Below are 72089 nucleotides of genomic sequence, written 5' to 3' on the forward strand. Positions count from 1 at the left end.
GAATCCATTAGTGCCATTGGACGTCGTCTTTGATGAGCTGGCTCCATCGACCGGGAGCGGGCTCTATGGGCGGTTGCACCCTGCATCACCAACGTCGTGTGCCTCGAGAAGTAGAGGGACTTCGGTGGTGTTTAGGCGTCCTCTGTATGGGCATGTCTATGTCTCGGCGCAACATGACCATTGGATCAAACTCAGACGGTGCAGATCAGTCACTGTAGCACAAAGTGTGTGGGTGTGTTTGGTTGCATTCTCATCTCAATATAGTTGTTCCCTCTTCGTGCATGCTCATCTCAGCACCCCTCTTCATGCATGCTCCTAGTGTATTTGTGTTGACCTACTAGTGTGGACTCATGCACCCTTCATGCACTCTGCCAAACACCCAAAGGTGGGTTGAGAAGGGAACTTTTGCTCCCATCTCGTGCACCCTTCATACACCCTGCCTAACACTGATTCGTGCTTCATATGGTTCATGTTTCATGGAGTACTGTAGCACCGTACTCTTCGTGCGCTGCAGACCTAGTTCTGTTAACATTGGTCTCACCATTCATTCTCGACCGAACAGTCAAAAAGGGGTACTATGTTACATTATTGTTCATATAGTTGACATGCGCACAACATCATTTGTTATCGTCATATCTTACTACACTAGCAACAAGATTATGTAGTCCTGACATATGAACCACTGCACATGCCTAGTAGTAGGAGCACTATGTAAGTTCAAGTGGCTGCCGTGTTTCGCACTCCACCTTCGTAAGAGTGGAAACGCTTGCTGTAATCATTTTTTTTCTTCAGAAAAATAGTGGACACGCTCTACCGTGCGGATCCTCCTCGACGGTCGTCGGGAACCTTGCTACTCAATTCCGTCGAGTGTGGGACAGCGAGCATTGGGGTCCACTAGCCATGTACTAAATTACTCCATAGTAGAGTGCCCAACTGCACGGTAGACTACCCCGATCGAAGCGCCACAGTAATGCCCAATGAGCCATCAAATCACAAAACCCCCTCCTTTCCAGCAGGAAATCGGACGGACGAAGCAACCATCATTACACTCTTCTCCCTCAGCTTCCTCTCTTGAAGAAAACCCCAACTCGCTTCTCCCACATCTTGTTCCTCATTTCTTCAAGAAAACCCCGACCTGCTTCTGCCATTGTTCTTCTCTCCCAATGAAGGAAAGGTGAGCGCATCAATGGTGTTGATTCTGGCCAAGGCCCGGTCTTGCAACCCCGAGACTGATCCTATAACTCCCTCCCTGTTCTTCTTTTGGGTTTGTGATCATGATTTCTTTTCTTTTATTTCTATTGACAGTTTCTTCATGGACGCTGGAGCACCGGCCGAAGTGATGTCTATGGCTCTCGCCAAAACCGTCGAGGCTCATGGTACGAAGAAGCACAAGCACCCCGCCGAGACTACCGCACACAAGCTCAAAGCCATCGCCCTGTCCAAGGCCCCCTATCCGGGATCCCTCATTAAGCAAGTCCAGGTAATATCTCTTCTTGACGATCTTTTTCTCGATCTTGATCGTGTTTTTTCATCTAACACGCAGTACTAGTACTGGTAGTACAACTTTCTGGGTGATCTTGCATGTGATTTTTGTGTGCCAAATGACGGTTCTAAATTCCTCTTTTGACCAAAACATGCGAGAGGTTGACACTGATTTCTTATAGATTACTTTCAACTACTTTACGACGGATCCTCATCCGGGGAGGTGGACGAGGGACGTCGAGCTGTTGCGGTGGACGACGTCGTCGGGGAAGAGGCTCCGGCTGGGCAGCGGTGACGTGGCGGATGAAGGAGGGTGGGGTTTCGCGGCTGGAGCGGAGAGGTTATGGCGGCCTGGGATTTTGAATGGCGAAAAGGGGGCGATGGGAGGGGGTGAAGCATGACTTAGGGACGCGCTTGTCCAAAATGTAGGGTGTGTTACAAAAGTATGCCCCCACCGATTTGAACTAGCGGCCCTTTCGGCTCAGGGTTAGAAGGGGGATTTCGCGTGTCGGGATTTGGCAGATGGAGGGAGTTTTCGCGCGCGTTGTAATTTCGGGATAGCAAGGCGCGGGTTGTGAAGGCGCCAGTTTTGGGAGCACGATATCTGAATTTTCGGGATATAACAAGACGCGGGTTGAATTTTAGGGACAAGCCTAACGTGTAGTAATATTGTACTTGTACGTACCAAATCAATTCGCACTTCCCTCGACCAAAAAGAAAACAAAAAAAATAAAACTATTCACACCAGACAAAGAGAGAGTCTTGCCCCGTTTTACTATACAAATGCTATTCAAAGCTACTCCCTCCTTCCATCTATATAGGGCCTAATGCGTTTTTTGATGCTAACTTTGACCAAATATTAGAGCAATGATATATGACATGCAACTTACACAAAGCACACCATTAAATTCGTCTGTGAAAGGTTCTTTCAATGATATAATTTTCACATTGTGCATGTCATGTACTATTAATCTTGTCAATAGTCAAAGGCGGTCTTAAAAATCTCATTACGCCCTATATAGATGGAAGGAGGGAGTATGAATCCATGTTATGTCCGATTAAATTTTTCGCTTGCTGTATAATGCATGTAACCTACTCATACCAACATTTTAGTGCATTCCAAATGTCTATACTACCGCTGCAATTCGAACTAAATTTGAATTCGTTTCTCTATTTCAATAAGAATCTACAATCATGATTGTTGCCAACTTCAACCATCATAGTTTCCTTGCTATCCGCCAGATATAAATCGGACGGCCTATAATGCAGGATGGCAGGCACACCATCATCAACAACTCCGTTTTTTATAAGAGTAGAGATAAAATATATTAAATGTAGTATAACATGTTCATAACCACACCATGTGTATCACCGTTATATATATTCACACATGCGTCGGTTTGAAACACTATGATAAATTCTTCAAATATCCGAATTCGCTTTTTATAATGAAGTATATATGATCTCTATTCGTCTTTTACACCCACACAACCCTCTTATCTTTGTAGCTAGCGCTAACTTTCTCTTGTGCATGCACACGCCCGCATCCCTCTCACCCTCCCTCAGCATTCTCTAGCTCCATCGCGCAAATTCGTCTTTTCACTTTAGGTCGTTCACCCACGGTGTGTGTAGGCCCCCCAGCTCCTTCTTTACGGCACACATCGATCGATATGCCTCTCTAGCCAGGTGTGCCTAGCACAAACACAAGCTTCCCCTCTTCTCTTGTCACCGTCCATGCCTCACTCCCACCACTCTTTTCATCGTTCTCGTACTCGCACACTCCTCCCCCCTCGATATAGTATGCCTCTCGTACCACCTCCTACATGCATCCCTCTCTCTCTATCCTTCTCCTCGTGCCTCATTTGCTTCTAACACACACATGCATGTATACCGATCGATCTCCCAACATATACCTAGATCGACTTTAACTACCCCCCCATCGATCGACGTACCTCACAAGTTATGTCTCTCCTTTCTCTAACAAAGGGCGATTGATCTTCCTATGTAGTTACGTCTGCTTACCACAGCCACATCGTCCCCCCTCATCATTCGTGCATGCCTCCTGACCCGTCTCTCACACGCACGTGCACAGACAACAAGCAGCCATCTCCTCTCTTATTGATATTGCGGGCGTGCCCTCCGTTTGTCTAGCAAGCCTATCCCACCATTTGTTAGAAGCAACTCCACTACCACCCCCTCCAACACTCTAGCTCTGTCTCTCTCCCAACCTTATTCCTCTCCTGCACATATGCATGGATGCCGATCGATCTCCCTTAATACATGAGGCAGATCGATCTCCTTAATACATGAGGTAGGCCTCTCTCCTCCTCCACACATATACCAGCCATTGTACCTCTATAGTTAATTGGGCCTCCCTCTTCCCCCACCACACACCGATAGTCGAGCGCTGCAGGTAGGTATCCATGCCACAGAGACAAACTGCACATGTCCCATCTCACGTTCCAGTAGGCCAGCCACTCTATATCTTTGACGTGGGCACACACAAATTCGATGGCACTCTTTATCGATCGCGCGCGCGCACACACACACACATCATCCCTCTCTTCGATTCTATGGACACCTCAAGCCGATGATACCTCCACTCTCTTCTCGTGGATCGCCCCCTCTATATATATGTTATATCCAGGACTCTATTTCACACACATTGCATATGTTACATTTTTTGATTGACCCCCCCCCCCAAAAAACTCTCAAGAACCCACACACTATATCTCTCTAGGTTTGTATCTCTCTCACACAACCCCACGTAGGTGGTGTACGTATACAAGAAGAGAATAGGTGCACCATGCACGTACTCACGCTTCGTGCCCAGCCACACCCGCGCGGGTACACGGTGGAGCTCATTTCTTTACGAAATGGCAGCCCACGTGCTAATTTGAACGCCTGTAGCGGTTGTTTACCTAGGGAGGTCGTGTACCACGCGTGCACGAAACAAAGTTCGACTTGACGCGTTGCCGCGTTATTTTTAAATAAAGTTATAGCGCTCAATGGCACGTACACAGAATATAAAACGATTTTTATGGAGAAAAAGGTAGTCCGCTCACTATATACAATGGAGCCTGCCTGCCTGGTTTGTCGCTCTTCAGAGTATCTCACACAAGGCTGCGGTGGCCTCTCTCTCTCTCACCGTTGGTCACTGATCCGGCCGCATCCCGTCCGCCGGGGGAAAGGGAGTGCGGTGGCCTCTCTCTCTCTCACCGTTGGTCACTGATCCGGCCGCATCCCGTCCGCCGGGGGAAAGGGAGGAAGTGCATCGTTTCTCCGTTTGACGGCGCCGAGGCAGCACGTCCCGATCTGCGGTACACGCCGTTCTCTCTGACCAAGCTCCGGCGCGGCAGGGCCTACGCCACCTGCTCGCAGATTCCGCCCGCCGCCGCTCACCTAGTTACATCCCGACGACCTCCAGGTATCCCCTCCGGCCTTGCTCCACTGCCCGTCTTCCCACGTCGCTGCATGTGGATCTTCCATAGTTCTTTGCCCAAAACGTAGCTCGTCCGGCGTACTTTCCATATTGCATTCTCGTCCTCACACCGTTTTAGACAAACACAACCGTGTTGTTATCTTCCCTTAGGACAAGGAATATGCTTCTTTTTTGTCGTCGCATGTGTCATCAACTGTTATTGGCCAGTAATTGTTTCCTTTCTACTCGTTGCTATTGCGACCTTTTGGTGAACTGCACAAATCACTTTTTTCTTAAGAGTGTTTTGTGCAGTTGTACTAAAATGTCACACGGGCAACGTCTCTACATTTCAGTGCGACTGCACAAAGGGAGATTGGTTTTGCTCTATCCTCCTCATCCAACTCCGAGCCTAATCTTCTCCAACTAGTTAGTCTTAAGAGAGACTGCAAAGGTGACCGGCTTCTATTTGTGTGTTTATTGTTTCATCAGCAGTCCTCTATTATCGTAATCACACTTAATATCTTTGGAACAGGGACGCTCAGCTCTATTTTAGTGGAACTGCACAAAATGATCGGAATGTTGCATGCTCCAGACAGCTACTTTTTTCCCAACATGCCTTGTTGATTTAGACAGAGCTGGGGGGACGTTGCTGCCAATGAAAGCATGGATCAATTTTAATTTAACACCTTCTCACAACTCTGTCTTCAGTTGTGATGTAATTATTAGCTCTGATCTGCTAATAATTGACATGCATTAGCAAGGAAGTTAGTTTTTTATTGTTTCCGAAAGAGCATCGATGGCAAGACACGCGAAACAAAAGCTGAAAGCTCACACCATTGTACAATTTCATGTCGCTGGAAAATTATTTGTATAGTACGTCAATTATGTAAACAAATGATGGAAGCTTGATAGCATTGCCAGAAGCCTCTTCATCATCCGGGTCCATGTGCCATGCACAAAATTATACTCCTTCGTTCCTAAATATTTGTCTTTTTACAAATTTCAAACGGGCATATTTTAGAGTGTAGATTCACTCATTTTGCTTCGTATGTGTACTCCCTCCGTTCCTAAATATTCTATTCGTCTTTCTAGAGATTTCAACAAGTGACTACATACGGAGCAAAATGAGTGAATCTACACTCTAAAATATGTCTATATACATCCGTATGTGCCAGTCCATTTGAAATCTCTAAAAAGACAAATATTTGAGTAGTCACTCGTTGAAATCTCTAGAAAGACAAATACTCCGGAGTATATTTAAGAACCGAGGGGGTAGTGCACAACCGCATGGGAGACTCAGCCCGGTCGTTGCGCCGCATTAATAGTGAGTAATGAGCAGTCAAATCATAAGCCCCACCTTTCCCACTGTAAGTTGCTCTGAAGAAGCAACCATCAATACGCTCTTCTTTGAATCCGCTCATACTACTCCATCCGTCACTGTTTATACAGCGCGCTTCAGAAAAAAGAAAAAAAATCTGTGGGACCAAGGCGACTAGCGATCGGCCTGAAAAATAGCATTGGTAGTTATAGCACGGCGTCTATTACTAGAGGGAATAATGCGTACACACATGCATGCAGTGCTTCCACCCCGGGTACACACATGCATGCACTTACTCCACTCCGTAGTAGTACAGTACATGGAGAGAAAATTGTGGACTTGATTGCGGTTACCACGCCCTAATTAATTGAGCATTAAACCAAACGCGTCTAAAGTCTCTCTGGTGGTGGAAATGCATTGAGAGAAATGCATCATAATGAAGCGCGCCCTGTAAACTGTGACGGAGGGAGGAGTAGTATGAAGGTGCAAAACCAAGTACGCGTATGGCCAGTCGGTCAACGCACCTCCTCTTGGCATATCACTGACATGTGGGACAGGAGTGTGAGCAAACCGATCTCAATTGACGGCAAAGAGCCAACCCGCCGTTCCTTGAGAGAGACGAGGAGCGAGAACACACAGACGGGCTCGCACGGAGGCCAAGATATATTCGAGCATGGTTGGTTGATCGATATCATTCATTACATGTTGGGCTGCCGTTTTCCGCCCTTCTCCGGAATAAACGTGTACTTTATCAGAGATAAAAAATAAGAGTACAGACGCTCCACCATGCGGTTCTAGTAGTAGTACTACTCGTACTACTGCGCTTGGCTCTTCGCCTCTTCGTGAAGTCGAACAATGATGGTACTCCGCATGTTGGGTACTACAGTGTATGCCTCTGACAATCTGACACCGAATGGACTGATGCATGTCCACCGAGGGTAGGTTGCATTAGTCAAAAGGCGTAAGCGAGCTTCACCTTGTCCTGCAAGCTTCTCCTCGTTCTGCGAGTTGACGGGACACACCAAAAAGTAGTGCTAGTCCATACTCCCTCCTTTCCGGTTAATATGGCTTAATCTTTTTTGCGGGTAAATGAGAGAGCTTTATTCATATATAAGCATTCTTAGGACGATCAGCCAAGACACTGGTCACTAGGAAGCGAGGTACCCCGCAAAAAAAGAAGTAGGAAGCGAGGTGTTTCATCAAGCCAGCTCTCGGCCACATTCAAAGTGCAGCAAGCACGGTTCGCACGAAGATGCGCCGCAAGGTTTGCTGACCTGTTTACATGCTGAATAACAAAAAAAGAGGAAATATTACCGAGCGCTACTATTTGTAACAGGATATGAGCCAGAATTAAGCGAGAATTGTGGCGAGTGTTCCATGCAATCAACTTCCATTATCACATGCGAGAACCCTCGAAGAGAACCAAATGTGTTGAAGATTGCTTTATCACATTTTAAAATTATAATAAGAGTGCAGACGCTCCTCCATCCGGTTCCTAGTACTAGTATAGTACGTACCTTTATAGACTATAGTAGTAGTACTAGTAAACTTTGCGCTTGGCTGTTCGCCTATTCGGGAAGTCGAACAATAATAGCACTAGTAGTATAGTGTATGCTTCTGGCAATCTGACACCGAATTAACTGTTGCACGTCCACCGCCTGAGCGAGGGAGAGCTTGCATTAGTCAAAAGTTTCTCCTTGTCCTGCGAGCCACCGCGCGCAAGCTTCTCCCGTCCTGCAACCTTCTCCTCGTTCGGCAAGTTGACGGGACACAACAAAGTAATGCTAGTCCATACTGCCTCCTCTCCGGTTAATATGGCTTAATTTCAAACGAGATAAATACACTGTCTGTCACTGTATATTTGTAAAAATACGGTCAGTGGACTTCATAATACGCTCATTGCGCTCAATATATATATTTTCCGGTGTTTATACGGTCACTAGCTCACCCTGACTGAGTATGTGTGTGCATGCACGTGTAGGTTGAGCACTTGAGCGTGACCGTGTGTGTTCCGTCGTGTGCTCGGACATGCATGCATTAGGGCGTCGCGCGCGTTTTTGCGTCCATGTGTACGTGTGACTGTTGCATACACGTAGGGGGAGTACGTGTAGGGGCCACTAAGGAGCAGTCAAATCACACAGTAAGTTAGTCGGAAGAAGCAACCATCATTTCACTCTTGAATGACACGTACGCAATATAAAATGGTTGATATGGAGAGAAAAAGAAAACCACTATATATACACTAGCAGGAGCCTAAGCTACAAGCCTGCTTGCTTAGGTTGCTCTCTTCACAAGCATAGAACGACGGGCCTGATCCCGCAGCTGGGGGAAGGGAACAATGTTCTGCGTAGACGCGGTCGACATCGGCGAGGGAGAAAACCCACAGTCGGTGCGTCCCAATCGGGGGTCACCGCGGTATGGGCCGATGTCGCGTCCCAACCGCCCTTCTAGCTACAGCCCGACGTCCCAGGTAGTCCATCTTCCTTTTGGAGCCGGCTTGCTCCACTGCCGTAGCTCCATCTCCATGTCGATCTTTCTCTACTTCTACCGGCTTCTACTTGTGATGAGTTTATGTCTCATGAACTAGTGCCAGTACTATTATTCTAATCACACTTCTTCAATATCTTTGCCATCAGGGATGCTCAGGTCGATTTTAGTGGAACTGCACAAAAGCATCGTATGATCCGAGGGTGCCAGCCGTCTTTCCTTCGACAGGTTCTACCTGGCCAGGAAATTAAATCATGTTTAGGGTTTAGGGTTTAAGTCGTAGTGACCCCATCAGTAGTTTTTCTTTCGTACACGCTCTCACAACTTTTTTCTTTAGTTGTGAAGTAAATATTGGCTATGATCTGTGAATCATTGAGATGCATCAGCATGCGTGTTAGTTTTCCTTTGTATTTGATGGAATGTTGTAACGGGGCAACCTTGGAATAGGAATGAAAATGGAGTGGAAAGTTTCCGTTTTTCCGGAGAAAAAATGGAACGGAGAGAAACCAACGTTTCGTTTCGTTGGATCGCGCCATCGAGCAAAACTAACGTTTAAATCACGTATGCCGTGTTCGTGTCTCACCCTCCTCCACGGCTCGACCCCACACGGTCGCTCGGCATGCCACTCACCGCAAACCGAGTATACGATAACTTTCCCGCCTGCTTGTCGATGGATCGCGCCATGGAGTACTAGCACTACTGGAAGAGATTGACGAGTTGGGGGAGGACAGCTAGCTGTAGCACGGACTCCCAAGAACTTTTTACATGCATGTTGTAGCCGGCTATTGCGACCTTTGAACGCGGAGCAGCCGCGTGCACCCGGAAGCGGCGCGGGCGAAGCTCTCTCGGCCGGCGCGCCGCTTCAATGCTGGCGCCAGTGAGGTCGCGTCCGCTCTGGCCGGGCATGAATGCGGCACTGACCGTTCCGGGTGGGAAGTACGCGCGGGTGATGAAGAGGGTTCGGGTTGGTCAGGCCGGCCGTGGCAGCGGTCCGGACGTGCGCACACAAGAGATGTTGTACGTTAATATTGCTGCGTATATAATTAACAACGTAAATAATGTGCCAGTTGGACAAATATGATTGGAGATGGAGATGGAAATGGAATTTTACATAAACACGGATATGCATGTCTATGTCTATGTGTGTGTGCGCGACGACTCTCGCGACCTGGAAGCGGGGGCGTGTTTTTGATCGAGTTTTCTTTCTTGGTACGTTAGAAAATCAGTTTGTCTAATTCACATCTAGATGTTATTTAAGGATATCACATCTAAGCTCCCACAAGTATATAATGTAGCAACAAGAAACAAAAAAACTAGGAAAAAAATAGACCACAAACAGAGTGGACATCAACTTAGATGTGACATAACTATGTCACATCTAGATGTGTCCTAGACAGACCCTTAAAAAATTGTCCGCCAGTTTTCGTTTCTTTTTTCCGGGAACGCGTGTATTCTATTTAAAACCACTGCTATGGAGAGATTTTTTTACTCCATTATAGCCTCTTGTTTGATAGAGTTTCTCGTGTCTCGCTCTCTCACCCTCTCCATATATGTTACACGCTGGAGGCTCAGCGTTCATTTGCTAGGGTTTGCTATATTCACAATCTCTCACCCTCTCTTCACCAGATCTAAACAAGACTGCGTTGGCCTCTTGTCTCCCTCTCCCCCCTCATAGCTGGTGAAGGAGGCGTCTGTATCCCGTCGCACCAGGAAGGGGAGGAGGTGCAGCGTTCACTCTATCGCCTTCGGCAAGGGAGGCAATCCACTGCCGGCTGCGCTGTTCTCTTTCACCCAGCGCCTGTGCGGGAGGGCCACCGACCCCTTCTTCCTCGCTGCCGTACATAGTGTGGGCAGGTCCGGCCTCCCGCCGCACGCCTTGCCACATCCCGACGACCCTAAGGTATAAGTTTCTTTGAAACCGTCGTTGCTCTAGCTGCATGTGGATCTTTTTCGATCTGTAGTCGAATCTAGGTCTTGGTTCAAAGAGGAAAGAAGGGTGCGGTGGGCTGGAGCAAGAATCTAGGACGTGGTTCAATGAGGAAAGGAGGGCCGGAAAGTAGTATAGACTGGCTATCCAGCCGCTTTGTAGGTCGAAAAGGGAAAAAGGGGGTAACCCAGTACACACATCTGTAAGGAACCGATCTCTTTGTTGAAAAGGGAAAGAAACTGGGGGGTCGGGTAGTTTGTGCAGGACTAGATTTGCTGCCCTCACATAGGAAGAAGGTTCAAAGAGAACAAATATGGGACCAGCGCATATATGCTGCTTGGCTACATACTCTGCATCACCCATTTATACGTGTGGACGCACATGGTGCTGGCATGTCCCATACAACTATTTTGCTGTTGTTAATCTAAGAATGCCGCCGGAAAATTGAAGCAATGCCACTGTTAAAAGTAAATTACATTTTTTAACGAATGTTGTTTCAAGAGAATGTCTCTGTTAATATGAATCAATGCAACCGTTTTAGAAATGCTACTGTCCTATTTTGTTTTCCATCCAAGATAAGTTAGATGCTTCTTTCTGTCACCGTTTGTTTCATCCTCCTTTATCGGCAAATAATTGTTTCCTTTTTTGCCTCTGTTAAAACAGGGCTATCGATTCAACTTGTTGCTATTGTGACATTTTGCTTCGCTACTCGAAACACTTATGTTTTAAGAGTGTTTTGTGCAGTTCAACTTGAATGTCACACCGGTGACTTTGCTTAATTTTGGTGGAACTGCACAAAAGGAGATCGAGATTTGTTTCCAGTCTTCGTGGCGAGTTGTTTCAAATCTTGGTCTCAACCACATGATGTGCAGTGTGCTTTGAGATGTTGTGCTACTTGTTTTGGTACTGTTTTAAATAAATGTTGAATTGAAGCTATTGTATTGCTGTCTTTTCCCATTAAGTAGTGAACAAAAATGGGACCAACCCAGACATGATGCTTGTTGCTTTGTTACAACAAATTCAGCATCACCCCCTTTATAAGCCAGTAATTGATGCCAGTCTCAGAATTAACTACTGAATCTTATTTCAAAACTGCAACACTTGTTAGGGATTGGCGGGATTACCATTTTTGTGGCCGCATGTTTCATCCTCCTTTATTAGCCAGTAATTGATTCCTTTTTTGCCTCTATTTAAACAGGGATATCTATTCAACTTGTTGCTATTGCGACATTTTGCTTCGCTACGTGAAACACTTTGCTTGATTTCAGTGCAACTGCACAAAACGAGATTGGATTTCCTATTCGTGTTGGTAGATTCGTATTTTATCTTGTCCGTCTCATGAAAGGTCAGTATAGGCCTTCATCCACATGATTGTGCAGTGTGCTTTGAGATGCTGTGCTACTTGTATTGGTACTGTTTTAAATAATGTTGAATTGAAGCTATTGTATTGCTGTCTTTTCCCATTAAGTAGTGAACAAAAATGGGACCAACCCAGACATGATGCTTGTTGCTTTATTACAACAAACTCTGCATCACCCCCTTTATAAGTAGATGGAAGCACATACTGTTGTTGCGCCCACTCTCCCCTGGAACTGTTTATGCTTTTCGTTAATCTAATGCCGCTGGTAAAATTAAGCAATGCCACTCTCAGAATTAATTAACTACTGAATCTTAGTTCAAAACTGCAACACTTGTTAGGAATGGTACTATCCTGCTTTGTAGTTCTTTCTACATGTTTAACCAAGGTATTGTTAAGATAATGTCTCTGTTAAAATGAATCAGTTGCATTGTTTTAGGAATGGTACTTTTCTGCTTTGTCGTTCTTTATACATGTTGAAACAAGGCATTGTTAAGATAATGTCTCAGTCAATATGAATGAATCACACTGATGGAGAATTGCTAGTCTCCTGCTTTGTTTCCCATTAAGATAAAGTAGATCAGTAGATGCTTTCTTCTGGGAGTACAAGTCATCAACCGTTATTTCTCAGTAATTGTTTCCCTTATACCTATTGTTGCTTACAGGGATATCAAAATTAAAGCTCGGTTTTATTCCGACTTCGATTTTAGTTGAACTGCACAAAAGGAGCCAATGTGTCCAAGGAAAACTGCTGCATTACTGGGTCCAGTTGGTCGTTCCACTTTGCAGAAAGAAGCAGTCACTGTTTGCGCTACATTACAGAAGGAATGACCGAGAAGCTTTACAGAGTATTATTAGACACCGGTGACATGACTAGTCTGCAGAGACCATTGGCAATTTAACAACACGTGGAGTGCCCTGGGCAAAAAGTACCCAAACAAGTACAAGAAGCTACGACAGGACTCCACGATCATAGGCATTACATATTTTGAATGGGAAAAGCTTGTCCAAGTTTAATCTTTGATGTTAGCAAGAAGACGTTAGTTTAATATATTGGAATTGGAAAACCTTGTCAAAATTTGCTCATTGATGTTAGCCAGAAGACATGCATTTGATATTTTTGAGTGGGACGCCCTTGCTGTGAGCAGCGTCGAGTGTTTTTCCTATTCCTGTGTTCAGTTTAGAAGTAAATAGTTACTCTGCTGAGATATTCCTGTGTTAAGAGTTTGTTCTGAATATTGTCTATGTAATGCCAGGCCTTGTGTTTGATTGCAAAGTTGAGCTTGGAATGTTGTGGCATGCGGCATCACGAGCTGTTCACCGTGCCTCCTGAGAATAATGCTTCGTATTGTTTTGCATGTCGATCTAATGCCAGTGATTTGCTTGTTAAGAAGATCATCCTCTTCTGTTGTTTCCGTGCTTAACAAGTTCATCGTCTCATGTTTCATTCATAGCCTATACGACAAGTCGGGTAGGTTAGACGTGAAACCATATGATCTTCCGACCAACTCATGATATTAGGTCGTGATTGGATCGTCGTTTTCCAACCAAAATCGCTTGTAAAACTGACGCTTGTAAATTAAAGCAGTTGGTCTCGGGCGAAGGCGCTTGGTTGGTCAATTTCGACTAGTAAAATATCGGAAGTACTTCACACACGATAAAAACGATGAACGACACTCGGACGATTGCTAATCCAGCCGTTAGCTGATGTTTCAGCCTTGCCCATGGATGGCATGATACTCACGTTGTGCATGTATCGTCTTGTAATGTCGTCCATATAGCAGTGCTCGTAAAATATACACTGGTCTCTCAAATTACACGCGTAACCCGCCGGTTTTACTTACAGACCTCGGGCCCTCAGTTTCATTACGCCTGTATTTTACGCGTTGTTTCCGATGACGAGTAAATTACACTTGTATGTTAATACAGGTTTGAAATAAACCAGAGCTCCCAAGCGCGGCCTTACCGTTTCATGCCGTCTCAGTTTCTCGAAGGTGCTCATAGGTGTCCGATGATCCTGGCTTCCTGAATGAGCAACGGGCGCTGTATCAGACCATCCGTAGGGCCCGCGAGGCCCTCTCCGTTGTCCTTCGAGTTGTTGCGCTCGCCGAGCATTGTTAACATCGTCAACGAACATGAGGATTCAGGAGATGACTTTATTTTTACTGGATGACACTAGGGACCCACTAGGGCCATAGCCGTACGTACGCAAGTGCCTCCTTATTATGTACAACTATTTTTTTTGCTTTCTCCTGGTTTCCTGACATCACGGTCCCACACCATTGTCAACCTATGTTGTCAATATAAACGAGAGAATTGCACAAGGTGCGGCCGCCAGCTGGGACCAAGCAGCTCGAGCAGTATTTGTGTTTTTGAGGCGTGAGCACTGCAGAGTTTTTCTTGGCGATGATTTCGTTGTTGTTCAGAGGAGAGCAGGGTATTAACTGGGCGGGCTGTGGCCCGTCTAGCCCAGGCCAGATATCCAGCCCAGATACTAATTTTTTCAAGATGAAAATGGCTAGCCCAGCTATACGTCTTTTTGAGGAATACCCAGGCAATGGCAACTTGTTATTCTCCGCCCTGCTGGGCTGCAAATCTTTCCTAGGAGGGATGCATTAGGCTTAACAGGAAAATGGGCTTTAAAAAATAATAAATGGGATGTAATTATAAAAACTGGGCAGTAACTATAAAAAAATGCACAAAAAACACGAAATTAGTTTATAAAATATTATTTGTGGATTTTGAAAATCTTAAATTTTCATTGTTGCGCGCGCAATGTTTCGTTGGATTTTTACGTAATACAAATTTATATTTAATCTGACTAGAAATTTCGGCATAAAAATATTTCGGATCCCATCAAAATGTCGGAAATTTTATTGAATTATGTCTTCAACGGTTGGTTGAAATTATTAATCGTTGTCCTAGCTAGAAAATGGGCTGTACTTTTAACAAACTGTAAATGGGCTGTTGTAAATTCCATTAGAATTCAAAAATGGGCTATACATTCTTAGAAAACGCAAATGGGCTATAAGTTCTTTGCCACACACTTGTGGGCCTACTAAGTGACGCGTCCCCTAAAAAAATAAGTTGACGCGTATGCAAGGCTATGTCAACTTATTATAGTCAACACACGGTTCTAGCAGCAGTGGCCGTTGGATGTCTATCCAACGGATGTCGTGCTTCTTCTTCAATCTCGGATATTCTTAGCTTCGGCCGCCCAAAAAATGATTCCTCCCCCTGACATCTGTGGCGCACCGTTTCGGAGGCTGACCTGTGGGCCTACTAAGTTGGAGCGTACCAAGGGCTTTGTCAACTTAGTCAATATAAACGATTCTACCTTCAGTGACCATACGATGTCCATCCAACGGCCGTAGTGCTTCTTCAACCTCTGGTCTTCTTGGTCCAGCCGCCCAAAGCAGCACCGGTCGTGCCGCCTGCTCCTGCCTCCCGTGGTCGGCTGTGCTGCCGCGGAGGCCTCACCGTCCCCATACTACTCCCACCGCTGGCCAGGCCATCCCTCCACTCACCCACACCCCCTGTTATTCTGCGGCGACGGCAGCCTCACACCGCAGCCGAACCAGTGAACCCTCGTACTCCTCTCCGCGCGGGCTTCCACTGCTACGTCTTCCCCGGCTCCGCATCGTCCCCTTCCTAGGCCTCACCGTCGTCCACCGCCCTGGTGCTCTCGGCGCGGCGTGGTCAACGTGGTCAACGACCGACTTCCATCGGAAGAGTACTGTACGTGGAGAGGCTGACAGCTGGGTCCACGGCGGCCGCAAGGAAGTGCCTCCTTATTACGCGCAAAATAATTATTCCTCCACCTGACAGCAGGGACCCACGGGACGGGCCACCTTATTTCGTGAAAAAAACGTTTCCCCCCTGACTGCTGGGACCCACCGGACGGGCCACCGTATTTCAAGAAAAAAACGTTCCCCCCGCTGTCAGTTCGGACCCACCGGAAGTGCCTCCTTATTACGCACAAAAAAATGAATACTCCCCCTGCTAGCTGGGACCCACCTTGGTGGCAGGCTGACTTGTGGGCCTACTAAGTTGACAGGGACGGAGGGCTTTGTCAACTTAGTCAATATGAACGATTCTAGCTCCAGTGACCGTACGATGTCCATCCAACGGCCGTAGTGCTTCTTCAACCTCTGGTCTTCTTGCTCCAGCCGCCCAAAGCAGCGCCGGTCATGCCGCCTGCTCCTGCCTCCCGTGGCCGGCTGTGCTGCCGCAGAGGCCTCACCGCCCCTACTATTCCCACCGCTGGCCAGGCCCTGCGGCGACGGCAACCTCACACCGCAGCCGAACGAGTGAACCCTCATACTCCTCTCCGCTTGGGCATCCACTGCCGCGTCTTCACCGGCTCCGCGCCGTCCCCTTCCTAGGCCTCGCCGTCGTTCACCGCCCTGGTGCTCTCGGCGCGGCGTGGTCAACATGGTCAAGGAACGACTTCCATCGGACGTGGACTGTACGTGGAGAGGCTGACAGCTGGGTCCACGGCGGCAGCAAGGAAGTGCCTCCTTATTACGCGGAAAATAATGATTCCTCCACCTGACAGCAAGGACCCACCGGACGGGCCACCGTATTTCGCAAAAAAAACGTTTCCCCCCTGACTGCTGGGACCCACCAGCTACACCTTCGCACGCAAGGAAGTGCGTCCGGGCAAAAAAAAACGATTCGCCCCCCTGACTGCTGGGACCCACCAGCTACATCTTCGCATGCAAGGAAGTGCGTCCGGGCAAAAAAAACCAAAACGATTCGCCTCCTGACTGCTGGCACCCACCAGCTACATCTTCGCAGGCAAGGAAGTGCCTGACAGTCGGGACCCACCTGGTCGAAGCGTAGGTAGCGTTGTCATTCTGGTCGCGAACGTGTACGTACATATATACTGGTCGATGTAGAGGCGCGCACGTGTCGTAGTAGAGGCGCGTATGTGTCGTAGTAGAGGCGCACACGTAGCATGTACACGTACGTACAGCGGCCAGGGTGCAAGAAAGAAAATACGGCCACGTACGTACATACGGGCAGGGTCTCGAACGCCTACTCGCGCATACGTACGGCGAGGGCTCGTGTACATGGCTGGGTCGGAACGGAGAAACAGCGTCGTCGTCGTGTTCATGGGGAGGCAACGGAATGCGTCGTGTTCATGGGGAGGCAACGGAATGCGTCGTGTTCATGGGGAGGGGTGTGGCGTACCGCAAAACGGAGGAAAACGGACCTCCTACGGTCGAAACGGGGGTCCTGTTGATCGGGAGGAGTGTGGCGTACCGCAAAACGGAGGAAACGGACCTCCTACGGTCGAAACGGGGGTCCTGTTGATCGGGAGGGGTGTGGCGTACCGCAAAACGGAGGAAACGGACCTCCTACGGTCGAAACGGGGGTCCTGTTGATCCGGAGGGGTGTGGCGTACCGCAAAACGGACGAAACGGACCTCCTACGGTCGAAACGGGGGTCCTGTTGATCAGGAGGGGTGTGGCGTACCGCAAAACGGACGAAACGGACCTCCTATGGTCGAAACGGGGGTCCTGTTGATCAGGAGGGGTGTGGCCTACCGCAAAACAGACGAAACGGACCTCCTACGGTCGAAACGGGGGTCCTGTTCATCAGGAGGGGTGTGGCGTACCACAAAACGGGACTCCACGGGATACTGTTCATCTCCACCGTCGACCTCCTCCAGCCTCCACGGGCTACCGTCGACCTCCTCTAGCCTCCATGGGCTCATGTTCATCCAGCCTCCACCGCGCGCTACTCCACCGGCTACTGTTCAACCACCCCTCCACGGGCACCCCTCCACCGTCTACTGTTCATCCAGCCCTCCACACCACGGGGTCCTGTTCATCCAGAGGCAACGCCACCGCTCATTGTTCATCCACCCCCCTGCAACGCTCACTGTTCATCTAATCGATCGGCTTCAGTTAGCAGCAATAGCAAAGGAATCGCTCGATCAGGTTCAGTTAACAGCCATCGATCGATCGCTCGGGTTCAGTAATGCATAGCCTGCAGTGCAATCGCTCGGGTTCAGTTAGAGCCCAACGCCTCGCTCGGGTTCAGTTAGAGACAACGCCTCGCACACACGCGCGTATGTGTACGAGAGAAACGCGCATCGCTCGGCCCCCGACCTCCCACCGTAACCGGGAACTCCCCGAAATTTTCCTCCCCCTCGCTTCTACCACGGTTTTTTCCATCATGGACGGCCCAAAGAATGTCATGCAGCTGCGTCTCCGGCCAGCCCAGGACGAAAAGCCCATTTTCTGTCATGATTTTTTGTCATAGAAGTAGGAGCCCACCACATCTATGATGATACCGCATTTTGTCACAACTATCGTCATAGAAGTGTCATATGTATGACAGAAAAATATTTCGTTCGGCCCAAAATGTCACGGATGTGTCTTTTTTTGTAGTGATAATTTGCAACGAGCAACAAGTAACAAAAGTAAATAAAGTGCAGCAAGGTGGCCCAATCCTTTTTATAGCAAAGGACAAGCCTGGACAAACTCTTATATAAAGCAAAACGCTCCCGAGGACACATGGGAATTATCGTCAAGCTAGTTTTCATCACGTTCATATGATTCACGTTCAGTACTTTGATAATTTGATATGTGGGTGGACCGGTGTTTGGGTGCTGTCCTTACTTGGACAAGCATCCCACTTATGATTAACCTCTATTGCAAGCATCCGCAACTACAACAAAAGTATTAAGGTGAACCTAACCATATCATGAAACATATGGATCCAAATCAGCCCCTTACGAAGCAACGCATAAACTAGGGTTTAAGCTTCTGTCACTCTAGCAACCCATCATCTACTTATTACTTCCCAATGCCTTCCTCTAGGCCCAAATAATGGTGAAGTGTTATGTAGTCGACGTTCACATAACACCACTAGAGGATAGACAACATACATCTCATCAAAATATCGAACGAATACCAAATTCACATGACTACTAATAGCAAGACTTCTCCCATGTCCTCAGGAACAAAAGTAACTACTCACAAAGCATACTCATGTTCATAATCAGAGGAGTATTAATATGCATATAGGGTCTGAACATATGATCTTCCACCAAATAAACCAACTAGCATCAACTACAAGGAGTAATCAACACTACTAGCAACCTACAGGTACCAATCCCAGACTTTGAGACAAGAATTGGATACAAGAGATGAACTAGGGTTTGAGAGGAGATGGTGCTGGTGAAGATGTTGATGGAGATGGCCCTCTCCTGATGAGAGGAGCGTTGGTGATGACGATGGCGATGATTTCCCCCTCCCGGAGGGAAGTGTCCCCGGCAGAACAGCTCTGCCAGAGCCCTAGATTGGTTCCGCCAAGGTTCCGCCTCGTGGCGGTGGAGTCCCATCCCGAAAGCTTGCTTATGATTTTTCTTCGGACGAAAGACTTCATATAGCAGAAGATGGGCACCGGAGGGCCAACAGGGGGCCCACGAGGCAGGGGGCGCGCCCAGGGGGGTAGGGCGCGCCCCCCACCCTCGTGGCCAGGTGGAGGCCCCCCTGACGTATTTCTTCCGCTCAATATTTTTTATTATTTCCAAAAATAACTTTCGTGGAGTTTCAGGACTTTTGGAGTTGTGCAGAATAGGTCTCTAATATTTGCTCCTTTTCCAGCCCAGAATTCCAGGTGCCGGCATTCTCCCTCCTTATGTAAACCTTGTAAAATAAGAGAGAATGGGCATAAGTATTGTGACATAATGTGTAATAACAGCCCATAATGCAATAAATATCGATATAAAAGCATGATGCAAAATGGACGTATCAACTCCCCAAGCTTAGACCTCGCTTGTCCTCAAGCGAAAGCCGATAACGATAAATATGTCCACATGTTTAGAGGTAGAGATGTCGATAAAATAAAATACGGACATGAGGGCATCATGATTGTTCTCATAACAGCAACATATATAGATATTGTCATATGATTTCTTATGCTCAAGTAATAATCTATTCACAATGCAAACTATGAATCAGAAACTTTATTGAGAACTAACAAACTATAATCTCAGTCATTGAAGCAATTGCAATTTATCATAACATCAGAAAGAGTCTATGTCAGAGCTTTCTAGCAAGTCCACATACTCAACTATCATTTAGTCTTTCATAATTGCTAACACTCACGCAATACTTGTGGTTACGGAGTTTTAATCGGACACAGAGAAAGATAGGGGCTTACAGTTTCGCCTCCCAACCTTTTACCTCAATGGTAATGTCAACACTAATAGTTCATGCTAACCCACATCCAATTAGATATATATATCAGGATCTTTCCAACATCCTGTGCTTGCCAAAGGATAAAATGTAAAAAGGAAAGGTGAAGATCACCATGACTCTTGCATAAGGTAGAAGATAATAATAAAAGATAGGCCCTTCGCAGAGGGAAGCAGAGGTTGCCATGCGCTTTCAGGGTTGGATGCACAAAATCTTAATGTGAAAGAACGTCATTTTATATTGCCACTTGTGATATAGACCTTTATTATGCAGTCCGTCGCTTTTATTTCTTCCACATCACAAGATCGTATAAAGCTTATTTCCTCCACACCAATCAATCATACATATTTAGAGAGCAATTTTTATTGCTTGCACCGATGACAACTTACTTGAAGGATCTTACTCAATCCATAGGTAGATATGGTGGACTCTCATGGCAAAATTGGGTTTAAGGGTATTTGGAAGCACAGGTAGTATCTCTACTTGGTGCAAAGAATTTGGCTAGCATGAGGGGGAAAGGCAAGCTCAACATGTTGGATGATCCATGACAATGTACTTTATCTCAGATATAAGAAAACATAACCCATTACGTTGTCTTCCTTGTCCAACATCAACTCTTTAGCATGTGATATTTTAATGAGTGCTCCCAACCATCAAAGATGTCCAAGATAGTACATTTATATGTGAAACCTCTCTTTCTTTATTACTTCCTATTAATTGCAATGATGACCAAAACCATGTTTGTCAACTCTCAACAACTTTTAATCATCATACTCTTTCTATGTGAAGTCATTACTCTCCATAAGATCAATATGATCTCTTTGTTTCTTTTTATTATTTTCTCTTTTCTTTTATTCCCTTAAGATCGTAGCAAGATAATCAAACCCTTGACTCAACACTAATCTTTATTATATAGCTCACAGACTCGATTACATAAAGGGATCATAAAGCAAAACTCAAAACTAGATCATACCAAAAACTAGATCAAGATATTACTAAAAGGATCAAACTAAGAAAAACGGTAAAGATAGGAGTGTGATGGTGATACGATACCGGGGCACCTCCCCCAAGCTTGGCAGTTGCCAAGGGGAGTGCCCATACCCATGTGATTATATCTCCTTTGTTGGAGAGGAAGGTGGTGGAGTTGATGATGATGTGGGCTTGTCGTCCATCTTCCAAGGCATAGGCTCACCATCATAGAAGGATGATCGAGTCTCCGGGATCCTCAAATCTGCAGCCAAACTCATCCTCTTGAATCTATATTCATACTCACAGTTTTGGTTTTGCAGGTCATAGATTTGGGCTTGGAGGTGCTCGATCTTCTCGTGAAGCTTGAAGATGGTCTCCCCAATGTTCTTGGCATCCAGCTTGTGGTTGTTGGTGAACTCCGCGATCATCATGTGGTTGGAGTTGAGTCCATGTTCCACCATCCCCTAGCACTTGAAAACTTGTTGCTCCATTGCTTCGAGCCTCGTCTCCACGCTTCCAGTCCCCTTCGGTCCCTCAACATCGCGGATGTGCAGTAACCCATCACGCATCTCAATGGTTTGAGGGTGTCGCAGCACCTCCGCGAGGTAAGGGTTGATGACCTTCTCGAAGAACTTGTCCTTGGGGGGCGCTTTGAGACGTCATGATGATCTAGATCTGTCAGAAAAACAGCTCGAAACGAAAACAGAGGATAATTGCGTGATACGGGAGTCAAAACCTTCGGGAGATTATATAATGAATTTTTACCGACCAAAATACGTATCGTGCAAGAAAACGGAGTCCAGAGAGCGCACGAGGTGCCCACGAGGTAGGAGGCGCACCCGGGGGTAGGGCGTGCCCTCCACCCTCGTGGAGGCCTCGTGTCCTTCCCGGACTGCTTCTTATTTTTCTATTTTTCTAAATATTCCAAAACGGAGAAAAATTGCCATTAGAACTATTTTTCAGTCGGTTTACTTACCGTACCACATACCTATTCCTTTTCAGAGCTTGAAACATTCCGGAAAGTGTCCCTTATGTATTCCTCCGGGGTTACGGTTTCAATAACATTGGTTTCAACATTTATTGGATTACCTGAGATGTGATGTTTGATTCTTTGACCGTTCACCACCTTCGGATTTGTGCCTTTGAAGTTGTTGATTTTTATGGCACCGGAACGATAGACCTCCTCGATAACGTAAGGACCTTCCCATTTAGAGAGAGGTTTTCCTACAAAAAATCTTAAACGAGAGTTGTATAGCAATACATAATCACCTACATTAAACTCACACTTTTGTATCCTTTTGTCATGCCATCTTTTGACTTTTTCTTTAAACAATTTGACATTTTCATTGGCTTGGGTTCTCCATTCATCAAGTGAGCTAATGTCAAATAACCTCTTTTCACCGGCAAGTTTGAAATCATAGTTGAGCTCTTTAATGGCCCAATATGCCTTATGTTCTAGTTCTAGAGGTAAGTGACATGCTTGTCCATAAACCAGTTTATACGGAGACATACCCATAGGATTTTTATACGCAGTTCTATAGGCCCATAATGCATCTTCAAGTTTCTTTGACCAATTCTTTCTAGATCTATTAACAGTCTTTTGCAAAATTAATTTGAGTTCTCTATTACTCAATTCTACTTGACCACTAGACTGTGGGTGATAAGGAGATGCAATTCTATGATTAACATCATACTTAGCAAGCATTTTACGGAAAGCACCATGAATAAAATGTGAACCACCATCAGTCATTAAATATCTAGGGACTCCAAACCTCGGAAAAATAAATTCTTGAAGCATCTTAATAGAGGTGTTATGATCAGCACTACTAGTTGGAATAGCTTCTACCCACTTAGTAACGTAATCAACAGCAACTAAAATATGTGTATACCCGTTAGAGGCAGGAAAAGGTCCCATATAATCAAAGCCCCAAACATCAAATGGTTCAATAACAAGTGAATAATTCATAGGCATTTCTTGATGTCTAGTAATATACCAATTCTTTGACATTCATCACAAGATAAGACAAACTTACGGGCATCCTTGAAGAGAGTAGGCCAATAAAAACCGGATTGCAATACCTTATGTGCAGTTCTATCTCCAGCGTGGTGTCCTCCATAAGCCTCGGAGTGACACTTGCGTAGGATCTGTTCCTGTTCATGCTCAGGTACACAACGTCTAATAACACCATCTACTCCTTCTTTATAAAGATGTGGGTCATCCCAAAAGTAATGTCTCAAATCATAGAACTTTTTCTTTTGCTGGTATGTGAAACTAGGTGGTATAAATTTAGCAACAATGTAATTAGCATAATTAGCATACCATGGAGCAGTATGAGAAGCATTTATGACATTTAATTGTTCATCAGGAAAGCTATCATCAATAGGTAGTGGGTCATCAAGAACATTCTCTAACCTAGACAAGTTGTCTGCAACGGGGTTCTCAGCTCCCTTTTTATCAATAATATGCAAATCAAATTTTTGTAGAAAGAGAACCCATCTAATAAGTCTAGGTTTAGCATCTTTCTTTTCCATAAGATATTTAATAGCAGCATGATCTGTGTGAATAGTTACTTTAGAATCAACAATATAAGGTCTGAACTTATCACAAGCAAATACAACTGCTAAGAATTCTTTTTCAGTAGTAGCATAATTTCTCTGAGCATTGTTTAGAGTTTTACTAGCATATTGAATAACATTTAATTTCTTATCAACTCTTCCCTAGAACAGCACCTACAGCATAATCACTAGCATCACACATGATTTCAAAGGTTAAATTCCAATCAGGTGGCTGAACAATAGGTGCATAAATCAATGCTTTCTTAAGTATTTCAAATGCTTCTACACAATCATCATCAAAGACAAATGGTATATCTTTTTGTAATAAATTAGTCAGAGGCCGGGAAATTTTTGAGAAGTCCTTAATGAACCTACTATAAAAGTCGGCATGACCAAGGAAACTTCTTATACCTTTGATGTCCTTGGGACATGGCATCTTTTCAATGGCGTCAACTTTAGCTTTATCAACTTCAATGCCTCTTTCAGAAATTTTGTGCCCCAAGACAGTACCTTCATTAACCATAAAGTGGCACTTCTCCAAATTCAAGACAAGATTAGTTTCTTCACATCTCTGCAAAACTCGATCAAGGTTGCTCAAGCAATCATCAAAAGAGGATCCATAAACGGAGAAATCATCCATGAAAACCTCACAAATCTTTTCAAAAAAATCAGAGAATATAGCCATCATGCATCTTTGCAAGGTAGCAGGTGCATTACATAAACCAAAAGGCATACGTCTATAAGCAAAAGTACCGAAAGGGCAAGTAAAAGTGGTCTTAGCTTGATCATCAGCTGGCACGGGTATTTGAGAGAAACCAGAATAACCATCTAGAAAGCAAAAATGTGTATGTTTGGATAATCTTTCTAGCATTTGATCAATAAAAGGTAAGGGGTAATGATATTTTTTAGTAGCTTTATTTAATTTGCAGAAATCAATTACCATCCTATAACCTGTAATAATTCTTTGTGGAATCAATTCATCTTTATCATTAGGGACGACAGTAATACCTCCCTTCTTAGGGACACAATGGACAGGACTTACCCACTGACTATCAGCAACGGGATAGATTATACCTGCCTCAAGGAGCTTTAGTATTTACTTTCTTACCACTTCTTACATTTTAGGATTCAGCCGTCGTTGATGATCAATAACTGGTTTGGCATCTTTCTCCAAATTTATTTTGTGTTGACATAGAGTGGGACTAATGCCCTTAAGATCATCAAGAGTATATCCAATAGCAGCACGGTGCTTGTTCAGAGTTTTCAATATTTTTTATTCCTCCTTCTCTGAAAGGTTAGCACTAATAATAACAGGATATATCTTCTTTTCATCAAGATAAGCATATTTAAGAGTATCAGGCAATGGTTTAAGCTTGAACACGGGATCACCCTTGGGTGGAGGAGGATCCCCAAGGTTTCAACAGGAAAGTTGTGTTTCAAAATAGGTCCCTGTTTAAAGAACACTTCATCTATTTCCCTTCTTTCATTCATAAACATATCATTTTCATGGTCTATCAAATATTGTTCTAAAGGATCACTAGGTGGTACGGCAATAGAAGCAAGACCAATAATTTCATCTTTACTAGGCAATTCCTCTTCACGGTGTTGTCTACAAAATTTAGAGAAATTAAACTCATGAGACATATCACCTAGACCAATGGTAACAACATCCTTTTCGCAGTCTATCTTAGCATTAACAGTGTTTAAGAAGGGTCTACCAAATATAATGGGACAAAAGCTATCTTGTGGGGAACCAAGAACAAGAAAATCAGCAGGATATTTAGTTTTCCCACACAAGACTTCAACATCTCTAACAATCCCAATTGGTGAAATAGTATCTCTATTGGCAAGCTTAATTGTGACAACAATTTCTTCTAACTCGGTAGGTGCAATATCATGCATAATTTCTTTGTATAAGTCAATAGGTATTGCACTAGCACTAGCACCCATATCACACAAGCCATGATAACAATGATCTCCTATTTTAACAGAAATAACAGGCATGCCTACCACAGGTCTATGTTTATCTTTAGCACAAGGTTTAGCAATTCAAGCAGTTTCATCACAGAAATAAATAACATGCCCATCAATATTATCAGCCAAGAGATCTTTAACTATAGCAATATTAGGTTCAACTTTAACTTGCTCAGGAGGTGTATAAGTTCTAATATTGCTTTTACGAACCACAGTTGAAGCTTTAGCATGATCCTTTATTCTAACAGGGAAAGGTGGTTTCTCAACATAAGCAGTAGGAACAATAGGATCATTATAAGTGATAGTCTTTTCTTCAACTTTAATAGGTGCAGCTACTTTTACTTCTATGGGAGGATGATATTTAAACCACTTCTCCTTAGGGAGATCAACATGAGTAGCAAAAGATTCACAGAAAGAAGCTACTATCTCAGAGTCAAGTCCATATTTAGTGCTAAATTTACTGAAAACATCGTTATCCATAAAAGATTTAACACAATCAAACTTAGGTGTCATACCTGACTCCTTATCTTCGTCGAGGTCCCAATCTTCAGAGTTGTGTTTAATTCTTTCCAATAAATCCCATTTGAATTCAATAGTCTTCATCATAAAAGAGCCAGCACAAGAAGTATCGAGCATGGTGCGATTGTTATCAGAAAGCCGAGCATAATTTTTTTTTAATAATCATTTCTTTTGAGAGCTCATGATTGGGGCATGAATATAACATTGATTTAAGCCTCCCCCAAGCTTGAGCGATGCTTTCTCCTTCGCGAGGCAAAAAATTATATATATAATTGTGATCACGATGAACAAGATGCATAGGATAAAACTTCTGATGAAATTCCAATTTCAATCGTTTGTAGTTCCATGACCCCATATCATCACATAGCCTATACCATGTCAATGCATCTCCCTTCAAAGATAAAGGGAAGACCTTCTTCTTGATAACATCATCGGGCATACCTGCAAGCTTAAATAATCCACAAATTTCATCCACGTAGATTAGGTGCTCATCAGGATGTAATGTTCCATCTCCTGCAAAAGGATTAGCTAGCAGTTTTTTACCATACCCGAAGGAATTTCAAAGTAGACATTTTCATTTTCAGTAGGTTCAGTAGGTTGAGGAGGAACTCTTTGCTCTACTGGTCGGGGTGAAGATATCCCGAACAAGCCCCTCAGAGGATTACTTTCCATAGTGACAAGTGACAGTAAATTTCAGCACACTATATAAATTTTTCCTTACCAAATTCCACCAACCAAAGGCGCTTCACTCCCCGGCAATGGCGCCAGAAAAGAGTCTTGATGACCCACAAGTATAGGGGATCTATCGTAGTCCTTTCGATAAGTAAGAGTGTCGAACCCAACGAGGAGCAGAAGGAAATGATAAGCGGTTTTCAGCAAGGTATTCTCTGCAAGCACTGAAATTGTAGGTAACAGATAGTTTTGTGATCAGATAATTTGTAACGAGCAACAAGTAACAAAAGTAAATAAAGTGCAGCAAGGTGGCCCAATCCTTTTTGTAGCAAAGGACAAGCCTGGACAAACTCTTACATAGAGAAAAGCGCTCCCGAGGACACATGGGAATTATCGTCAAGCTAGTTTTCATCACGTTCATATGATTCGCGTTCCGTACTTTGATAATTTGATATGTGGGTGGACTGGTGCTTGGGTGCTGTTCGTACTTGAAAAAGCATCCCACTTATGATTAACCCCTATTGCAAGCATCCGCAACTACAAAAGAAGTATTACGGTAAACCTAACCATAGCATGAAACATATGGATCCAAATCAGCCCCTTACGAAGCAACACATAAACTAGGGTTTAAGCTTCTGTCACGCTAGCAACCCATCATCTACTTATTACTTCCCAATGCCTTCCTCTAGGCCCAAATAATGGTGAAGTGTCATGTAGTCGACGTTCACATAACACCACTAGAGGAGAGACAACATACATCTCATCAAAATATCGAATGAATACCAAATTCACATGACTACTAATAGCAAGACTTCTCCCATGTCCTCAGGAACAAACGTAACTACTCGCAAAACATATTCATGTTCATAATCAGAGGGGTATTAATATGCATATAGGATCTGAACATATGATCTTCCACCAAATAAACCAACTAGCATCAACTACAAGGAGTAATCAACACTACTAGCAACCTACAGGTACCAATCCCAGACTTAGAGACAAGAATTGGATACAAGAGATGAACTAGGGTTTGAGAGGAGATGGTGCTGGTGAAGATGTTGACGGAGATTGACCCTCTCCCGATGAGAGGAGCGTTGGTGATGACGATGGCGATGATTTCCCCCTCCCGGAGGGAAGTATCCCTGGCAGAACAGCTCCGCCAGAGCCCTAGATTGGTTCCGCCAAGGTTCCGCCTCGTGGCGGTGGAGTCTCGTCCCGAAAGCTTGCTTATGATTTTTCTTCGGACGAAAGACTTCATATAGCAGAAGATGGGCACCGGGGGGCCAACAGGGGGCCCACGAGGCAGGGGCGCGCCTAGGGGGTAGGGCGCGCCCCCCACCCTCGTGGGCAGGGTGTGGGCCCCCTCTGGTATTTCTTCCGCTCAATATTTTTTATTATTTCCAAAAACAACTTTCGTGGAGTTTCAGGACTTTTGGAGATGTGCAGAATAGGTCTCTAATATTTGCTCCTTTTCCAGCCCAGAATTCCAGCTGCCGGCATTCTCCCTCCTTATGTAAACCTTGTAAAATAAGAGAGAATAGGCATAAGTGTTGTGACATAATGTGTAATAACAGCCCATAATGCAATAAATATAGATATAAAAGCATGATGCAAAATGGACTTATCAAGGACCCTACAGGTTTCTGCGCCCTCGGCGAGACGCCACACTTGTTCCTTCTCATCCTAACACATGATTTTAAAACACGCACAGTATGTTCCTAGAATCCTCTTTTCTATCCGGGAGGGTGGGGTTTTTTGAACATGCTGTCGACTAATTTGGAAATTTGGATTGCTATATTTGGATAAAAGGTACTAGTACCATGGTCAACACTGACATGAAGGAGGAAATTATTTCTAGATTTGGATAGGGAATACATTGTGTTCTCATATTATTTTTCCTATAGTGCATTCCTTGCTCTGCCAGAACACATGTACTCAAGATGGTCGGCCTTGCCATAACTGAATACACCAGTTTAATGGTCACATTGAAGACAAGCCATGGACATAAGTTCCGAGTTGGGTTCATGAACCAAGAAGATCGCTGCTTTTTTATGGCCGAACTTGGATAAACTTTCTGAAGTGTTACACACTGAAAGTTGGCGCACGAATGTTGATGGAAATAGCAGAACCTTGTCTCATCTTCACTGTGATCTTCCACCCCGACATCGTTCCAATTGTTCATCCATGTTAGTTTTGTATCTGGTTCTTGCTTGTTGCCTCGATTACTTCTTAATCCACCTATTCTGTCTAACTAATCACAATTGAACTTTAGAAGTAGCAACGAATCTCTCACGAAGATGCTACTTCTAACAAATATTTCTTATAATTGGTGGCACGTGTAGGTTTTTTCAAAGTTAAGCAGGCTGCTTGTTTATTATTCTATAAGAACTCGACTGTTACTGATGGCACTGAAGTTGACTGGGACGACATCCACAAGTTCCTACACTTTATTGATCGTCTTGAGGTCCTTGTGGGGCGTTTCAATGGTGAAAGGCCACGTCAGATATGTGTGCCACTGCTGCACTCGTTGAACAGGTCCAACTGTGTCGAGAAACTTATGGTACGAGCTATCTTTTGTTATATATGTTGTTCATAAACTCGTGCTTATACATAGTTTTACAGTTGTGATCTTCTTGAAACAGAAACTGCGCAGTTCTATTGTTCCTATACAAATGCCTAACCATGGTCAGGTCAGACTTGCGCTTGGTCACAACATGACGTTTATGTCGACCTACTCCATTCCCCTTGGAGGTGAAAAGATACTTATTCATGGGTGGTCTCAAATAATGAAAGCCCGTCCATCTTGGAGAATAGGAAAAAAGGTTATGTTCATGCTTTTCCATGGCTCTTAGGCGAATATCCTGTTTATTGACCACATTGTGAGATGAAGCCGCTTTCAGAAGGTTGTGGATGCGCGGGGTTGCGCCTGGGCCTTGTCCTGGGGCTTGGCGGCCTCACCCTTGGTTAACTGTAGGCAAAGTAGCATTGTTCGAGGCATGCTTTGTACAGTTGAACCTGTATAAGTACCCATACTTCTTTCAGCTATCGTTGTTAAGTGCCCCTGCTGGTTTTAGTTAAGGTTGTTAAGTACTCCTGTTGCTTTTATAGTCTGTCGTGCTTTAGTCATGTCTTCCGCCAGCCACCAAAACCAAACCAGCGCTGGCGGGGCCGCCTACTTCCGCCTCCCACGGCTAGCTGCGCCTCAGCGAACGCATCGCCGCCCCACCGTCTCCTAAATCATTAATGCCGACGTCCGAGGCCTCGCCGTCGTCCTCCTCGCGCTTTTGTGCGCTTGTCGTGCCACCGCCCTCTCGTGTTGTCAACATGCTCAACAAACAAGAGGAATCGGGAGAGGACTGTATGTGGAGAGGATGACAGTAGGGGCCCACCATGTCCATGGTCGTACGCAAGGAAGTTCCTAATTTTTTGTTATATATACTCCATTGTCAGCATATGGAAAAAGAAAATGCTTCCTCCTAGCGGTTTCCTGACATCTGGGACCCACCACATTGTCAGTGTATACAGTCAATAGATAAGAGAACAGCACAAGATCGGCTGACACCTGGGACATAGCTGCTCGAGCAGTATTTTTTGTTATTGTTGAGACGGAGCAGGGTTTCAACTGGGCTGTGGCCCGTCTAACCCAAGCTTATATTTTATGTTCACCACATGACCAGCCCAGCTATTTTTTTATGAAAATGAGCCTAGCTAATTTTTTCTGAAGAATACCCAATCTAGGCCTACTTATTTTTCTACACCCTGATGGGCTGCAACTCTTTCAAGATGCCTGCAAATCTTGAAAGTAATATGAAATGGGCTGTAAATATAAAAACAGATGACAAATTGGCAATTACTTTATAATTTCTGAATTTTTTCACATTTTCAGATTCCAATTTCACTGGGCTTTAACCTAATTTAAATATATCTTCAAAGTACTTTAAATCTGACATGACATTTCGGTATTAAAAATAGTTTGGAACCCACAGAAATATGCGAAGTTTCGTTTAAATTTTTAACCCTGGCCCCGCCCAACAAAAAAACGGACTGCAATAAATTGCATAAGAAGTTGCAACGAGCTATAAATTATTAAAAAAATAAGGAATGGTCTAACTTGTGGGCTTATTAAGTGGACACATATGCAAGATTTTTTTACTTATTATATACGTCAACAAATGATTGTAGCAGACATAACCGTTGGATGTCAATCCAATGGCCGTCGTGTTTCTTCAATCTCTGAGCTTCTTGCTCCAGCCGCCAAATCCAGCGCCGACAGGACCGCCTGCTCCCGCCTCCCGTGGCCGGCTGTGCTGCCGCGCACCCCTCACCGCCCCCTACTACTCCCACCGCTGGCCAGGCCATCCCTCTACTCACCCACATCCCTCCACTGTTGTGGCTTTGCCGCCTTCGGGTCATTCCCTTCCTGGGTCTTGCCGTCGTCCATCGCGCTGGTGTTCTCGGCATGGCGTGGTCAACATTTTCAACAAACGACAACATCGGAAGAGGGGTGTACATGGAGAGGCTGACAGTTGGGACCCACATGGTCCATGGCCGCACGCAAGCGAGTACCTCCTTATTATGCCAAAAAGAATGAATACTCCCAATGCCAGCTCGAACTCACCAGCTATATCTTCGCACGCAAGGAAGTGCCTCCTTATTACGCACAAAAAATGAATACTCCCCCTGCTAGCTGGGACCCACCATAGTGGGAGGCTAACTTGTGGGCCTACTAAGTTTACGCGGACTGAGGGTTTGTCAACTTAGTCAACAAACGATTCTATAACCAGTGACAGTTGGATTGTTAACATCCAACGGTCATCCTGCTTCTTCAACCTCTGATTTTCTTGCTCCAGCCGTCAAAACCACCGCGTGCTCTTGCCTCCCGTGGCCGGCTGTGCTGCCGCGGAGGTGAAAGTGCTTGTTATCGACTAGAGGGGGTGAATAGGCGATTTTTATGAAAGTCTTCAAAACACGAGGTATTTGAAGACAAACGATAAAAATGAACCTATTGATATGCAGCGAAAGGAAGACTACACTAGACAAACCATAGTCAAGTATGCAATGAAGTGAAAGCATGAAGACTATCAGCAGCTAGCTAGTATGGATCAGGATGGAAGACAGTGTGAAGCCAAACAGTAAACAGTCTCAGTGAAGTCAATCATATGATACAGGCAAGCAATGACTTCAGAAGACAAACTGTAAAGTAAAGGGAAGTGAAGGATAGAACCAGTTGCTTGGTGAAGACAACGATTTGGTAGACCAGTTCCAGTTGCTGTGACAACTGTACGTCTGGTTAGGGAGGCTGAGATTTAACTCAGAAGACCGCGTCTTCACCTTATTCCCCATGATCTAAGGACACCCAGTCCTCGCCCAATCACTCTGGTTAGTCTTCAAAGTAGACTTCCAAACCTTCACAGACTTTGTTCACCGGCGATCCACAATGGCTCTTGGATGCTCAGAATGCGGCGCCTAACCGGCTGCAGGATTCACGGTCCTCAAGTCTAACAAGTCTTCAGGTCATGCGGACAGAAAGAATTCAGTGATGCCTAACACTCTTTGGCTCTGGGTGTTTTGGGCTTTGTCCTCGCAAGGATCTCTCTCTCAAATGCTTCGGAGGTGGGTTGCTCTCAAACGACAAAAGCCGTGCACAAACTCTAAGCAGCCACCAATTTATGGTGTAGGGAGTGGGCTATTTAAAGCCAGGAGGCAACCCGACCTGATTTTTCTGAAATGACCTTGGGTCACTAAGGAACCGACACGTGTCCAGCAGTCGGATTTCAAACACACGGGGTGCTACCTCTTGAGCACTGCGTTGGTTTTCCCTTGAAGAGGAAAGGGTGATGCAGCAAAGTAGTGTAAGTATTTCCCTCAGTTTTTTAGAACCAAGGTATCAATCCAGTAGGAGGCAACGCGCGAGTCCCGATAAGTCCACGCAACCAACGCGATAAGGGGTTGTCAATCCCTTCATGGTCACTTACAAGAGTGAGATCTCATAGATATGATAGGATAATATTTTTGGTATTTTTATGATAAGATGCAAAGTAAAATAAAAGCAAAGTAAAAAGCAAAGGAAATAAATAAGTGTTGGAAGATTAATATGATGAAGATAGACCCGGGGGCCATAGGTTTCACTAGTGGCTTCTCTCGAGAGCATAAGTATTTTACGGTGGGTGAACAAATTACTGTTGAGCAATTGACAGAATTCAGCATAGTTATGAGAATATCTAGGTATGATCATGTATATAGGCATCACGTCCGAGACAAGTAGACCGACTCCTGCCTGCATCTACTACTATTACTCCACTCATTGACCGCTATCCAGCATGCATCTAGAGTATTAAGTTCATGAAAACAGAGTAACGCCTTAAGCAAGATGACATGATGTAGAGGGATAAATTCATGCAATATGATAAAAAAACATCTTGTTATCCTCGATGGCAACAATACAATATGTGTCTTGCTGCCCCTACTGTCACTGGGAAAGGACACCGCAAGATTGAACCCAAAGCTAAGCACTTCTCCCATTGCAAGAAAGATCAATCTAGTAGGCCAAACCAAACTGATAATTCGAAGGGACTTGCAAAGATAACCAATCATACATAAAAGAATTCAGAGAAGATTCAAATATTGTTCATAGATAATCTTGATCATAAAGCCACAATTCATCGGTCTCAACAAACACACCGCAAAAAGAAGATTACATCAAATAGATCTCCACGAGAGAGGGGGAGAACATTGTATTGAGATCCAAAAAGAGAGAAGAAGCCATCTAGCTACTAACTATGGACCCGAAGGTCTGAGGTAAACTACTCACACTTCATCGGAGAGGCTATGGTGTTGATGTAGAAGCCCTCCATGATGGATGCCCCCTCCGGCGGAGCTCCGGAATAGGCCCCAAGATGGGATCTCGTGGGTACAGAACGTTGCGGCGATGGAATTAGGTTTTTGGCTCCGTATCTGATCGTTTGGGGGTACGTAGGTATATATAGGAGGAAGAAGTACGTCGGTGGAGCAACAGGGGACCCACGAGGGTGGAGGGTGCGCCCTGGGGGGGTAGGCGCGCCCCCTACCTCATGGCCTCCTGGAAGCTTCTCTTACGTAGGGTCCAAGTCTCCTGGATCTTGTTCGTTCCGAAAATCACGTTCCCGAAGGTTTCATTCCGTTTGGACTCCGTTTGATATTCTTTTTCTGCGAAACTCTGAAATAGGCAAAAAACAGCAATTTTGGGCTGGGCCTCCGGTTAATAGGTTAGTCCCAAAAATAATATAAAAGTGAATAATAAAGCCCAATAATGTCCAAAACAGAAGATAATATAACATGGAGCAATCAAAAATTATAGATACGTTGGAGACGTATCAAGCATCCCCAAGCTTAATTCCTGCTCGTCCTTGAGTAGGTAAATGATAAAAACAGAATTTTTGATGCGGAGTGCTACTAGGCATAATTTCAATGTAATTCTTCTTAATTGTGGTATGAATATTCGGATCCGAAAGATTCAAGATAAAAGTTCATATTGACATAAAAATAATAATACTTCAAGCATACTAACTAAGCAATTATGTCTTCTCAAAATAACATGGCCAAAGAAAGTTCATCCCTACAAAATCATATAGTTTAGTCATGCTCCATTTTCGTCACACAAGAATGCTCTCATCATGCACAACCCCGATGAGAAGCCAAGCAATTGTTTCATACTTTAGTAATCTCAAACTTATAAACCTTCACGCAATATATGAGTGCGAGCCATGGACATAGCACTATGGGTGGAATAGAATATGTTGATGGGGGTTATGTAGAGAAGACAAAAAAGGAGAAAGTCTCACATCAACGAGGCTAATCAATGAGCTATGGAGATGCCCATTGATTGATGTTAATGCAAGGAGTAGGGATTGCCATGCAACGGATGCACTAGAGCTATAAATGTATGAAAGCTCAACAAAAGAAATTAAGTGGGTGTGAATCCAACTTGCTTGCTCACGAAGACCTAGGGCACTTGAGGAGGCCCATTGTTGGAATATACAAGCCAATTTCTATAATGAAAAATTCCCACTAGTATATGAAAGTGACAAAACAAGAGACTCTCTATCATGAAGATTATGGTGCTACTTTGAAGCACAAGTGTGGTAAAAGGATAGTAGCATTGTCCCTTCTCTCTTTTTCTCTCATTTTTTTGGGCCTTCTCCTTTTTTTATGGCCTTTCTCTTTTTTTATTCCTCACTTGGGACAATGCTCTAGAAAATGATGATCATCACACTTCTATTTATTTACAACTCGATACTAGAACAAAGTATGACTCTATATGAATGCCTCCGGCGGTGTACCGGGATATGAAATGAACCAAGAGTGACATGTATGAAATAATTATGAATGGTGGCTTTGCCACAAATACTATGTCCACTACATGATCATGCTAAGCAATATGACAATGATGGACGTGTCATGATAAACGGAATGGTGGAAAGTTGCATGGCAATATATCTCGGAATGGCTATGGAAATGCCATAATAGGTAGGTATGGTGGCTGTTTTGAGGAAGATATAAGGAGGTTTATGTGTGAAAGAGCGTATCATATCATGGGGTTTGTATGCACCGGCGAAGTTTGCACCAACTCTCAATGTGAGAAAGGGCAATGCACGGTACCGAAGAGGCTAGCAATGATGGAAGGGTGAGAGTGCGTATAATCCATGGACCCAACATTAGTCATAAAGAACTCACATACTTATTGCAAAAATCTACAAGTCATCAAAAACCAAGCACTACGCGCATGCTCCTAGGGGGATAGATTGGTAGGAAAAGACCATCGCTCGTCCCCGACCGCCACTCATAAGGAGGACAATCAAAGAACACATCATGTTTCAAATTTGTTACATAACGTTTACCATACGTGCATGCTATGGGACTTGCAAACTTCAACACAAGCATTTCTCAAATTCACAACTACTCAACTAGCACGACTTTGATATTATTACCTCCATATCTCAAAACAATCATCAAGCATCAAACTTCCATTAGTATTCAACACACTCATAAGAAAGTTTTTACTAAACTTGAATACCTAGCATATTAGGATTATTTAAGCAAATTACCATGCTATTTAAGACTCTCAAAATAATCTAAGTGAAGCATGAGAGATCAATAGTTTCTATAAAACAAATCCACCACCGTGCTCTAAAAGATATAAGTGAAGTACTAGAGCAAAACTATATAACTCAAAAGATATAAGTGAAGCACATAGAGTATTCTAATAATTTCCAAATCATGTATGGCTCTCTCAAAAGGTGTGTACAGCAAGGATGATTGTGGTAAACTAAAAAGCAAAGACTCAAATCATACAAGATGCTCCAAGCAAAACACATATCATGTGGTGAATAAAAATATAGCTCCAAGTAAAGTTACCGATGGAAGTAGACGAAAGAGGGGATGCCTTCCGGGGCATCCCCAAGCTTTGGCTTTTTGGTGTCGTTAGATTATCTTGGGGGTGCCATGGGCATCCCCAAGCTTAGGCTCTTTCCACTCCTTGTTCCATGATAAATCAAATCTTTTACCCAAAACTTGAAAACTTCACAACACAAAACTCAACAGAAAATCTCGTGAGCTCCGTTAGCGAAAGAAAACAAAAGACCACTTCAAGGTACTGTAATGAACTCATTATTTATTTATATTTGTGTTAAACCTACTGTATTCCAACTTCTCTATGGTTTATAAACTATTTTACTAGCCATAGATTCATCAAAATAAGCAAACAACACACGAAAAACAGAATCTGTCAAAAACAGAACAGTCTGTAGTAATCCGTAACTAACACAAACTTCTGGAACTCCAACAAATCAGCCAAAATAGGAAGACCTAGGAAATTTGTTTATTGATCAGCAGCAATTGGAACCAGTATTTTATCACGTTCTGGTGATTTTTAAAAATTATTTTTGTGAACAGAAAGTTTCTGGAAATTTCTGCAAGATCAAATAACTATCTTCCAAGAAGATCCTATAGGTTTAACTTGGCACAAACACTAATTAAAACACAAAAACACATCTAACTAGAGGCTAGATCAAATATTTATTCCTAAACATAAGCAAAAGCAAAAAAACTAAAAATAAAATTGGGTTGCCTCCCAACAAGCGCTATCGTTTAACGCCCCTAGCTAGGCATAAAAGCAAGGATAGATCTAGGTATTGCCATCTTTGGTTTTCAACTTTTTAGCGGAATCAAGCTCGAATCTGGGAGGTACTTTACGTTTCCCTTCATATTCTGAAATTTTTAGATCTAAAGAATCCAACCGCTTATTGCAAAGAGTAATCAACATATTCATGCGGTGAATATTTCCGCTAACGTTCTTAAGAGGTTCAAGAGACTTTTGTAAAATCTTAGTTACTTCGCATTTTTTCTCAAAAACTTGCGTTTCCTCTTGGGTATGATGAGACCCCTTTTGTTGGGGTAGAGTTCCTACTATACCTTCTATAATTTCATGCGCAATACTGGGATCAATTTCAATAAAATTGCCTTTGGCAACACAATCCAAAAGTTGTCTATGAGACATATTTAGTCCAACATAAAAGTTGCGAAGCAAAATTCTAAAATTCACCTCTAGGGTGCAATTACGATAAGATTCCATCATTCTAAACCAAGCATCTTTTAAGTTTTCTCCTTGCCTTTGTTTGAAGTGAAGAACCTCAAACTCGGGGGACAAAGGAGCAGATAAGGGGCTAGCCATAACGACAAGCAAACAAAAAAGAGGCGAAGAGAGGGCGAATAAAACGGCAAGGGTGAAGTGGGGGAGAGGAAAACGAGAGGCAAATGGCAAATAATGTAATGCGGGAGATAAGGGATTGTGATGGGTACTTGGTATGTTAACTTTTGCATAGACCTCCCCGGCAACGGCGCCAGAAATCCTTCTTGCTACCTCTTGAGCACTGCGTTGGTTTTCCCTTGAAGAGGAAAGGGTGATGCAGCAAAGTAGCGTAAGTATTTCCCTCAGTTTTTGAGAACCAAGGTATCAATCCAGTAGGAGGCTACGCGCGAGTCCCCCGTACCTACACAAAACAAATAAATCCTCGCAACCAACTACTGTTGAGCAATTGACAGAATTGAGCATAGTTATGAGAATATCTAGGTATGATCATGTATATAGGCATCACGTCCGAGACAAGTAGACCGACTCCTGCCTGCATCTACTACTATTACTCCACTCATCGACCGCTATCCAGCATGCATCTAGAGTATTAAGTTCATGAAAATAGAGTAACGCCTTAAGCAAGATGACATGATGTAGAGGGATAAATTCATGCAATGTGATGAAAACCCCATCTTGTTATCCTCGATGGCAACAATACAATACGTGCCTTGCTGCCCCTACTGTCAGTGGGAAAGGACACCGCAAGATTGAACCCAAAGCTAAGCACTTCTCCCATTGCAAGAAAGATCAATCTAGTAGGCCAAACCAAACTGATAATTCGAAGGGACTTGCAAAGATAACCAATCATACATAAAAGAATTCAGAGAAGATTCAAATATTGTTCATAGATAATCTTGATCATAAAGCCACAATTCATCGATCTCAACAAACACACCGCAAAAAGAAGATTACATCGAATAGATCTCCACGAGAGAGGGGGAGAACATTGTATTGAGATCCAAAAAGAGAGAAGAAGCCATCTAGCTACTAACTATGGACCCGAAGGTCTGAGGTAAACTACTCACACTTCATCGGAGAGGCTATGGTGTTGATGTAGAAGCCCTCCGTGATGGATGACCCCTCCGGTGGAGCTCCGGAACAGGCCCCAAGATGGGATCTCGTGGGTACAGAAGGTTGCAGCGGTGGAATTAGGTTTTTGGCTCCGTATCTGATCATTTGGGGGTACGTAGGTATATATAGGAGGAAGAAGTACGTCGGTGGAGCAACAAGGGGCCCACGAGGGTGGAGGGCGCGCCCTGGGGGGGTAGGCGCGCCCCCTACCTCGTGGCCTCCTGGAAGCTTCTCTTACGTAGGGTCCAAGTCTCCTGGATCTTGTTTGTTCCGAAAATCACGTTCCCGAAGGTTTCATTCCGTTTGGACTCCGTTTGATATTCTTTTTCTGCGTAACTCTGAAATAAGCAAAAAAACAGCAATTTTGGGATGGGCCTCCGGTTAATAGGTTAGTCCCAAAAAATATATAAAAGTGAATAATAAAGCCCAATAATGTCCAAAACAGAAGATAATATAGCATGGAGCAATCAAAAATTATAGATACGTTGGAGACGTATCAAGCGGCAGCTTGACTTGGGCTACAAGTAAAGCTGACTCATCCAGCTCTGGATAAAATTTGCTCTTGTTGTCTTCGCTTGAAGACATAGGATTTGGTTGAGCATCACTTCAGTTACTCTGACTTTGTTCACTTGGACCCCACTTAACCGTACGGTGGTTCCTATGACACAACAAAGAACAAAAGGAAACTACAAAACAACTATGTCTTCGCACTCCATAGTCTTCATATGAATGTCTTCTCATGTCATAATCTTCATCGTGAATGTCTTCACGAACCACCATTGTCTTCAATGTCTTCACACATTTTTAGGGGTCATCTCTGGTAGGTAAACCGAATCAATAGGGGAGTACTACCGGTGTTATCCTGCAATTCTCACAAACACATTAGTCCCTCAACAAAGTTTGTCGTTGATACGTCTCCAATGTATCTGTAATTTTTTATTGTTCCATGCTATTATATTATCTGTTTTGGATGTTTAATGGGCTTTATTATACACTTTTATATTATTTTTGGGACTAACCTACTAACCAAAGGCCCGGTGCAAATTGCTGTTTTTTTTTCATATTTTAGTGTTTCGCAGAAAAGGAATATCAAACGGAATCCAAGCGGAATGAAACCTTCAGGAGAGTGATTTTTGGAACAAACGCAATCGAGGAGACTTGGAGTGGACGTCAAGTAAGCAACGAGGAAGCCACGAGGCAGGGAGGCACGCCCAGGGGGGTCGGAGTGCCCCCACCCTCGTGGGCCCCTCGTGGCTCCCCCTACCGACTTCTTTCGCCTATATATACTCATATACCCCAAAAACATCAGAGAGCACCACGAAACCCTATTTCCACCGCCGCAACTTTTTGTACCCATGGGATCCCATCTTGGGGCCTTTTTCGGCGCTCCGCCGGAGGGGGAATCGATCACGGAGGGCTTCTACATCAACACCATAGCCTCTCGGATGATGTGTGAGTAGTTTACCACAGACCTTCGGGTCCATAGTTATTAGCTAGATGGCTTCTTCTCTCTTTTTGGATCTGAATACAAAGTTCTCCTCGATCATCTTGGAGATCTATTCGATGTAATTCTTTTTGCGGTGTGTTTGTCGAGATCAAATGAATTGTGGGTTTATGATCAAGATTATCTATGAACAATATTTGAATCTCCTATGAATTCTTTTATGTATGATTTGTTATCTTTGCAAGTCTCTAAGAATTATCAGTTTGGTTTGGCCTACTAGATTGATATTTCTTGCAATGGGAGAAGTTCTTAGCTTTGGGTTAAATCTTGCGGTGTCCTTTCCCAGTGACAGCAGGGGCAGCAAGGCACGCAATGTATTGTTGCCATCGAGGATAAAAAGATGGGGTTTATATCATATTGCTTGAGTTTATCCCTCTACATCATGTCATCTCGCCTAATGCGTTACTCTGTTCTTATGAACTTAATACTCTAGATGCATGCTGGATAGCGGTCGATGTGTGGAGTAATAGTAGTAGATGCAGAATCGTTTCGGTCTACTTGTCGCGGACGTGATGCCTATATACATGATCATGCCTAGATATTCTCATAATTATGCAGTTTTCTATCAATTGCTCGACAGTAATTTGTTCACCCATCATAATACTTATGCTATCTTGAGAGAAGCCACTAGTGAAACCTATGGCCCCTGGGTCTATTTTCTATCATATTAATCTCCCAGCAACTAGCCAATTTCTATCGCCGTTTATTTTGCAATCTTTACTTTTCAATCTATACAACAAAAATACCAAAAATATTTATCTTACTATCTCTATCAGATCTCACTTTTGCAAGTGGCCGTGAAGGGATTGATAACCCCTTTATCGCGTTGGTTGCAAGGTTCTTACTTGTTTGTGCAGGTATGAGGGACTTGCGTGTAGTCTCCTACTGGATTGATACCTTGGTTCTCAAAAACTGAGGAAAATACTTACGCTACTTTGCTGCGTCACCCTTTCCTCTTCAAGGGAAAACCAACGCAGTGCTCAAGAGGTAGCAAGAAGGATTTCTGGCGCCGTTGCCGGGGAGATCTACACCAAGTCAAGACATACCAAGTACCCATCAAAAACTCTTATCCCTCGCATTACATTATTTGCTATTTGCCTCTCGTTTTCCTCTCCCCCACTTCACCCATGCCGTTTTATTCGCCCTCTTTTTCCGTTCGCCTCTTTTCCGCTTGCCTTTTTTTGTGCTGTTGTGTTAGATCATTCGTCTTCATGGCTAGTCCTTCTATCATTGTTAGTACTCCCAATCATGAAGTTCTTAATTTTAAACAAAGGGAGGGAGAAAATCTAAACGATGCTTGTCATAGAATTTGCAATGCTCAGAATAGATCTACTAGGAAGCAATCTACTTCCATTCTTCTTCGCAATTTTTATGTAGGCATCACTCCTTGGAACAGATATATTCTTGATACCATTACCGGAGGGAATTTCTTGAGTAGCCATACTTTTGATTCTTATAATGCTATGATAGATTTGTTTGGCCCACCGCCTCTTTTGGTTGATGGAACTATTTTAACTTTGGAACATGTGATACAAAGGCTTGAAATTAGTGAAAATAAAGTTGCCACAGTAGAGTTGATTCAAAATTTGGATAAAAAGATCCACAACCAAATTACCCAATATGGATCTAAGGTAGGAGTTACTCTGATTTTTTTTAAAGAAAAGGAACCTATAGTTAACGAAAGAATAGGTCAAGATTCCACAAGAATTGTAAACTTGAGGATATTATTACCAACTTAGGGTCTGCCTTTTCATCCGTGACAAATACTCAAATCCTCCTACTACCAAAGTTGCCAAATTAATGTATGTTCCTAGAAATAAGGGTGAATCTTCTAGTAAGGAAAATGCGGATCTCAAATCAATAAGTGTTCACCCCAACTTTTGCGCTATCATTAAGGAACCTTTTGCTACAAATGAATTTCTTGATTTCTTGCCTAGGAGTTTGATCATTAATAAAAAGAAGTAAACTCCTAAGGATTATAAGTGTTCTATTGAAGAATTGCCAACCAAAGATGATAATACCTAGATCTATATTTTGCCTTTATGCCTAGCTAGGGCCGTTAAACGATGGCGCTTGTTGGGAGGCAACCCAATTTTATTTTTGTTCCTTGATTTTTGTTCCTGTTTAGTAATAAATAATTCATCTAGCCTCTGGTTAGATTTGGTTTTACGTTTTAGTTAGTGTTTGTGCCAAGTAAAACCTATAGGATCCTCTTGGATGATAGTTATTTGATCTTGCTGAAAATGTCAGAAACTTTCTGCTTACGAAAACAATTGTTAAAAATCACCTGACCGCGATAAAATACTGATTCCTATTGCAGTAGATCAATAAACAAATTATCTAGGTCGTCCTATTTTGGTAGAATTTTTGAGTTACAGAAAGTTTGCGTTTGATACAGATTACTACAGACTGTTCTGTTTTTGACAGATTCTGTTTTTCGTGTGTTGTTTGCTTATTTTGATGAATCTATGGCTAGTATCGCGGGGTATGAACCATAGAGAAGTTGGACCAATATAAATAAAGAATGAGTTCATTACAGTACCTTGAAGTGGTAGTTTGTTTTCTTTCGCTAACGGAACTCATGAGATTTTCTTTTGAGTTTTGTGTTGTGAAGTTTTCAAGTTTTGGGTAAAGATTTGATGGATTATGGAATAAGGAGTGGCAAGAGCCTATGCTTGGGGATGCCCAAGGCACCCCAAGGTAAAATTCAAGGACAACCAAAAGCCTAAGATTAGGGATGCCCCGGAAGGCATCCCCTCTTTCGTCTTCGTCCAACGGTAACTTTACCTGATGCTATATTTTTATTCACCACATGATATGTGTTTTGCTTGGAGCGTCTTGTATGATTTGAGTCTTTGCTTTTTATTTTACCACAATCATACTTGCTGTACACACCTTTTGGAGCGACACACATGAATCGCAATTTATTAGAATACTCTATCTGCTTCACTTATATCTTTTGAGCTAGATAATTTTGCTCTAGTGCTTCACTTATATCTTTTAGAGCACGGTGGTGGTTTTATTTTATAGAAATTATTGATCTCTCATGCTTCACTTATATTATTTTGAGAGTCCTTTAGAACAGCATGGTAATTTTCTTTGGCTATAAAATTAGTCCTAATATGATAGGCATCCAAGATTGGTATAATAAAAACTTTCATAAAAAGGGCATTGAATACTATGAGAAGTTTGATACTTGATGATTGTTTTGAGATATGAAGGTGGTGATATTAAAGTTGTGCTAGTTGAGTAATTGTCAATTTGAGAAATACTTGTGTTGAAGTTTGTAAGTCCCGTAGCATGCACGTATGGTAACCGTTATGTAACAAATTTGAAACAGGAGGTGTTCTTTGATTGTCATCCTTATGAGTGGCGGCCGGGGACGAGCGATGGCCTTTTCCTACCAATCTATCCCCCTAGGAGCATGCGTGTAATGCTTGGTTTTTTATGACTTGTAGATTTTTGCAATAATTATGTGAGTTCTTTATGACTAATGTTGAGTCCATGGATTATACGCACTCTCACCTTTCCATCATTGCTAGCCTCTTCGGTACCGTGCATTGCCCTTTCTCACCTTGAGAGTTGGTGCAAACTTCTCCGGTGCATCCAAACCCCGTGATATGATACGCTCTATCACACATAAACCTCCTTATATCTTCCTCAAAACAGCCACCATACCTACCTATTATGGCATTTCCATAGCCATTCCGAGATATATTGCCATGCAACTTTCCACCGTTTCATTTATTATGACACGCTTCATCATTGTCATATTGCCTTGCAGGATCATGTAGTTGACATCGTAATTGTGGCAAAGCCACCATGCATTTATCATACATGTCACTCTTGATTCATTTCCCATCCCGGTACACCGCCGGAGGCATTCATATAGACACATATTTTGTTCTAGTATCGAGTTGTAATCATTGAGTTGTAAATAAATAGAAGTGTGATGATCATCATTAATAGAGCATTGTCCCAAATAAGGAAGAAAGGCCAAATAAAAAAGAGAAAGGCCCAAAAAAGGAGAAAGAAATAAAAGGGACAATGCTACTATCCTTTTTTTCCACACTTGTGCTTCAAAGTAGCACCATGATCTTTATGATAGAGAGTCTCTTATTTTGTCACTTTCATATACTAGTAGGAATTTTTCATTATAGAACTTGGCTTGTATATTCCAACAATGGGCTTCCTCAAATGCCCTAGGTCTTCATGAGCAAGCAAGTTGGATGCACACCCACTTAGTTTCTTTTGTTGAGCTTTCATACATTTATAGCTCTACTGCATCCGTTGCATGGCAATCCCTACTCCTTACATTGACATCAATTGATGCGCATCTCCCTAGCCGGTTGATTAGCCGCGTCGATGTGAGACTTTCTCCTTTTTTTCTTCTCCACATAACCCCCATCATTATATTCTACTAGATGATACCCCGCGCGTTGCTGCAGGAATCATTTTTAATATATTTTAATTAGATTTGCTTGTGTGAAATATAATATTTGGATTACTAAAATTTTGACCAAAATATGAAATACATAGGAATGATTATATTTGATCATGTAGAGTTACAAAATATTTATTTAAAATAAGTAGAGTAATAGAATGAAAATTATTTTCTCATGCATGGTTGCATATGGTAGTGGGTGCTTTGCATGCATGGTTGCATGTTGAGGTGGGCCTTATCCCATCCATAATTGTATGGTGATGTGGCATGCTTGCATGTTGAGATAAATAATATAGTGAGGATGAACTTCTTAGGTATATAGGTTTTGATCAAAATATGAAATACATAGCAATGATTATATTTGATCATGTATAGTTACAAAATATTTATTTAAAATAAGTAGAGTAATAGAATGAAAATTATTTTCTCATGCATGGTTGCATATGGTAGTGGGTGTTTTGCATGCATGGTTGCATGTTGAGGTGGGCCGTATCCCATCCGTAATTGTATGGTGATGTGGCATGCTTGCATGTTGAGATAAATAATATAGTGGGGATGAACTTCTTAGGTATATAGGATTCCACCCATAGTGTTATATCCATGGCTCACGCTCATGTATTGCATGAAGGTTGAAAAAGTTTGAGATTACTAAAGTATGAAACAATTGCTTGGCTTGTCATCGGGGTTGTGCATGATGAGAGCATTCTTGTGTGACGAAAATGGAGCATGACCAAACTATATGATTTTGTAGGGATGAACTGTCTTTGGCCATGTTATTTTGAGAAGACATAATTGCTTAGTTAGTATGCTTGAAGTATTATTATTTTTATGTCAACATTAAACTTTTATCTTGAATCTTTCGGATCTGAACATTCATGCCATAATAAATAAAATTACATTGAGAATTATGTTAGGTAGCATTCCACTTCAAAAATTCTGTTTTTATCATTTACCTACTCGAGGACGAGCAGGAATTAAGCTTGGGGATGCTTGATACGTCTTCAACGTATCTATAATTTTTTATTGTTCCATGCTATTATATTATATGTTTTGGATGTTTAATGGGCTTTATTATACACTTTTATATTATTTTTGGGACTAACCTACTAACCGAAGGCCCAGTGCAAATTGCTGTTTTTTTTGCCTGTTTCAGTGTTTCTCAAAAAAGGAATATCAAACGGAATCCAAACGGAATGAAACCTTCGGGAGAGTGATTTTTGGAACAAACGCAATTCAGGAGACTTGGAGTGGACATCAAGGAAGCAATGAGGAAGCCACGAGGCAGGGAGGCGCGCGCAGGGGGTAGGCGCGGCCCCACCCTCATGGGCCCCTCGTGGCTCCCCTGACCGACTTGTTTCGCCTATATATACTCATATACTCCGAAAACATCCGAGAGCACCACGAAACCCTATTTCCACCGCCGCAACCTTCTGTACCCGTGAGATCCCATCTTGGGGCCTTTTCCGGTGCTCCGCCGGAGGGGGAATCGATCACGGAGGGCTTCTACATCAACACCATAGCCTCTCCGATGATGTGTGAGTAGTTTACCACAGACCTTCGGGTCCATAGTTATTACCTAGATGGCTTCTTCTCTCTTTTTGGATCACAATAGAAAGTTCTCCTCGATCTTCTTGGAGATCTATTCGATGTAATTATTTTTGCGGTGTGTTTGTCGAGATCCGATGAATTGTGGGTTTATGATCAAGATTATCTATGAACAATATCTGAATCTCCTCTAAATTCTTTTATGTATGTTTTGTTATCTTTGCAAGTCTCTTTGAATTATCAGTTTGGTTTGGCCTCCTAGATTGATCTTTCTTGAGAAGTGCTTAGCTTTGGGTTCAATCTTGCGGTGTCCTTTCCTAGTGACAGCAGGGGCAGCAAGGCACACAATGTATTGTTGCCATCGAGGATAAAAAGATGGGGTATCATATTGCTTGAGTTTATCCCTCTACATCATGTCATCTTGCCTAATGCGTTACTCTGTTCTTATGAACTTAATACTCTAGATGCATGCTGGATAGCGGTCGATGTGTGGAGTAATAGTAGTAGATGCAGAATCGTTTCGGTCTCCTTGTAGCAGACGTGATGCCTATATACATGATCATGCCTAGATATTGTCATAATTATGCAGTTTTCTATCAATTGCTCGACAGCAATTTGTTCACCCACTGTAATACTTATGCTATCTTGAGAGAAGCCACTAGTGAAACCTATGGCCCCCGGGTCTATTTTCTATCATATTAATCTACCAGCAACTAGCCAATTTCTGTCACCGTTTATTTTGCAATCTTTACTTTTCAATCTATACAACAAAAATACCAAAAATATTTATCTTATTATCTCTATCAGATCTCACTTTTGCAAGTGGTCGTGAAGGGATTGACAACCCCTTTATCGCGTTGGTTGCAAGGTTCTTATTTGTTTGTGCAGGTACGAGGGACTTGCGTGTAGTCTCCTACTGGATTGATACCTTGGTTCTCAAAAACTGAGGGGAATACTTACGCTACTTTGCTGCATCACCCTTTCCTCTTCAAGGGAAAACCAACGCAGTGCTCAAGAGGTAGCAAGAAGGATTTCTGGCGCCGTTGTCGGGGAGATCTACGCCAAGTCAAGACATACCAAGTACCCATCACAAACTCTTATCCCTCGCATTACATTATTAGCCATTTGCCTCTCGTTTTCCTCTCCCCCACTTCACCCTTGCCGTTTTATTCACCCTCTTTTTCCGTTCGCCTCTTTTTCGCTTGCCTTTTTGTGTGCTCGTGTGTTAGATCATTCGTCGTCATGGCTAGTCCTTCTATCATTGTTAGTACTCCCAATCATGAAGTTCTTAATTTTAAACAAAGGGAGGGAGAAAATATAAAAGATGTTTGGCATAGAATTTGCAATGCTCAGAATAGATCTAATAGGAAGCAATCTACTTCCGTTCTTCTTCACAATTTTTATGTAGGCATCACTCCTTGGAACAGATATATTCTTGATACCATTACCGGAGGGAATTTCTTGTGTAGCCATACTTTTGATTCTTATAATGCTATGATAGATTTGTTTGGCCCACCGCCTCTTTTGGTTGATGGAACTATTTTAACTTTGGAACATGTGATGCAAAGGCTTGAAATTATTGAAAATAAAGTTGCCACTGTAGAGTTGATTCAAAATTTGGATCAAAAGATCCACAACCAAATTACCCAATATGGATCTAAGGTAGGAGTTACTCTGAATTTTTTTAAAGAAAAGGAACATGTAGTTAACGAAAGAATAGGTCAAGATTCCACAAGAATTGGTAAACTTGAGGATATTATTACCAACTTAGGGTCTGCCTTTTCATCCGTGAGAAATACTCCAAATCCTCCTACTACCAAAGTTGCCAAATTAATGTATGTTCCTAGAAATAAGGGTGAATCTTCTAGTAAGGAAAATGCGGATCTCAAATCAATAAGTGTTCACCCAACTTTTTCGCTATCATTAAGGAACCTTTTGCTACAAATGAATTTCTTGATTTCTTGCCTAGGAGTGTGATCTTTAATAAAAAGAAGTAAACTCCTAAGTATTATAAGTGTTCTATTGAAGAATTGCCAACCAAATATGATAATACCTAGATCTATTTTTTGCTTTTATGCCTAGCTAGGGGCGTTAAACGATGGCGCTTGTTGGGAGGCAACCCAATTTCATTTTTGTTCCTTGATTTTTGTTCTTTTTTAGTAATAAATAATTCATATAGCCTCTGGTTTTCGAGATCGGAGACCATGTCTACCTCCGCGTCTCTCCAATGAAAGGCACTCGTCGCTTCGGTATCAAAGGGAAGCTTGCCCCTAGATACGTGGGTCCTTTCAAGATCATTGGCAAAAGAGGCAACCTCGCCTATCAACTTGAGCTTCCTTCCAACTTCGCGAACGTGCACGATGTGTTCCACGTGTCACAGCTCCGCAAGTGCTTCAAGACGCCTGAGCGCACTATCAACTTCGAAGAGATTGACCTCCAAGAAGATTTGCCTTATCATGAGCACCCCGTTGCTATTCTTGAAGAAACTGAGCGCAAGACTCGCAACAAGTCAATCAAATTCCTGAAAGTGAAGTGGTCGCACCATTCCGACCGGGAAGCCACCTGGGAACGCGAGGACCATTTCCGTTCCGAATATCCGGAGTTCTTTCAGTCCTAGATCTCGGGACGAGATCCTCTCGTAATGGTGGAGTGTTGTAACACCCCGGATGTAACTTGCCATATTTGTAACTCCGACTCTTGCCATTTCCGGCTATGTGCTATGTTATTTCCTCCGTGGTCGGGTTTTGTCTTTCGTTTTTGTATTTTGTCATGTCATGCATTTTCATATCATGTCATCATGTGCATTGTATTTGCATACGTGTTCGTCTCACGCATCCGAGCATTTTCCCCGTTGTCCGTTTTGCAATCCGGCGCTCCTATCTCCTCCGGCGCATCCCTCTTGTTTTCTTTCGTGTGCGGGTGTCAAACTTTCTTGTAATGGACCGAGGCTTGTCAAGTGGCCTTAATATACCACCCGGAGACCACCGGTCAAGTTTCGTTCCATTTGGAGGTCGTTTGGTACTCCAACGGTTAACCGGGCATCCGCAAAGTCCATTTGAGTGTCCAGCAAAACCCCCCTCCAAAACCAGCCCAAAACCCACCAAACTCTCTTCCATGCTCTAGGTCGTTCGATCACGATCGTGTGGGCGAAAACCGCACCTCATTTGGAGCCTCCTAGCTCCCTCTACCTATAAATATGTGGGCATCCCGAAATTACAATCGCAGTCAAACCCTAGCGTCTTCCACCTCGCGCCGCCGGACAAAGTCCGCCCGCGCCGGACACGTCCGCCCGAGCCGCCCGGCGAATCATCTCGCGCCACGTCATCAGCCTGTCGCCGCCGCCGCCGCGCTGGCCCGCGAGGCCCGGGCGAGGCCCCCGCGGCCCGCCGCCGTCGCCTCCCGGCCCGGCCATCGCCTCCGCGCCGCCCGCCGGCTCCCTCCGCCCCGCCGCCGGCCGGCCCCGCCGCGGCTTGCCGCCGCCAACCGCCGCGCCGCCGAAGCCCGTGCCCGCCGGCGCCCCTCGCCGCCTCCCTCCCTCGCCGCCTCCTCTTCCTCCATCGCCGGCGAGGCCGGAGCCCGAGCCCCTTCGCTCGATCGGATCTGGAAGATCCCTCGTACGTTGGCTTTCTTGCGACTCCAAAAATTCGTGTCTGTGATTTTTCTCATTAAGTGCCTCTGTTCATGATGCCATAACTCCTTGCATGTAGCTCCGATTCGCGCGTGTAATATGTCAAATTGTTCGCCTCGTGATGCTCTTCATTTTGTTCAATTGCACCATGTTCATTAGAGGTCATCTTGATGCCCAAATCTCTGTTGGAAGAGGGCTAGTTGCTGTTATCTTCTGGTTCTTATCAGAACTTGGAGATTTGTCATTTTTGTATCATTTTTTCTGTGCATCTTTTGGGCATGAGCTCTCCATGTGTTTTGGAAGTATACCATGCCATATTTCCAGTGGTGTAGTCCATGTATTTTTGTGATCTCTGTGGTGACTAGCACAAGCATGCAAGTAGGCCCCGTAATATTTCTGATTTCAGGGACAGTGATTTCTCGAAGTCCTTGTCTGCTGTTATTTTGTTGCCATGAAAACTTGATGCTACAGAGAGATCCATGCATATTTTGGAGATTTCCACTAAGAATGTTTTGTAGCTATAGTTGTAAAGGATCCATTCCTGCAATTTTTTGCAATTATGGAGTGCCATAGCATGACTCAATCTTGCTCTACTTTTGCTATAAAATATTTCTGGCAGATTCTTAACATGAGATGCAATTTTGCCAAGCTTATTGTAGTTGATCCTTACATGCTATGCAATTGTTCTTGCCATGGATAGCTTCATTAACATGCCATCTTGCTGTAGGTGTGCTTGGCTTGTAGTGAATTTCTCTGTAGTGAGTGCATCAAGCTCACAAACAGGCCTACATATTATTATTTCTGCCATGCTCTGTTTTCTGCTAAGTCTGAAACCTGATAACGAAACTTTCTATGTTTACATGCTTGCCATCATATCTTCTGGTCCTTTTTGGCTTATGGTCAGTAAGGGACTTTTGTCATGTACTTTTAGTAGAACACTTCCATGCCAAGTTTTGCCATGTTAAGTTCCTGTAGCATATTGATTTCGTGCTCTGAACATTGCTACCTGATGCTGTTTTCTGCCATGTCCAGTTTTTCACAAAGTCTGTGATCCTGTTATCTTTTGCACTTTTGCCATGCTTGTTTGAGCTTGATATGTTGTGATCTAGCCATAGATCAGTGTTCATATTTTGTCAAGCATCTCCTGTAGATTACTGTCATATGCCTTGTTGCTATGTTGGAGTGCTGTAGCATTGTTGTTTGTTGCATTTTAAGTGCTATCCTACTGTTTATCGCAGATTCGCGTCATTCTTGTTTTCCTTGCCATTTGCAAACCGTGCATCCGATTCCGGTGATCTTTATATCGATTTCGACCAAAATCATCTCATCTTTCCAGTGGCATGCTTGGTTTGCCAAGTTACTTCCATGTTCATCATTTTCCTTACGGAGCACGCATATGCATCGCATATCATATCCCGCATATCATACATGTTTTGCATCATGTTGCTTGTGCATTTCTCGTGGTTGATTGAGGTTCCGTTTGTTTGTGCTCTTGTCTTGGGTAGAGCCGGGAGACGAGTTCGTGAACGAGGAACCTGTTGAGTACGCTTACGAGGAGCAAGCTTTCGACAACTCTGAGAACCTTGCAGGCAAGATGACCACCCCTCGAAATCACTTCTATCTTTGCTATGCTAGTTGTTCGCTCTATTGCCATGCTATGCTACCTATCACTTGCTATATCATGTCTCCCATTTTTCCATGTCAGCCTCTAACCATCCTTTCCTAGCAAACCGTTGTTTGGCTATGTTATCGCTTTTGCTCAGCCCCTCTTATAGAGTTGCTAGTTGCAGGTGAAGTTGAAGTTTGTTCCATGTTGGAACATGGATATGTTGGGATATCACAATATCTCTTATTTAATTAATGCATCTATATATTTGGTAAAGGGTGGAAGGCTCGGCCTTATGCCTGGTGTTTTGTTCCACTCTTGCCGCCCTAGTTACTGTTATACCGGGATTATGTTCCTTGAGTTTGCGTTCCTTACGCGGTCGGGTGATTTATGGGACCCCCTTGACAGTTCGCTTTGAATAAAACTCCTCCAGCAAGGCCCAACTTTGGTTTTACCATTTGCTACCTAAGCCTTTTTCCCCCGGGTTTTCGCGAGCCCGAGGGTCATCTTTATTTAAACCCCCGGGCCAGTGTTCCTCTGAGCGCTGGTCCAAACTAGAGCCACTTGCAGCGCCACCTTGGGGAAACTCGAGGATTGGTTTTAGCTGTACGTAGTGTTCATCCGGTGTGCCCTGAGAACGAGATATGTGCAGCTCCTATCGGGATTTGTCGGCACATTCGGGCGGCTTTGCTGGTCTTGTTTTACCATTGTCGAAATGTCTTGTAAACCGGGATTCCGAGACAGATCGGGTCTTTCCGGGAGAAGGTTTATCCTTCATTGACCGTGAGAGCTTATGATGGGCTAAGTTGGGACACCCCTGTAGGGTATTATCTTTCGAAAGCCGCGCCCGCGGTTATGAGGCAGATGGGAATTTGTTAATGTCCGGTTGTAGAGAACTTGTCACTTGACCCAAGTAAAATACATCAACTGCGTGTGTAGCCGTGATGGTCTCTTCTCGGCGGAGTCCGGGAAGTGAACACGGTCTGAGTTATGTATGACGTAAGTAGGAGTTCAGGATCACTTCTTGATCATACTAGATGACGTCCGTTCCGTTGCTTCTCTTCTCGCTCTCATTTGCGCATGTTAGCCACCATATATGCTTATTGCCGCTGCAGCTCCACCTCTTTGCACCTCCCTTTCCTATAAGCTTAAATAGTCTTGATCTCGCAGGTGTGAGATTGCTGAGTCCCCGTGACTCCCAGATTCTACCAAAACAGTTGCAGGTGCCGACGATGCCAGTGCAGATGATGGGGTCGATCTCAAGTGGGAGTTCGACGAGGAACGTGGTCGTTACTATGTGTCTTTTCCTGATGATCAGTAGTGGAGCCTAGTTGGGACGATCGGGGATCTAGCATTTGGGGTTATCTTATTTTCATCTGGATTTTGACCGTAGACGGTCTATATGATTGTATTTTGGATGATGTATTAATTATATTCATGTTCTGTGTGAAGTGGCAATTGTAAGCCAACTCTTTATCCCATTCTTGTTCATTACATGGGATTGTGTGAAGATGACCCTTCTTGCGACAAAACCACTATGCGGTTATGCCTCTAAGTCGTGCCTCGACACGTGGGAGATATAGCCGCATCGTGGGCGTTACAAGTTGGTATCAGAGCCATCCCCGACTTAGGAGCCCCCTGCTTGATCGAATCGCTGGCGTTGTTGAGTCTAGAACAAAAATGTTTTGAGTCTTAGGATTATATATATCAGAGAGTAGGATTCTTTTTACTCCTCAGTCCCTTCGTCGCTCTGGTGAGGTCTCCTGACGTAGAGGTTTTGACTATTCTCTTCTCAAATTTCACTAAAAAAAATTTAGGATCACGCGGGTATCTTGGAATCGTACCGATGGTTTTGTGACGAGAGCATTGTTCTTGGTGCCTCCTGACATTTAGGGGTTGTGGCAGTGTCCCGGGGAGATGAGCTCCGAGGTGTTGTCGTCACAATTTTATCGTTGCAGTTCTGGAATACCTGAGTTTCACCGACATCGAAATCTCTTTTATGCAGTTGTTGGTGAGATCACCTCGACGCCACCCAGTACTGGGGCGGGAGTTCGGAAGTATTGCCATAACTTGTATAATAGATGTTTTTCGAAGGTCGAGGTAAACGATTTCCGAAGATTTCTTGGTTATGTGTTGACGGATGGATACAGCTGGATCTAGGGATTGCTAGTTTGGGTGATATATATTTTGTGTCCCCTGTATCCCCAACACCAGATTGCATAACCAGAAAGTTTCGGGAGTTTATAAGTGGGAATTCAAGTAGCCTTAGGATATCTTTCCGACAGACGCATGATATGAGATTGGGGTTCGACGTCTAGTGGTCCGCCTTTCCACGGTTGATTTTACAGTGGTCTCGTAGTGTCTTAAAGATTCCATGGCTATGCCGACTCGGGGACGCTTCGTATGTCATGTGCATAGCCTTGTACATGATGGTGTTGTACGATTGAGCCCGTGTGGGCCCCACCACGAAAACTTCGGACGAAATCTCTATCATATGTGTGTTCCGGCTTATTCTGCAAGCCAATACTTTGTTTTATTTTATATTGTGGTATTCGAGTTGCTTCGAAGTCATATGTTGATTCCATATCTTTTTCAAGTGGCTTCTCAACTTATGGAAGTGTGATGATTTACTACGGAATTCATTCGTTCATCTTCGTTCGAATGTTTATTGTGAAGACTATATGTTGCAATTTCTATCCGTTGATTCTACTTATCTATTTGTCTATCAAGATGCTAACGGATGTCACCCTCTTCAGGATGGCTCCGCCAACGCGTCAGAATACGGATCGCAATGAAGGGAGTCAAGCGAACCCTCCGCCACCACCTCCGCCTCCGGAGGCATGGCAAGCTATCATGGCAGCCACCAACGCCAATACTCAAATGATTTTGCAACTCTTGCAAGAACGTACTCAAGGGCAAGGCAATCAAGGCAATCAAGGTCAAGGCAGCAATCAGTTTCACTTTGCTACACTCAACCAGTTTCTCGCAAATCAGCCCAAGTCTTTCAGCTACTGTGCCGAGGCCACGGATGCCGATGATTGGCTCGTGGACATCAACAAGCATTTTGAATGTAGCAATGTCAGGCCTGAGGACTATGTCAAGTTCGCTTCTTTCCAGCTCAAGGACCAAGCTGCTGATTGGTTTCAGCAATACAAAGATTCCAGAGGAGGTCGTGTGATCACTTGGACTGACTTCTGTCGGGACTTCAAAGCGCACCACATTCCACAAAGTGTTGTTGAGAGCAAGCGTGAGGAGTTCCGCAATCTCAAGCAAGGCAACATGTCTGTGTATCAATACAACATTCAGTTTCAGAAACTTGCTCGCTTCGCTAAACAAGACGTTCCTGATGAAAAGAGCATGATCTATCACTTCAGAGGTGGCCTTAAAGAGGATCTGCAGTTAGCTCTCGTTCTTGTTGAGCCTACACAGTTTGATCAATTCTATAATATGGCACTGAAGCAAGAGGCTGCTCAGCTCAAGTGTGAGGCTTCTAAGAAAAGAGTCAGAGACGCAGTTCAGTCTTCTTCTTCCTCACTTGTGACAGCTAAGCAACAGAAGTTCTGGTTGCCTCCTCCTCCTCCGTTTCGTCAGCCTTATCAGCAGAAGAACAAAGGTGGCCATGGTTCTTCCAACTCTGGCTATCAGAACAAGTCTCAGAATCAAGCTCCAAAGTCCAATGCTCCTTATCACCGTCCACTCTCAGAGGTGACTTGCAACAAGTGTCAGCAGAAAGGTCACTATGCTAACAAGTGCTTCAACCAAAGGCGTCTTCCTCCTCCTCCTCCTGTCAGATCTTCCAGCAATGCAGTGGTCAAGCATAATCCAAAGTCTGCAAAGGTGAACATGATGAATGCAGCTCAAGCGGAGGAATCTACTGATGTGATAATGGGTAATATTCCTGTTAATGATATTCCTGCAAAAGTTCTTTTTGATACTGGTGCATCTCTTTCTTTCATTTCAAGACCTTTTGTTGCCAAGCATGAATTTGTGACGGAAAAGATCCCTATCCCGTTGAAGATTGTGTCTCCGGGCAAGCAAATGACTTCTAATAATTGTGTCCCGGATGTTTCCATCAAGATGGGCGACTATGATTCTACCAAAACAGTTGCAGGTGCCGGCGATGCCAGTGCAGATGATGGGGTCGATCTCAAGTGGGAGTTCGACGAGGAACGTGGTCGTTACTATGTGTCTTTTCCTGATGATCAGTAGTGGAGCCTAGTTGGGACGATCGGGGATCTAGCATTTGGGGTTATCTTATTTTCATCTGGATTTTGACCGTAGACGGTCTATATGATTGTATTTTGGATGATGTATGAATTATATTCATGTTTTGTGTGAAGTGGCGATTGTAAGCCAACTCTTTATCCTACTCTTGTTCATTACATGGGATTGTGTGAAGATGACCCTTCTTGCGACAAAACCACTATGTGGTTAAGCCTCTAAGTCGTGCCTCGACACGTGGGAGATATAGCCGCATCGTGGGCGTTACACTAAGCTTGGGGATGCCCCGGAAGGCATCCCCTCTTTCGTCTTCGTCCATCGGTAACTTTACTTGATGCTATATTTTTATTCACCACATGATATGTGTTTTGCTTGGAGCGTCTTGTATGATTTGAGTCTTTGCTTTTTACTTTCTGTACACACCTTTTGGAGCGACACACATGAATCGGAATTTATTAGAATACTCTATGTGCTTCACTTATATCTTTTGAGCTAGATAATTTTGCTCTAGTGCTTCACTTATATCTTTTAGGGCACGGTGGTGGTTTTATTTTATAGAAATTATTGATCTCTCATGCTTCACTTATATTATTTTGAGAGTCCTTTAGAACAGCATGGTAATTTGCTTTGGCTATAAAATTAGTCCTAATATGATAGGCATCCAAGATTGGTATAATAAAAACTTTCATAAAAAGGGCATTGAATACTATGAGAAGTTTGATACTTGATGATTGTTTTGAGATAAGAAGGTGGTGATATTAAAGTTGTGCTAGTTGAGTAATTATGAATTTGAGAAATACTTGTGTTGAAGTTTGCAAGTCCCACAGCATGCACGTATGGTAACCGTTGTGTAACAAATTTGAAACATGAGGTGTTCTTTGATTGTCATCCTTATGAGTGGCGGTCGGGGACGAGCGATGGTCTTTTCCTACCAATCTATCCCCCTAGGAGCATGCGCGTAATGCTTGGTTTTTGATGACTTGTAGATTTTTGCAATAATTTTGTGAGTTCTTTATGACTAATGTTGAGTCCATGGATTATACGCACTCTCACCTTTCCATCATTGCTAGCCTCTTCGGTACCGTGCATTGCCCTTTCTCACCTTGAGAGTTGGTGCAAACTTCTCCGGTGCATCCAAACCCCGTGATATGATACGCTCTATCACACATAAACCTCCTTATATCTTCCTCAAAACAGCCACCATACCTACCTATTATGGCATTTCCATAGCCATTCCGAGATATATTGCCATGCAACTTTCCACCGTTTCATTTATTATGACACGCTTCATCATTGTCATATTGCCTTGCATGATCATGTAGTTGACATCGTAATTGTGGAAAAGCCACCATGCATAATTTATCATACATGTCACTCTTGATTCATTGCCCATCCCGGTACACCATCGGAGGCATTCATATGGACACATATTTTGTTCTAGTATCGAGTTGTAATCATTGAGTTGTAAATAAATAGAAGTGTGATGATTTTCATTAATAGAGCATTGTCGCAAAAAAAGAAAGAAAGGCCAAATAAAAAAAGAAAGGCCCAAAAAAAGGAGAAAGAAATAAAAGGGACAATGCTACTATCCTTTTTTCCACACTTGTGCTTCAAAGTAGCACCATGATCTTTATGATAGAGAGTCTCTTATTTTGTCACTTTCATATACTAGTGGGAATTTTTCATTCTAGAACTTGGCTTGTATATTCCAACAATGGGCTTCTCAAATGCCCTAGGTCTTCATGAGCAAGCAAGTTGGATGCACACCCACTTAGTTTCTTTTGTTGAGCTTTCATACATTTATAGCTCTAGTGCATCCGTTGCATGGCAATCCCTACTCTTTGCATTGACATCAATCGATGGGCATCTCCCTAGCCCATTGATTAGCCGCGTCGATGTGGGACTTTCTCCTTTTTTTCTCCACATAACCCCCATCATTATATTCTACTAGATGATACCCCGCGCGTTGCTGCGGGAATCATTTGTAATATATTTTAATTAGATTTGCTTGTGTGAAATATAATATTTGGATTAATAAAATTTTGACCAAAATATGAAATACATAGGAATGATTATATTTGACCATGTATAGTTACAAAATATTTATTTAAAATAAGTAGATTAATAGAATGAAAATTATTTTCTCATGCATGGTTGCATGTTGAGGTGGGCCTTATCCCATCCATAATTGTATGGTGATGTGGCATGCTTGCATGTTGAGATAAATAATATAGTGAGGATGAACTTCTTAGGTATATAGGTTTTGATCAAAATATGAAATACAAAGGAATGATTATATTTGATCATGTATAGTTACAAAATATTTATTTAAAATAAGTAGAGTAGTAGAATGAAAATTATTTTCTCATGCATGGTTGCATATGGTAGTGGGTGTTTTTCATGCATGGTTGCATGTTGAGGTGGGCCTTATCCCATCCATAATTGTATGGTGATGTGGCGTGCTTGCATGTTGAGATAAATAATATAGTGGGGATGAACTTCTTAGGTATATAGGATTCCACCCATAGTGTTATATCCATGGCTCACGCTCATTTATGGCGTGAAGGTTGAAAAAGTTTGAGATTACTAAAGTATGAAACAATTGCTTGGCTTGTCATCGGGGTTGTGCATGATGAGAGCATTCTTGTGTGACGAAAATGGAGCATGACCAAACTATATGATTTTGTAGGGATGAACTTTCTTTGGCCATGTTATTTTGAGAAGACATAATTGCTTAGTTAATATGCTTGAAGTATTATTATTTTCATGTCAACATTAAACTTTTATCTTGAATCTTTCGGATCTGAACATTCATGCCATAATAAAGAAAATTACATTGAGAATTATGTTAGGTAGCATTCCACTTCAAAAATTCTGTTTTTATCATTTACCTACTCGAGGACGAGCAGGAATTAAGCTTTGGGATGCTTGATACGTCTTCAACGTATCTATAATTTTGTATTGATCCATGCTATTATATTATCTGTTTTGGATCTTTAATGGGCTTTATTATACACTTTTATATTATTTTTGGGACTAACCTACTAACCGAAGGCCCAGTGCAAATTGCTGTTTTTTTGCCTATTTCTGTGTTTCGCAAAAAAGGAATATCAAACGGAATCCAAACGGAATGAAACCTTCGGGAGAGTGATTTTTGGAACAAACGCAATCCAAGAGACTTGGAGTGGACATCAAGGAAGCAACGAGGAAGCCACGAGGCAGGGAGGCGTGCCCAGGGGGTAGGCGCACCCCCACCCTCATGGGCCCTCGTGGTTCCCCTGACTGACTTCTTTCGCCTATATATACTCATATACCCCGAAAACATCCGAGAGCACCACGAAACCCTATTTCCACTGCCGCAAACTTCTGTACCCGTGAGATCCCATCTTGGGGCCTTTTCCGGCGCTCCGCCGGAGGGGGAATCGATCACGGAGGGCTTCTACATCAACACCATAGCCTCTCTGATGATGTGTGAGTAGTTTACCACAGACCTTCGGGTCCATAGTTATTACCTAGATGGCTTCTTCTCTCTTTTTGGATCTCAATACAAAGTTCTCCTTGATCTTCTTGGAGATCTATTCGATGTAATTCTTTTTGCGGTGTGTTTGTCGAGATCTGATGAATTGTGGGTTTATGATCAAGATTATCTATGAACAATATTTGAATCTCCTCTGAATTCTTTTATGTATGTTTTGTTATCTTTGCAAGTCTCTTCGAATTATCAGTTTGGTTTGGCCTACTAGATTGATCTTTCTTGCAATGGGAGAAGTGCTTAGCTTTGGGTTCAATCTTGCGGTGTCCTTTCCCAGTGACAGCAGGGGCAGCAAGGCACGCAATGTATTGTTGCCATCGAGTATAAAAAGATGGGGTTTATATCATATTGCTTGAGTTTATCCCTCTACATCATGTCATCTTGCCTAATGCGTTACTCTCTTCTTATGAACTTAATACTCTAGATGCATGCTGGATAGCGGTCGATGTGTGGAGTAATAGTACTAGATGCAAAATCGTTTCGGTCTACTTGTCGCGGACGTGATGCCTATATACATGATCATGCCTAGATATTGTCATATTTATGCAGTTTTCTATCAATTGCTCGACAGTAATTTGTTCACCCACCGTAATACTTATGCTATCTTGAGAGAAGCCACTAGTGAAACCTATGGCCCCCGGGTCTATTTTCTATCATATTAATCTACCAGCAACTAGCCAATTTCTGTCGCCGTTTATTTTGCAATCTTTACTTTTCAATCTATACAACAAAAATACCAAAAATATTTATCTTATTATCTCTATCAGATCTCACTTTTGCAAGTGGCCTGAAGGGATTGACAACCCCTTTATCGCGTTGGTTGCAAGGTTCTTATTTGTTTGTGCAGGTACGAGGGACTTGCGTGTAGTCTCCTACTGGATTGATACCTTGGTTCTCAAAAACTGAGGGGAATACTTACGCTACTTCGCTGCATCACCCTTTCCTCTTCAAGGGAAAACCAACGCAGTGCTCAAGAGGCAGCAGTCGTCAATACTCCAAAACCAACTAGGGGTGGCACTAGATGCACTTACAATCTCCCCCTTTTTGGTGATTGATGACAAACTGGTTGAAGTTTTCAACAGGGATAAAAATATGTGAGAGTTAAGGATAAAAGCATTGTCTTCATAAGTTGCAAAAGGCTCCCCCTGAAGATGTGCATATAAGTAGTTTGCCTTTGAATGCAAATGCACATGGCAGGTTTTACTTTCTGGAGATCCTCTTCAACTTACGAAGACAATTCATCATGCATATAAGTATAATGAAGATAAATGACATGCACAATGAAAAATGGGCGTCTGCAGAATAACTTCATGCGGAATTTATCATCGTATCACAAAGTGGCAGCAAAACGAAGTAGACGACGACCATCAAGTTTAAGTGTTACAACTCAAAGAACTAAATTGTTTCAAAACGAGAGTTGTAAGAACTTAGCACAAATAATGCAACCACCCATATGGACCCACTTGAAGACTATAATCCTCATATGCTTCTCCCCCTTTTGTTAGGAATGACCAAAAAGGTTTGAAGACATAGAGTATCTACTCGTTCCCAGCTGGAGTAGATGATGGAGCAGGGATGTCGTTGGAGTTTGGTGGTGCAGACGGGCTTGACGTAGTATCGTGGTGCAGTGCAGCCAAGCTTGGTAATGTGGCGTCATCTTCTTCATCGACGACTCTCGCAACAACAGTTGCAGCCGAAGATGAATGCTCAGAATCTTCAATCGAGGGAGTGCGACGCCATCTTGCATGTTGAGGAGGCCTGGAGTCAAACTTGAAGTGCTCTGTGAAGCCATCTGCATGCAGATCATCTTCAGAACAGAGCAGTGTGAGGCTCTTCCAGGACCGCCTACAGGCTTCATGCGCAACGAATGTGTTCTTGGTGGCCAGATTATGGATGCGATTAACATCCACCAAGAGACTCTGCATCTGACGCTTCAGCCAGTCATGATTCTTATCCTGCTTCTGATGTAGTGCCACCAGAACCTCTCGGTCATTGAGAACACGAGGACGCTTCTGAGGCCTTTGAGCAATTGTGCTTGCAGTGGCTTCAGTGTTAGCTCGGTGCGGAAAGTGCATGTTGCCAGCAAGAGGATATGCAGGAGTTGCAGCATTGGGCACAAGAATTCCTTCGATTAGCTGCGTGAAGCTTTGAAATTCAGCATTTTGAAGGTGGATTGGCTTCTTTGCAGGCTCAGGGTAGATGGCTTCAATAGACAGATCAACCTCAGGCAGAAAAGCAGTATGGTTGCGCGCTAAGGGCTGATAGTCAATGGTAGAATGAAGCTTGATCAGGCGCATCACCCATGGAGCATAGAATTTCAGGCCAAACAGATCAATCCCAGAAGCAGCAAGTTGTCTGATGAAGAAATCCTGGGTGTTGAACCTGATGCCATTGATCATATAGAATACCAAAGTCTTCATGGTGCCTTCAAGTTTAGCTTCAGAAGAATGTCCCTTGATGGGCCATAGAGTATGCCTCAGAATATGGTACACTGTGCGTGGCAAGTACTCGAGGTCCGTCACAAAGAACTCCTTTGGGTATTCAGCGTCTTGAGGAAATGGTTTCATCATGCTAAGCATTTGGCTCATATTTGGCTCAGGCTTCTGAAAAATGCTCTGCAGCTCATTTCTATGAAGCTGACAACCAGGTTCATATAACTCACCTGGAGTGGGCAGGGAGGTAAGCTCAATGATGTCTTGAGCTTTGGCTTCATGATGTACATCACCTATCATCCACTCAAGGATCCAAGTCTTCGGATCCCTGTTATAGCCTCGAATATGGAGTGTAGCATAGGACTGGAGCAGAAGCTCTTCATTCCAATGTTCCTTGTCAATCACAAAGGGCAGAAGACCAACATCCCTAAAGCAGTCAAGGGCCTCTTCAAGACATGGCAGCCCAGCTATAGCCTCACAATCCAGACGCATGTGTGGAAAGATCCGGTCTTGGTTGTACAGGATGCATGAGTAATAGCTTCGCTGCTGATGGCTCCAAAATCTGTCGGAGGAGATCTTGAGCTTCGAGTATGGGTTCTTGGCTGTCAAAGAAAGTATTGTGCTCTCAGAAGTTGTGCACACTGAAAGAACCTTGTGTAGTTGCAACACTTGGAAGCCTTGGCAGCCTAGGCTTGGGCTTCTAAACTTGAGGCCTCTGCTCCACAGGTAATCATATTGTGGCCCGGGAGCAGTGGGTGGAACCATAATAGGCCATCTGACTATGACAAGCTCACCTTCACAATTGAATGCACGTTCCATTGTATGAGGCCTTGGAGGAGGAACGGCGCTATCCGAGATGATAGGCTTCATGGTGACTTCAACATTCACATTAGCTTTAGGCTCCACATTGTCTTCAGCCATGACAGTGTCATTGGCTTCAGTGGTGTTGTTGGTGGCAGCCTCGGGGTTTTCAACCTCCATCTGTTCGAGGACTGGAGGGTCGGGCACAATCACATTCTCCTCGAGAATGATTTGATCACTTGCTGGGGGTGTGGCTTCTCTTTCTTCTTCTCTTTCATCTTTGGCTGATGCAGCCGGAATGTCTTCAGCAGTCTTGGCTTCAGACGCTGAGGCAGTCGCAGAAGGAGTGGCTTCAGGAAACACTTGACGTGCTACTGAGCTAGTGTGTTGCGCTACTCCTTCTGGAATGCACGGCATGGAGACCTATGGCCTGAGGCCTTTGCGAAGCCTGCGAAAGGCTGGCGACGCCTTTGGAGAAGGAGTGGTCTATTCCATGTAGTCTTCATCATCAAGAACTGAAGAAGTAACTTGAGCAGGGGGAGTACGTGGTGTCTCACCTTGTACTGGGTGTCTTGTTGTTGCCGCTCGGCCCATGAGTCATCTTGAGCGATTGGCGTCAATGGATGACCAATGCTGATAAGTTCACTGCTCGTTGGAGCAGGCGATGATACCGCCTAGGGCTCGAGCTGAGGAAGGACTTAATCATCATGCACATTGTCGTCATGACCAATGTCTTCAAATGTGTTGTGGTCAACAGCTGGAACTTCTTCACTTTCTAGAGCCTCTGTGGAAGCAGGCTCATGGATCACTAGGCGTCATTCGCGGTTGGTGGAGACAGGGAGAGCAACTAAAATGGGTTCAACATTGAGGGGCTCTGTGGTAGCATCACGCTCTTTCTTTGAAGACTTTGAAGCCTTTGTCTTCAATTTCTTCTTAGAGGGAGCATCATCAGAAGTATCCTTGAGCTTCCTCTTCCTGGCTTCAGCCTCGGCTTGCCATGTCTTCTTCATTTTTGAAGCTGCTGAGGGGACCTTTGGCTTCGATCCTGTCAGGCTGGCAGGGAAGACAATGCTAGCTACTTCCTGCCGTTGAGCTTCGGATTGGGCCGCAGTAGACTTCTTCTTTTGCTTGACAGCCATCCTGGGGTCGATGCCAGGACGCCTAAGAACCTTTCGCTTCTCAGCTTCATTGTGGGCTTGGACACATTTATGTGCATAATACTTCATGTGCTCACGTGAGCCTTTGGCTTCTTCATGCTTCGTGTGGAATTATTCCTTAAGATCATGCTGCATCTTCTTGAAGATTTAAACATCAGCCACACTAAGCTTGGTCATGTTCTTCTTGAAATGCGCCTTCTCATGATCTATCTTGTTCTTGAGCTTGACGATTTTCTGAGCCAAGGAAAATTCATTAGCAATGGCTCCGTGAAACGTGACGCTTATGTCCACGGGCAGTTGTAGGTCATCAATATTGATGCTCTGGTCGTCAAACCGTTCATCGATGAAGTTGTTCAGAATATCAACATCAAAGAGGGCAGATCATTGAAGATCTCCGCCTCTTGCTTGCTCTTGATCAGCATCTCTAGAGCTTCATCACCAAGATCTTCATCACTTCATAGATCAATGGTGTTGTAACATCCCAAAATTCTAAATTTTGGAATGTTATATTAAATAAATAGTTTTGATTGATTGTTTGATTGCTTGAGTGAAAACTGAGTGGAATTCGAAACTTTTTTGAAAGTTAAATGAGAGGGAATAAAAGGACTTTCCCAAACTTTCATTTTGCATTTATGATCTCCTTGAATTCAAATTATTTTCATCACAAAACCCTGGAGAGAAGATAACATGACTTCTTCCATTTTAAACAAATGAAAAGGGTTGTTGAAAATATTTGAATTTCATTCGGAAATTTTTCTTACTTAGAAACTTTATGCAACTCAATGATTTTCATGAGAGAAGATAAAATGACTTCTTCAAAACATATGAAATATGAGTTGGAAGTTTCAAGGAATCAAATTTAAAGTCCCCTTTGTAATTATTTTCATTTTGGAGTTATTTGGGTTTTATTCAAATTATTTTTCTCCAAAAATAAAATATATGGAAATTAGGGTAAAATGATTCCCTACATCAGAAAATTGGAGAGAAGTAAAATAGAAATCATTTTGGTATTTAAAAAATGGTTTTTATTGGATTTTATTAGAGCTGTAGCACTGTTTGAATTATTTGAATTGTTGTGGATTTTATTAGATGTTGGAAAAAAAATTAGGTTGTAGGAATTTTTTTTCCAAAAATTTTGATATATTATATGCCTATATAATATTCTTATTTATTTTGTTTTTTTTGTTTGTCTGAAAAATGTTAAAAAAAGAAACTTCTAGGCCACCGACTGGGCCGGCCCAACTCCCAGGCCAGGCCATGGCCCAGCCCAATGTCACGCCGTCCCCGACCTCCCGCGGGTCTCCGCCGCGTGCACGACTCTGCCGCCGCCGGAGTCTTGGCCGAACTCCTCCGCCCCGACCCCTTCCCCACGCCACCCCTCGCCTCCTCCCCTGGCCTTTAAAAGGAGGGCCCCGATGCCGCCACCTCTCCTCCTCCCCTCACAGCGCTGCCCCTCGCCCGATCCACCGCCGCTGTCGTCGGTTGCCGCCACTCGCCGCTGCTGCTCGCTGCCCCTCGCCTGCGCCCTCTGCCGTGCCGCACTTCACCGCCGGAGCCGCCGCGCCGAACCTCGCCCGTAGCCGCCGTCGTTCGCTGCTGTCGTCCACTGCCGCCGGTTTTCGAAGAAAACCGCCCCGATCGGTATAAACCGACCGCCCGACCCGGTTTTCTTTTCTGTTTTTTCTTTTTAACCAGTTTATTTATTTAGGTTAGATTAATTAGTGGACGTTCGTCCGTTAGCATTTGGTAGCGAACAATTTCGTTCTGTAGGGTTCTGTAGCGAACGTTTGTTATTTAGTCTTTTTCTTTTTCTGTTAGTTTTAGTTAGGGACTTCTTTGTAGATGTTTTATTTACAGTTTAGCCCCTGGTTTTCAAACGACTACAACTTTTTACTCGTTTGTCCAAATCCAACGAGGCCAACGCCCACTTCTTCGTTATGATCCCCTCTAAGCAGTAAAACAACTCAAACATATATTTGAAAAAGTTTAAAATTTGATTTCAAACAGATTTGTATTTAAACTTTGTTTGATCGTAACTTGCGTTTTATAACTCTGTTTGAGTTGATTCTTTTTGCAAATCGAAGCTCTTGACCTAAACTTTCTGATAAGGCCAAATTCACTTAATTTTGGTACTGTTAGAAATTGTTTTCTATTGCAAGAGCTATTCGCTTGTTTTGGAAGTTTTCCGAGATCTTTTCTTCGATTCTTTTGCATGTGTGCTTATGTGTGGTTACTATTGCTTGCTTACGTTATATTGACCGGAGTGTGACGAGTAGAGCTATCAGGAGTTATGAGTGTGAATCATCTTCATCATGCGTACAAGGCAAGTTCACACTTTGATCATATCCCTTTCATACCCAGTTTTTTCATTAGTTTCAACCCTCGAACACTGCATGGTTCGGACTTGATAACATGTGGGTATTGGGAAGTAGTTGATGAGGTAGGAACCTATTGTCCTGCATTCAAACCTTGGGAGTTACTTTTACGTTATGCTTATACTGCTATGCTATGCTCGTAGACGTGGTTTGGTTTGAGTGATTCATGACAGATGTGAGTTGTTAATTAATGGTTCAACTTAAGGTGGCAACTTTAATACACATCTGGGTGGATTGCTTGTGGGCACCTGGAGAATCCAGTGTTGTCCTAGGATATCCCAGAGTACCCGTGTGATCATCCTACAGTCCGCCACCCAGGCTCAAAGGGATCATAAGATTATTCATGCTAGAAACTTCCGTGTGCAGCCACAAGCCATTATGGGCTCTGGCGTAGTTGAGTATGTTGTGTGACCTCTTTCAGTGGTAGGCTAGCAGATGTAGAGGGAAAGTAGGTGTAACTATCTACCCAGAGTAAAGAGTTAATGCTTCTGAAAGACTGTGTCTCGGTCATCCGTTTCTCAAACACCATGTAGTGCGAGGAATCAAACAGAGGAGATCGAGTCTTGTGGGGAAAAGTGCGCAAACATCTGCAGAGTGTACAAACTAATCATGATTAGCCATGTCCCCGGTTATGGACATCTTGAGTATCTGGTTCTTGGATTATCATATTGATCTCATCACTTTACTTAATTAATTTGTTGGGTTGCTAATTTTAATTGGGATTGAATTGGAGGAACCTTCTCAATGTTTTCAACATACTTTGTAGTTAAATAAAATATATTCCTTTGATGTAGGAAAAAAATTGGCTTTTCGCAAAAACATTATAACCATAGAGCCTCCACCAGCCAAATATGCATGTAGTGATAGCCATTATTCATCATTGCTCTATGGTGTGAATTTGCCAGTACATTCAATGTACTGACCCTTTGTGGCTGCAACGTCTCATGTTGCAGGTTCTTACGACGAGTAAGTGATACGTTAGGGTTACGATTTCTACACTCAACTTTGCCATTGGTGTTGATGGGAATCCACAACCTTCTTGTTACTTCCGCTATTTGGATTGAGGTAATAGTATTTACGTTACTTTATACATGTGATTTACCTCTGTTATAAATCCTCGAGTACTGTGTGTGTCAGCATACCGATCCAGGGATGACACTTAAGCACAGAGACTTGACCGTTTGAAGTCGGGTCACTACAAGATGGTATCAGAGCACATGTTGACTGTAGGACGTGACCCCTAGAAACTAGCAAGCCCATAGGAAAGATTTTTCTCTACAACTTCATTTTCAAAAAGATCTTTTACCTCTCTTCTTTTCCGAGCTTTATCACATATTCCCTTTTAGTTAGACCATACCCCCTTTCCCCATTTATCACACGGAGATTCAGCTGATGAGATCACACTGAGGAGGACAAGATATCGGACAAACTAAGACCACTTTGTAATGAAGAGGATTTTACCGAGCATTATAATAATGGAAACTACAACGATTGAAGACTCCGAAGACTAGGAGAATTTGAAGGCTCTGAAGAATTTCTAGATTTGTATGACCTAGGAAGGCTACCCTTCTGGAAATTGTCATACTATTAAAGTTGTCAATACCCGAGATCAAGGTGTGTCGGAGAAAGACCGGAACTGGAGCGTGAAAACTCAAAGCTTTGTCAAGAACACCTTAAAGGCAGGAGATATCAACTATGGAATGATAGCTCATGGTAGAGACATGGGCATAAACACGGCTATCCATGATGTTATCGCCCGCTTATGCTATTGTCACCATGCTGAGTTAAGCATGCATTTCTTCGGAAGGATTGGATGGTAGAAGGCTGATGGAGCATCTATCAGCAAAGGGAGCATTTCATGAAAAACTCTGGACCCAGAAGGTGAAAGTAGCCAAGCTGGAGGAGCAAAACCTCGAAATACCGGAGATTTGTCAGGAACTGAAGGACAGTAGGACCGTGGTTCATGCCAAGGATGTTGAAACCCAAAAGTTTGGAACGCAACTCCAGAACATTAAAGGACGCCACGAGAGACTTCGCGTCAACAATGATGACCTGGCAAAAGAACTTGAGAAGGACAAACATGATCGGAAGAAGCCATCGGAGACATGAACAAGACTTGAAGATTTGATGACTTTGAAGATTTATTGACCTTTGGAAGACCAAACCCCTGTTATATACTTACGTTAGATGCGACGATTGTGAGCTGTCATATGTTTGATGTTTTTCCGACAGCCACAAATAAAATCTGTCTTTTCAAAACTGTTGTTTGTATTGTGTGTATCCCTCTATCTCTCTCTCACCCCAAAACCCTTAGAACCAATAGAGGATGAATGGAGATGAGCTTGTATTTTCTGGACCGATGAGTCGATTGGAGACGAACCAATGGATTCAGGACATGGAGGATCACATGAAGAATAAAACTATAGCCGAAAAGGATATGGCCCAGCATGCTCTTCAATACTTTGAAAGAGGTGCTGCTACTTAGTGGAGGTTGTACCAAACCATCAATGGATGGCAAAGAGTAACCACTTGGGAAGAATTTAAGTTTACTCTGCTAAAGTCTCGGCTTGTGCCTCGGAAATTGAAGCCTTATGGAAATGATATGAAGAAGCCTTGTGCATGCAAGATTTGTGAAGAAATAGGACACACCCATGAGGAACACAATGATGGATGTCCTCATTGTGAAGAAAGTCACCCAGCTGAAGAATGCCCCACTATGCACGTGACTTGTTTCCTGTGTGAAGGGACTACCCACTACCCTGCTCAGTGTCAGATTTACCCTATGGTACAATGAACCATCCAGCAGAAGAATGAAGCAATGAAAGAAGCCCTCAGGGCAAGTTTTGAGGAACCAGTGAAGGAGGTAGTTGTTGAAGACCCCGATGGAGAAGGCATAAACCGATTTTTCTCCCATGCTTGTTATTCATGTGGAGAAGAAGAACATTTATCACAGTATTGCACAAAGGAAAGCCAAGAGTACCTGGAGGACTTCCCGATGGAAGAAGTGGAGTTTGATCCACAGGAAATGAAAGTATTGATCGGAATGAAGAAATCCAGGAGGAAGAAGAGAAAGTTTACCGGGAAGAACCAAATAGACCTTGCACCAAGTCTTGCTATTCATGTGGGGAAGAAGGACACATCTCCCAGAATTGTTTGAATGGGGATCTAGTAGAATTCCCGACAGAGGAAGTAGAGTATGACCCACAGGAAATAGAAGCCCTGATTGGAATGGAAAAGTCCAGGAAGAGAAATAGATTGGATTCCAGGAAGGACCTGAGTCATATCACCTGTTTCATGTGCAAGGATTCAGGGAACTACTTTAGCAGTTGGACAAAAAGGAAGCCGAGGACCCAAGGAGGCTATGTAATCATGAGGAAACCACGAGATTTGTCAGAAGTAGTATGTTTCTGCTGTAATGAAGTAGGGCACCTTGCCAGAGATTGTCCCAAGGAGAAGGAGACTTGTGATAATTAGTTGTGTCTGTGAGAAGCATAGTAGTAGTAGTGAGAACATTTCCTTTATATTGAGAAGTTGAGGCATATAATGGAAATGTAGGAGATTATAGTGATTGGATGATCAATAAAGTTAGCATCGTTGGTACTGATTTGGATTTTATGAGTAGTTACTCTATGAAGAAAGATTTTGACCATTTTCGAGGATACGAAAAATATCGTCTATGGATGGGTTTGTGCAATTCAAGGGTGGTAGTACCCTGTGAGGACACTTGACCCCTGGAAAAGAGAATGATATGCCACGGAGTGGATTTCGGACAAAATGAGTACGAGTTTTATCTTGATGTGTGGGATATCCCAAGAATATGAAGGGATGAAGTACTATTGGATATAAAGGAGGTATGATGTTGGTAATATGGAGCAATTGTAACTCCATAATGAGTCTGAGTAATCACGTCTTAGTTTGGTACCAATAGAAGGAAGGGAGACAGTACAATTGGATGGATTTAAGAATGCTAGGAAGCTGGATGTTGGAATAAAGATCAGTTGCCCCCCAGATGAGGAGTTCAAGGTTTACAAGTGATGAGATGATCACATAACCCACAGGCCCCAGGACCTGCCAAGAAGCAAGCACACTCTTGGTGAAGGAAAAACCCTGGAAGAGATATGACTTTATCAACAGATGATCTTATAGGAGTTTACGCAAAACCTGAGAGTTGTGAAGAAACGATAGATGTTTTGTTTGGCTTGCAGAATCAATGGATTTATCCGAACTTGGTTCGTCGACAAGAGAAAATTCTGCAATGCTTGTGAGGATGACCGAATGTTAGAATACGAGATTCTCTAAACCATGTACAAGGTAATGATTTGGGTGCGGGATGGATTGATCACCATACCGACTTACTCTTATTATTCGCCTTGCTATAAGGGATGGTAAATCTGAGTGACTTGCCTATAGTAGAGAGACGGCGATATTAAACCTTGTTTAAACCTTAGAATGGTATGATAAAAAAATCCCTTGTACAAGGCAGTTGTTGCCAACCGTAGGTCATACGGTGAGGATGAAGCCAGACCCGTTTTCTGCAGGGACCTAGTCAAATTGTTTGATGACCACCATGAGATATCGATAGTTGTTTAGTATTGGCGTCAGACCCGTCAGCTAAGAAGACCCAGTCACAGAAGAACCGTACCAAGATGAAAGGACATAAGAATTGAGGAAAAAGGTTATGCCACTACCGGAGAGCCCAGAGAAGGAATTTTTCCCGAAAATCTGAGAAGACCGACAGTGTCAAGAATAAGGATGGAGTATGTGAGTTTTGATGGAACCATAACAATGCTTTTAAGGGTGGTAGCCCCGAGAACCCCGGAGATGATCGATGGATTTTGAGAAGACCCCCGAACCTAACCTATTTCTTCCTAGCCTCCTCCGAATCTCGAGGACGAGATTCATTTTAAGGGTGGTAGGTTTGTAACATCCCAAAATTCTAAATTTTGGAATGTTATATTAAATAAATAGTTTTGATTGATTTTTTGATTGCTTGAGTGAAAACAGAGTGGAATTCAAAACTTTTTTGAAAGTTAAATGAGAGGGAATGAAAGGACTTTCCCAAACTTTCATTTTGCATTTATGATCTCCTTGAATTCAAATTCTTTTTATCACAAAACCCTGGAGAGAAGATAACATGACTTCTTCCATTTTAAACAAATGAAAAGGGTTGTTGAAAATATTTGAATTTCATTTGGAAATATTTCATACTGAGAAACTTTATGCAACTCAATGATTTTCATGAGAGAAGATAAAATGACTTCTTCAAAACATATGAAATATGAGTTGGAAGTTTCAAGGAATCAAATTTAAAGTCCCCTTTGAAATTATTTTCATTTTGGAGTTACTTGGGTTTTATTCAAATTATTTTTCTCCAAAAATAAAATATATGGAAATTAGGATAAAATGATTCCCTACATCAGAAAATTGGAGAGAAGTAAAATTCAAATCATTTTTGTATTCTTAAAATGGTTTTTATTGGATTTTATTAGAGTTGTAGCACTGTTTGAATTATTTGAATTTTTGTGGATTTTATTAGATGTTAGAAAAATGTTCAGGTTGTAGGAAATGTTTTTCTGGAAATTTTGATATATAATATTCTTATTTATTTTGTTTTTATTAAAAAAAATTGTTTGTCTAAAAATGTTTAAAAAAGAAACTTCTAGGCCACCGACTGGGCCGGCCCAGCTCCTAGGCCAGGCCATGGCCCAGCCCAACATCGCGCTGTCACCAACCTCCCGCAGGTCTCCGCCGCGCCCGACTCCGCCGCCGCCGGAGTCCTGGCCGAACTCCTCCTCCGCCCCGACCCCTTCCCCACGCCACCCCTCGCCTCCTCCCCTGGCCTTTAAAAGGCGGGCCCTGACGCCGCCGCCTCTCCTCCTCCCCTCACACCGCCGCCCCTCGCCCGATCCACCGCCACCGCCGTCGGTTGCCGCCGCTCGCCGTTGCTGCTTGCTGCCCCTCGCCACTCGCCTGCGTCCTCTGCCGCGCCGCACTTCACCACCGCCACCGCCGGAGCCGCCGCGCCGAACCTCGCCCGCAGCCGCTGCCGCCGACCGGAGCCGTCATCTGCTGCCGCCGGTTTTCGAAGAAAACCGCCCCGACCGGTATAAACCGACCGCCCGACCCGGTTTTCTTTTTGATTTTTTTTCTTTTTAATCGGTTTAGTTATTTAGGTTAGATTAATTAGTGGACGTCCGTCCATTAAT

Source organism: Triticum aestivum, chromosome 6D (genome assembly GCF_018294505.1).
Source record: "Triticum aestivum cultivar Chinese Spring chromosome 6D, IWGSC CS RefSeq v2.1, whole genome shotgun sequence".
In the NCBI taxonomy this organism is placed as follows: domain Eukaryota; kingdom Viridiplantae; phylum Streptophyta; class Magnoliopsida; order Poales; family Poaceae; genus Triticum; species Triticum aestivum.